This window comes from Nerophis ophidion, linkage group LG16 (assembly GCF_033978795.1).
Source record: "Nerophis ophidion isolate RoL-2023_Sa linkage group LG16, RoL_Noph_v1.0, whole genome shotgun sequence".
NCBI lineage: Eukaryota > Metazoa > Chordata > Actinopteri > Syngnathiformes > Syngnathidae > Nerophis > Nerophis ophidion.
The window spans coordinates 35,612,774-35,684,862 of NC_084626.1; the positions used below are offsets into that span (position 1 = coordinate 35,612,774).

General features: G+C 40.5%; 4 protein-coding genes across 5 annotated transcripts in view; 2 read left to right on the forward strand and 2 right to left on the reverse strand.

Annotated features, from left to right (window-relative positions):
- Positions 1–331: 331 nt before the first annotated feature.
- psmf1 (proteasome inhibitor subunit 1) lies at positions 332–10,140 on the reverse strand. The gene is made up of 7 exons (XM_061875026.1): positions 9,742–10,140; positions 6,364–6,516; positions 4,488–4,570; positions 3,000–3,176; positions 2,869–2,925; positions 651–812; positions 332–583 (listed from the first exon to the last, which is right to left on the reverse strand). The coding sequence occupies exons 1-7, from the start codon at positions 9,868–9,870 to the stop codon at positions 532–534; spliced, it is 813 nt and encodes a 270-aa protein (XP_061731010.1). The 5' UTR covers positions 9,871–10,140; the 3' UTR covers positions 332–531.
- Positions 10,141–11,588: 1,448 nt separating this feature from the next.
- pigu (phosphatidylinositol glycan anchor biosynthesis, class U) lies at positions 11,589–22,312 on the forward strand. Its single transcript, XM_061875024.1, has 12 exons — positions 11,589–11,876; positions 12,247–12,311; positions 14,198–14,257; positions 14,577–14,639; positions 14,737–14,846; positions 14,938–15,038; positions 15,105–15,202; positions 15,276–15,430; positions 16,953–17,096; positions 17,183–17,307; positions 19,818–19,960; positions 21,568–22,312. The coding sequence occupies exons 1-12, from the start codon at positions 11,747–11,749 to the stop codon at positions 21,679–21,681; spliced, it is 1,308 nt and encodes a 435-aa protein (XP_061731008.1). The 5' UTR covers positions 11,589–11,746; the 3' UTR covers positions 21,682–22,312.
- A 97-nt stretch (positions 22,313–22,409) lies between these two features.
- LOC133535319 (cytochrome c1, heme protein, mitochondrial) lies at positions 22,410–27,759 on the reverse strand. The gene is made up of 7 exons (XM_061875025.1): positions 27,601–27,759; positions 23,795–23,985; positions 23,574–23,700; positions 23,341–23,498; positions 23,108–23,268; positions 22,832–22,932; positions 22,410–22,767 (listed from the first exon to the last, which is right to left on the reverse strand). The coding sequence occupies exons 1-7, from the start codon at positions 27,679–27,681 to the stop codon at positions 22,663–22,665; spliced, it is 924 nt and encodes a 307-aa protein (XP_061731009.1). The 5' UTR covers positions 27,682–27,759; the 3' UTR covers positions 22,410–22,662.
- A 22,309-nt stretch (positions 27,760–50,068) lies between these two features.
- Positions 50,069–72,089, forward strand: part of raly (RALY heterogeneous nuclear ribonucleoprotein) — a 54,116-nt gene continuing 32,095 nt past the window's right edge. For both annotated transcript variants that reach the window (XM_061875035.1, XM_061875036.1), the window contains exons 1-3: positions 50,069–50,508; positions 70,571–70,834; positions 70,918–70,990. In XM_061875035.1, coding sequence (XP_061731019.1) covers positions 50,385–50,508; positions 70,571–70,834; positions 70,918–70,990 — 461 coding nt within the window. In that variant the 5' untranslated portion in view covers positions 50,069–50,384. The remainder of the gene's footprint in view (positions 50,509–70,570; positions 70,835–70,917; positions 70,991–72,089) is intronic.

A 72,089-nucleotide genomic window follows, 5' to 3' on the forward strand; every position in this document is an offset into this window, starting at 1 on the left:
ATTCCTGGATTTTTTTTTCCACATTCTGTCTTTCACAGTTGAAGTGTACCTATGATGAAAATTACAGACTTCTGTCATCATGTTAAGTGGGAGAACTTGCATAATCGGTGGCTGACTAAATACTTTTTTGCCCCACTGTAGGTAGTAAAACATGAAATATTACTTTATTATAAGACAGGGCTTTTCGGCAAACATGTACCGGTTTTCAACACCTTGTTGCTAGGTTACCGACACAATAAATGTATTACTCCTAATGTTGGGTTTGTTTGCATGACGACCACAGAAATAAGAATTTGACAACTTTATTTATTCTAAATTTAAGACAAAATAATTTTCCACAAAAAAAAAGCTTTTATTTTATTTATTTACTTAATAAATGACAACTTTGAGTTGTAAGGAGCGGAACAAAGTGCTGCAGAGTTTCCAAGGTTTCATTACAAATCCTCCACTCTCAGAAGTAGACAATGAGAGTTATCAAACGAGGATGAAGAGCTTTCTGATTGGCTAGCGAACAGGAAGCAGTGAGTGGCGCTACATGAACATGTCGTCATAGCCTGGGGGGGGCATGTGGTCTGGATCCGGCCTGAGGAAAAGAATGAACCTCCATGAGCCGAAATGAGGCGAAAGAATGATCTGTCTGTGTGTCTCACCCGGGTCTGTGGCGTCCGATCGGTCCGAACGGGTCAAAGCGGGCCCCAGGGGGTACTGCTCCAGGGGGCAAGATGTCTGGGATCCCGCTGGATGGATCAAAACCGGAGCGAGGGTAACCGGACCTCAGTGGATCCAGGAGCATCCCACCCCCAACGCCAGACCTGCCATGAAGCCATCATGGTTACGTTAGCGGGTTCCAAGCTAACTTCTAAAGCTACATATATACACACACACACACACACACACACACATACATTATATTTTATATATATATATATATATATATATAGATATATATATATATATATTTATAGATATATATATATATATATACACGCACACACATACATACATATACTTTATATATATGGGGCGGTATAGCTCGGTTGGTAGAGCGGCTGTGCCAGCAACTTGAGGGTTGCAGGTTCGATTCCCGCTTCCGCCATTCTAGTCACTGCTGTTGTGTCCTTGGGCAAGACACTTTACCCATCTGCTCCCAGTGCCACCCATACTGGTTTATATGTAAAAAATTAAATATTGGGTTTCACTTTGTAAAGCGCTTTGAGTCACTAGAGAAAAAGCGCTATATAAATATAATTCACTTCACATATATATATATATATATATATACACACATATACATATATATATATATATATATATATATATATATATATATATATATATATATATATATATATATACACATACATAAATACATACATACATGCATATGTATATATGTATATATTTACATACATATATATACATACATACATACTAGGGGTGTGGGAAAAAATCGATTTGAATTTGAATCGCGATTCTCACCGTGTGCGATTCAGAATCGATTTAAATTTTTTTTATTTTTATCAATCCAACAAAACAATACACAGCAATTCCATAACAATGCAATCCAATTCCAAAACCAAACCTGACCCAGCAACACTCAGAACTGCAATAAACAGAGCAATTGAGAGAAGACACAAACACGACACAGAAAAAAACAAAAGTAGTGAAACAAAAATGAATATTATCAACAACAGTATCAATATTAGTTATAATTTCAGCATAGCAGTGATTAAAAATCCCTCATTGACATTATCATTAGACATTTATAAGAATAAAAAAAGAACAATAGTGTCACAGTGGCTTACTCTTGCATCGCATCTCATAAGCTTGACAACACACTGTGTCCAATATTTTCATATTTTTGGTTCGTTTAATAGTTAAAACAAATTTACATTATTGCAATCAGTTGATAAAACATTGTCCTTTACAATTATAAAAGCTTTTTAATAAAATGTACTACTCTGTCAGCAGACTGGGGTAGATCCTGCTGAAATCCTATATTGAATGAATACAGAATCGTTTTGAATCAGAAAAATATTGTTTGAGAATCGAGTTGAATCGAAAAAAATCGATATATAATCGAATCGCTACCCCAACAAGCGATATTGAATCGCATCGTGGGACATCCAAAGATTCGCAGCCCTAATACACACATATATATATACATATATATAAAGTATATGTATGTATGTGTGTGCGTGTATATATATATATATACATATACACATATATATATATACGTATACATACATATATAAAAATATATACAAATACACATACATATGTATATATACACAAAATATATATATATATATATATACACATACATAATATATATATATATATATATATATATATATACACACACACAGATACTGTATATACATTAATATATATAATAAATATATACATATGTATACATATATACAAATACACATACATATACAGATATATGTATAGTATATATATATATATATATATATATATATATATATATATATGTGTATACACACACACATATATACATATACACACATATATATATATACGTATACATACATATATAGAAATATATACAAATACACATACATATACATATGTATATATACACAAAATATATATATATATATACATACATAATATATATACACACAGATACTGTATATACATGAATATATATATAATAAATATATACATATGTATACATATATACAAATACACACACATATACAGATATATGTATAGTATATACATATATATATATATATATATATATATACATACATACACACACAACACATAAAAGCACAATTATAAATGTGCTGTTTAGTTTTTGACCAAAGCAATGTTGTTGGTGAGTGGACTCACCCCAATGGATCTAGATCTGCTCCTCCCACAGAGAAAGGTGGAACAACAGCATCAGGCCTGAAATTAAACACACATTGACAACAGTAACCATTAACAAAAGCTTGTAACAGTGTTTGTAACCAAGTGCTGACCATTGTCCCTGAGCTCCATGGCGGGGGTGTCTGCCGGGGACACGGAGAGGGTCGTCATCATCGTCCTCCCGCTGCGGCCGCCTGCTCCGCTCCGCCTGCGCTTGTGTCCGCTTGTCCCTGGATGGCAGCAGCTGACTTTTGATTGTTGCTGCCAGGCCGCCAACGTCCTTAAAGACTCTTGACAAAGCAAACATCAACTTTTTGTGTTACAGTGAAGACGTCTCTCACGGTGAGTTAGTGAGTGTGTACTCACACTAAATTTGTCCGATTTCTCAAACAGTTCGGCTGTAAATAAGCATCCTACAACCCATGGAAACCCCTTAATCCGATTGTGTTCGATTTTTGAGAAACCGGACTAAAACACCTGGATTATGGGATTGAAAACCAAATCTCTCAAGGGGGTGTGTGCAGCTGTCAACGCGCGAGATATAAACCGGAAGGAGATACGAAACAATCAAAACAGGCAACAACTTGAATTTAGAGGATATTTTAATTGCTTTACAAATGAAAAGAACAGAACATTTTGAATTGCATCGATGGGAGAATTTATAAAGAAGGTAACTAAGGCAATAGAGAATGCCCCCTTCATCCAGATAGCCCTCAGACAAATTCCATTAGAATTGTATCCAATATAGGAATATATACTTCTGAAAAGGGAATAAATACTTCTGATTTTCGTGTCCTCTTCAAACATTTTCTAGCTCAAGAATAACAAATACGATGACACTACTGAACAAAAACAAGTATATTAAAGGCAAAAAATAAAGCGTACACAAACCTTATTCGTGCTGCATTTGTGGACTCCAAACTGAAAAGCAACAACTCCATATCCCACACAACTGGAGAACTTGTCCAAAGCAATAGCAACCTACCTCCCCTCTGGAGCGATATTGGGGCACAAATAGTATTTTCCTTTGGATTTAAAACGCCTTCCATTAATCCACAGACCCTTTTAAATAAACTCAGAGACATTTGAAAATGTTGTTTAAATTATTCTACGTCTGAAAATTCCTTTACAAAAAATTCTCACCCGCAAGTCTTTCTTTGCTTCGGACCTGCAATAACTCGGAGACCTTCTTAATTGTAGCGTCATGTTCGTGGCGCAATCTAAGTACATTTCTTGACTGATTATTACTATTTAACATCAGCATAGCCATTGGAGATGTACTATTTGTAATCTGTGCCAATATTACAGCAGACGTCAGGTACAACAAAGCTAAACTGTTTAAATTTGACGTCAAAGTCAACCGGAAAAGCAATACATTAATCCGCGCTGAGAGAAAATAAGCACCCCCCAGTGTACGGGATGTACACAGGTATGACCAATAGTCGCATTTGAGATTGTGCATGGGTACATGGACTTCACAAGTAGGTGTGAAAATAGAAAAACCAAACTATTTGAGAAATCAGACTAATTTCGTGCATGAAAACGTAGTGAATGAAACAGATTACAAAAATATGCTGTTTTTGTGTCACACACCAACACACCTGTCGAAGGCGTGCAAGTGGTCTTTGTCCACGTGCTCGTTCAGGTTGACAATCAAGTCGGAGCCCTGCTGTGTACCGCGGTTCTACGCAAACAATAACACACAAAAATGAGATACCCTATGTGACTCAATAATAGAATATAAAAATGAGACACGATAAAACATGCAACAACACAAAAATGTAATACACAAGAATGAGACACAAAAATCGCAAAAAGCCGCTGCCTGACCAGGGCTCAGAAAATCTGTAGACTCCTCCCACCCCCACCAAGGACTGTTTTCCCTGCTGGACTCTAGAAAAAGTTTCCGCAGCCTCCTTAGCAGAACCTCCAGCTTCCGTAACAGCTTCTTCCCTCAGGCCATGAGACGCTTGATCGCATCATAATAGATCCCTCAATTCCCCCCAAAAATGGATTAACTCGCTGGAATACAAAGACAATATAACATACATCAATAAACGTAGATGCATATGCAATAAGTGCAATATATTCATCTGTACAGTAATCTATTTAAATCTACACCTTACTGCTCTTTTAGTCTGCACTACAACAAGCTAATGCAGGGTTCCCCACACATTCATTTATCTGTGGCGGCCCGCCACGAAAGAATTACGGCTGCCACAAATTAAAAAAATAAAATAAAAATAAATATAAAATATTTATTTTATTTTATTTTTTTCCGGCTTTTGACTCACTCGACCGCTCATAAAAGCAATGGGACTCTGTCTGTTAATGGAGCTTGTAGTTACATATTATAGAAATATTAGAAATATTATATAAATATGTATATAAATATGTACATAAAGTGTTGTAATTATATTCCAACTCCGCGTTCTTCTTGGTCATCGCTGCCTCCTCCCCCCCTAGCCCGAAGTCTGCGGGCTATATAGCGTTTTCCATTCGGGCTCCAGTACTCTGGAATGTCCTCCCGGTAACAGTTCAAGATGCTACCTCAGTAGAAGCATTTAAGTCTCATCTTAAAACTCATTTATATACTCTAGCTTTTAAATAGACCCCCCTTTTTAGACCAGTTGATCTGCCGTTTCTTTTCTTTTTCTCCTCTGTCCCCCTCTCCCTTGTGGAGGGGGTCCGGTCCGGTGGCCATGGATGAAGTACTGGCTGTCCAGAGTCGGGACCCAGGATGGACCGCTCGCCTGTGTATCGGTTGGGGTCATCTCTGCGCTGCTGATCCGCCTCCGCTTGGGATGGTTTCCTGCTGGCTCCACTTTGGACGGGACTCTGGCTACTATATTGGATCCACTTTGGACTGGACTCTCACGGTTATGTTAGACTTTCCCAATATCATGTTAGACCCGCTTGACATCCTTTGCTTTCGGTCCCCTGGGGGAGACGGGGGGGGGTGTTGCCCACATATGCGGTCCTCTCCAAGGTTTCTCGTAGTCATCATTGTCACTGTCACCGACATCCCACTGGGGTGAGTTTTCCTTGCCCTTATGTGTGCTCTACCAAGGATCTCGTTGTGGTTTGTGCAGCCCTTTGAGACACTTTTGATTTAGGGCTATATATATATATAAAGATTGATTGATTGAAAAATGAGATACAAAAGGAGACATACTGTAAAAATGGGACGGAACAAGACAATGACACATAAAGGTGAAACTCAAATTGAGATACACAATGAGACATACTGTAAGACAGAAAAATAGGTCACAACATTACAAAATAATGCAACACCGAGACCAAAAATTACACAAAAATGTAACCAACAATGTGACACAAAATTAGACACAAGTACATACAAAAATGAGCCACAAAAATGAAACACAATGTGACAAAAAGAGCACTCAAACACGACCACCACTGTGGGCGTGCTAACAACAGGCAGGACAGGGACATGCAGGATGTAAGGTAACTTACCATCAGGTTGAAGACGAGTGCAGAGTCCACCAGCAGCGCTTTGAGCAGCAACTGGACGTCTCCGAGGTCTGACGTGTACCTGAGCGTGTACTCCACCTTGTTGCTGCTCCAGTCTAATGGCAACAACTCTGACTTCTTGTCGCTGCTTCGAGGCTGCCAGGTAAAAGCATAACAAAAAGATGAACATAAACATCAAAGCCCCCAGGTGCTTATTTGTAGCTACGATTCAAATATGCCCTCTAATGGCTGTGAGCGCGATGAGCTGGCGACTTGTCCAGGGTGTACCCCGCCTTCCGCCCGATTGTAGCTGAGATAGGCGCCAGCGCCCCCCGCGACCCCAAAAGGGATTAAGCGGTAGGAAATGGATGGATGGATGGGCTGTGAGCGCAATCTGCTGGGTAGGTGCTATGATCTTCTCAATCAGGACTGAGATGAACAGCTCATGTGTCATTAATGTGCATCACATGTTGTTTCTTATTAGGCTATGTCTACACATAACCCCTTAAACAAATAATTATTTAGCCAAAGCCCCGTTTCAGCCTCACTAAACTATCGTTTAAGGTCCCCCTCCTCTGACAATTTTTTACACAGGTACGTGCGGAATTATTTCTTGAATCTCCGACTCTTAGCTTTGTATGGATTCATTGATTGTTTACAAAATGAGTTGGGAGAGGAAGTGATGACAGAAAGACCGTGCCCCACACAGGAATTGACGTCTGAAAAAAAACGCCACACCCAGGTTCATAATAAAGCGGTTTCGTAACTCGGAGGTAACCACTGGAAAAATGAAGGCGAGTCATCCAGACATGCCCGTGTTCCTCCTTCTGTCTGTGCAGACGCTTGTGGAAATCACACATGAATACCTTAAGACAGTGGTTCTCAAATGGGGGTACACGTACCCCTGGGGATACTTGAAGGTATGCTAAGGGGTATGTGAGATTTTTGAAACATATTCTAAAAATAGCATCAATTCAAAAATCCTTTATAAATATATTTATTGAATAATACTTCAACAAAATATGTATATAAGTTCATAAACTGTGAAAAGAAATGCAACTATACAAATGCAATAATTAAATATTCAGTGTTGACAGCTACATTCTTTGTGGACATGTTCCATAAATATTGATGTTAAAGATTTTTTATTTTGTTAAGAAATGTTTAGAATTAAGTTCATGAATCCAGATGGATCCCTATTACAATCCCCAAAGAGGGCACTTTAAGTTGATGATTACTTCTATGTGTCAAATGTTAAAGTTGTATTACTAAATATAGGTCGGTGTCTAGCAGGACCGATAATCAGCATTTCCGTTTTTTTGGCGTTGAGTTGCAAAAAGTTAAATTGTATGATGAATCATCTTCAGAAGAAGAAGAAAACCCTGAAGCTGAAAGAAAGACTATCCTTTCAAAATATGGCAAAATAACATGGTACTGAGCAGCATATGACCAACACGGCAGGCATGCAGAACAAAACATCATAAAGATGACCCCAGGACCCACAAGGTATGCAAATGACATTGTCTCTACATTCTACCTGTTTATCACACCAGCAATAGAAAAAATAATCTTGGAGATGACAAATCTGGAGGGTTTTCAAAAATATGGAGACAGCTGGATGAGAATGACCTGCAGGCTTATTTAGGGCTGCTAATCTTAGCTTAATCTCGTCTATGGCAGTGGTTCTCAAATGGGGGTACGCGTACCCTTGGGGGTACTTGACGGTATGCCAAGGGGTACATGAGATTTTTTTAAAATGTTCTAAAAACAGCAACAATTCAAAAATCCTTTATAAATATATTTATTGACTAATACTTCAACAAAATATGAATTTAAGTTCATAAATTGTGAAAAGAAATGCAACAATGCAATATTCAGTGTTGACGGTTAGATTTTTTGTGGACATGTTCCATAAATATTGATGTTAAATATTTATTTTTTTGTGAAGAAATGTTTAGAATTAAGTTCAAGAATCCAGATGGATCTCTATTACAATCCCCAAAGAGGGCACTTTAAGTTGATGATTACTTCTATGAGTAGAAAACTTTATTTAGAATTGAATCACTTGTTTATTTTTCAACAAGTTTTTAGTTATTTTGATATCTTTTTTTTCCAAATAGATCAAGAAAGACCACTACAAATGAGCAATATTTTGCACAGTTATACAATTTAATAAATCATAAACTGATGACATAGTGCTGTATTTTACTTCTCTATCTCTTTCATCCATCCATCCATTTTTTACCGCTTATTCCCTTTCGGGGTCACGGGGTTTTTCAACCAAATATGCTTTGCTCTGATTAGGGGGTACTTGAATTAAAAAAATGTTCACAGGGGGTACATCACTGAAAAAAGGTTGCGAACCACTGGTCTATGGAATGCAGAGAGTGGAAGGCCAATTTTCCGAGCCACAATGCCACTTAAAACTCTCACACCTACTCAAGAGTGCTACGGTTTGATGACCATTTTTTAGGCTATAGAAATGAAATGAAGAGGGAAAACTCAATTATTCACACATTTTGTGGTGCATGACAACTGGTTGCCCACATATGCGGTCCTCTCCAAGGTTTCTCATAGTCATCATTGTCACCGACGTCCCACTGGGTGTGAGTCCCACTGGGTGTGAGTTTTCCTTGCCCTTATGTGGGGTCTACCAAGGATGTCGTTGTGGTTTGTGTTGTGGTTTGTGCAGCCCTTTGAGACACTAGTAATTTAGGGCTATATAAATAATAATTGACTGATTGATTGATTGATAGTGCGTCTGCCTCACAATACGAAGGTCCTGAATAGTCCTGGGTTCAATCCCGGGCTCGGGATCTTTCTGTGTGGAGTTTGCATGTCCTCCCCCGTGAAAGCGTGGGTTTCCTCCGGGCACTCCGGCTTCCTCCTACTTCCAAAAACATGCACCTGGGGATAGGTTGATTGGCAACACTAAAATTGGCCCTAATGTGTGAATGTGAGTGTGAATGTTGTCTGTCTATCTGTGTTGGCCCTGCAATGAGGTGGCGACTTGTCCTGGGTGTACTTTGCCTTCCGCCTCATTGTAGCTGAGATAGGCACCAGCGCCCCCCGCAACCCCAAAGGGAATAAGCGGTAGGAAATGGATGGATGGACAATCCGGGGGATGAGATGTGGAGGGGGAGGGGGGTTTGGTTGATAACAGCACTTCAGTCATCAACAATAGCATCATCTAAGAAATGAACACTGAAACAGTTTAGGTCTGATTGATTGTGTAAACGGGGGCTTCGACGTCTACAAATGTATACAAACATGTACGAATGTTGACTATCCATAGCATGACAAATATCCATTTTAAAAACACTTAAGGTATTAAAAACGATAACAAGTTAATGGGAGATTGGGGATGATGACGTTGCTCACCTCGTCCCCGGAGCCGACGCACTTATATCCGCTTTTGATGACTTCCCAGTGAACGAGACATACGATGGCGTCTTGAGGAGAAGATATGTTTTCACCACAGCACGAATACAACAGCTCTAAGCCCGCCATGGCTCCGACCGAAATGAAAGCAAAAATGTCTTCAATACACAATACAGCGACGGCTTCACGACGCTCGCACTGCCCCTTTTAGAGGTTGTCAATGTAATAGCTCAAGGAAGGACTACAAATAACACGATTTTTTTTAGCTGAACAGGAAAATTATATTATAATACAATGACTAATCAACTATCAGTGTCGTAAAACCTCTAACTGTACTTCCAATGGCGTCGTCAATTGTGTTTTGATCCCGACGACTAACATGTCCCCCTTAAAACATAATCTAACAATGTAGTTCCGCACTCTTTACTCATGTGTGTAACTACTGGGGCAGGAGTCACCAACCTTTTTGAAACCAAGAACTACATCTTGGGTACTGTTTAATACGATCGGGCTACCAGTTTGATACACACTTAAATAAATTGCCAGAAATCGCCAATTTGCTCAATTTACCTTTAATTTATATATATATATATATATATCCATCCATCCATTTTCTACCGCTTATTCCCTTTCGGGGTCGCGGGGGGCACTGGCGCCTATCTCAGCTACAATCGGGCGGAAGGCGGTGTACATATATATATATATATATATATATATATATATATATATATATATATATACATATATACTTCATCTCTACAGATATATATATATATATGTATACTTCATCTCTACAGATATATATATATATATATATATATTATATATATATATATATATATATATATATATATATATATATATATATATATATATATATACATATATATATATAGAGAGAGAGAGAGAGAGAGAGAGAGAGAGAGAGAGAGAAAACGGCGTGGCGCAGTGAAGGAGTGGCCGTGCGCAACCCGAGCGTCCCTGGTTCAATTCCCACCTAGTACCAACCTCGTCACGTCCGTTGTGTCCTGAGCAAGACACTTCACCCTTGCTCCTGATGGGTGCTGGTTGGCGCCTTGCATGGCAGCTCCCTCCATCAGTGTGTGAATGTGTGTGTGAATGGGTAAATGTGGAAGTAGTGTCAAAGCGCTTTGAGTACCTTGAAGGTAGAAAAGCGCTATACAAGTACAACCCATTTATTTACCCATTTATTTCTGTTTGTCACTCTGTCGTACATTTTTTTTTCCTTTTACGGAAGGTTTTTTGTAGAGAATAAATGATGAAAAAACACTTAATTGAACGGTTTAAAAGAGGAGAAAACAGGAAATAAAGAAAATTACATTTTTAAACATGGTTTATCTTCAATTTCGACTCAAAATTCAACCGAAAAAAAGAAGAGAACATTTTTTAGAAAATGATTTATGGAACATCATTAGTAATTTTTCCTGATTAAAATTAATTTTAGAATTTTGATGACATGTTTTGAATAGGTTAAAATCCAATCTGCACTTTGTTAGAATATATAACAAATTGGACCAAGCTATATTTCTAACAAAGACAAATCATTATTTCTTCTAGATTTTCCAGAACAACATTTTTAAAAGAAATTCAAAAGACTTCGAAATAAGATTTAAATTTGATTTTACAGATTTTCTAGATTTGCCAGAATGTTTTGTTTTTTAAATTTTAATCATAATAAGTTCAAAGAAATATTTCACAAATATTCTTCGTTCGAAAAAACAGAAGCTAAAACGAAGAATTAAATCAAAATGTATTTATTATTATTTTTAGAACAGTCCAGCGGGCTACTCATCTGGTCCTTACGCGTTGATGACCCCTGTACTGGGGTGTTTCTGAAAATACATTGTCAAAATTACTTAATGAATATACAACTTGAATAATTTTAATGCACGTTTTTTTTTAAATATATGCGCCTTTGTGGTGTTAGCATGAGCTAAAGTCCATTGAAAGACTCATTGGTCCCGCGCGGGGTGTAGATGCCAAGATGGCGGCGCCGCTGACTCTGCTGCTGGTCGTGGCTGTCACTGTTCGAGCAGCTCTTTTTAGGTCCTCTTTAGCGGATATAATTGCCGAGAGAGTGGAAGTGGTGTCTCCGTTAACTGCCTGGAAAAGAGGTAAGTCGGTAGTTTTTTTTTCCATTACTATTTCTTCTTTTCTGATGCTTCCGGGCCGGTGGAGCACAAACCGGTTAGCCCACCTACCTGCTGCCGTGTTAGCATCCTGTCAATGTTTTGTGTATTTTTTGCAATGCGTCTTCACTGTTGGCCTTGAGGTTTTACAATATTTATTTATTTTTTTGTATTGAGCCGAAGGAGTTGTAAACACCTTTAAAAACAAAGCAAAACAAGTGTCAGTTAAAAACACAAGATAGGAGGTGACAGTTTCCCGCTTTCACAATGCATTGATTCTTATGAGGTGGCTCTATAATGTTGGTCTATAAAAAGCCAAATTTATGTGTCCTTAAGAGACTTTGTTTCCTTTCAGTGGTTGAAGGTTTGGCTCTACTCGACTTGGGAGTTTCGCCCTATTCTGGAGATGTTTTCCATGAGGTGAGAATATAATTTGCATTTTAAGTGATGGTGACTGACAGCGACGTCAAAACGCTCCAAAAACACAGATGTCCACACACACACACACACACACACACACACACACACACACACACACACACACACACACACACACACACGCACACACCAACCATAGAACAAATGCTCTCTCATTGGTCTTATTGTTAAAGTTAAAGTACCCATGATTGTCTCGCACACACACACACCATAGCAAAAATGTTCTCTCATTGGTCTTATTGTCATACTTGCCATCCCTCCCAATTTTTCCGGGAGACTCCTGATTTTCAGTGCCCCTCCCGAAAACCTCCCGGGGCAACCAGTCTCCTGAATTTCTCCCGATTTCCACCCGGACCACAATATTGGAGGCGTGCCTTAAAGGCTCTGCATTTAGCGTCCTCTACAACCTGTCGTCACGTCTGCTTTTCCTCCAAACAAACAGCTTGCCGGCCAAGTCATATATAATATACGGTACATAAGTGAATACAATGCATACTTGATCAACAGCTATACAGGTCACACTGTGGGTGGCCGTATAAACAACTTTAACACTGTTACAAATATGTGCCACACTGTGAACCCACACCAGACAAGAATGACAAACACATTTTGGGAGAACATCCGCACCGTAACACAACATAAACACAACAGAACAAATACCCAGGACCCCTTGCAGCACTAACTCTTCCGGGACGCTACAATATACACCCCGGCTACCACCAAATCCCGCCCACCTTAACTCCTCCCTCCACCTCAAACCCCACCCCTTCCCTCCATCTCCCGAATTCGGAGGTCTCAAGGTTGGCAAGTATGCTTATTCTTAAAGTTAAAGTTAAGCTACCCATGATTACTCTGCATTTGACCCATCACCCTTGATCACCCCCTGGGAGGTGAGAATCATTTTTGGTGATTCAACCCCCAATTACAACCCTTGATGCTGAGTGTCAAGCATTGAGGTAATTGGTCCCATTTTTATAGTCTTTGGTATGACTCGGGGTTTGAAATCACGGCTTACCTATCTCAGGGCGGACACTCTAACCCAGGGGTAGGGAACCTATGGCTCTAGAGCCAGATGTGGCTCTTTTGATGACTGCACCTGGCTTTCAGATAAAACTTAGCTGACATTGTTTAACACGATAAGTAATGAATAATTCTGCTGGTAGTCACAGTGTCAAAAATAACGTTCAAAATATAAAACATTCTCATGCATTTTAATCCATCTATCTGGTTTCTACCGCACCTGTTCAAGAAGTCGCATTAATGGTAAGAATAATTTATTTATTGTTGGTTCGCTTCAGAATAAAGGTGTTATTAAAAAGAATAAGAGACTTATTTTATTATACTCTAAAAATGTTGGTTTTACTTAAAAATGCACGCATATAGTTGTGTTCAGTCTTAAAAAAATATTATATGGCTCTCACGGAAGTACTTTTTAAAATATTTGGCTTGTATGGCTCTCTCAGCCAAAAAGGTTCCCGACCCCTGCTCTAACCGCAAGGCCACTTAGTAACGCTAATATTAGCTACCACAAGCGATTGTAATATTGTAAAATATTACAGCCAGGTTCGTCAGCCATTTTTCCTCTGGACATCTCTCAGGTTTGGCAAAGTACCATTTGTTTTTGAACTTGCAGCATTTCTTTCATGCGATTGTTTTTTGAGTTTGTGTGCGTTTGGCATTTTGCATCATTTTTCTATATGTCCATTTTTTCCCTGTAGCATCTGTGTGCACTATTTTTTAATTTGCAGCATTTATCTACTGCATTTGTTTAAAGGCATTCCTCTATTTGAAGTGTTCTGACTTTTGCAGCGTGTTTGCAACGGTTGGCCATTATAAATTATTTGTATTATTATTTATTGCTTCCATAGACGCCACTCATCATCTACCTCTTCCACTTCCTGGTGGATTATGCAGAGATAACATTCATGGTGAGTAATGTATGCTTACTTAAAGCCGGTAAATAGTTGTGGAATTATAGGGAGAAAAAAGATCATCCTAAAATGAGAAAATTTTCTTGCTTTGGTGCCTCCTGGGCTGAAATCTTACAAGGTTGTCTCGTATGATGATACGTGGAACCTGAAGATAAAATGCTTATTTTTCTACCAATTGTTGCTTAATCTCCTAGTAAACTCGTAACAAACTTAAAGCATTTTTACATTGCAGGGTCTACTGTATACTATTCTTGACTTACTGTATATGCAACAGTGACAAATAACCTTTTCTTCCCCTGCTCTTGTGTCTATCTAGCTGGCCGATGGCATCGTTGCTGTGGCGCTCTACTATGCTGTGCAGGACTACAACAAGCAAGTGGTGCGCATGCTAGTGAACATGATCTGAAACTAATATGTATCATCACATTTTGTAAGTACTATTTCCTAAACACGGACGTTGTTAAACTTTACTTCAGTTCAGGAAGCAGAAATACGCCCTTGAAGCTGACCGCTACCCCCCTGATTGTCATGAGCTTGTCAGGAGCCCCAATGAGATGTATTACATCCCCCTTAAGGTGGCCATGTTGTAAGTACACTGTCTGGATTACATTCCATTGTAATGAAGTGGCCGCTGAGTGTATATACTCATCCCCCCATTCTCTGCTCTTCGATGGCAGTTATTTACTGAACCCTTTCACCATCTTGTCTTGCGTCGCCAAGTCAACCTGCGGCCTGAACAACGCCGTGGTGTCCCTCTTCATCCTGTCCACCATTAAAGGTAAAGTCGCACATTTGACCTTATGCAGAAACATCAGTGTGACACTTTTCTTGGAATTCCTTGCAGGAAATGTGCTGCTGAGCGCCATCTTCTTGGCCTTGGCGACGTACCAAAGCATTTATCCTTTGTCTCTATGCACTGGCGCGCTGCTCTACTTGATGCAGGTTTGGTTTTCACAAACATTGTCCAACATGGCTGACATCAAGTGATTATGTGCGTGTGTGTGTGTGTGTCCAGCGCCAATTCATCCCTATCAACATACGACGGGTCAGCTTCTGGTGGTTTGTGGCTCAGTACGCTTTCATGTATCTGGGCAGTCTCTTCGTCACTATCTGCCTCTCCTTTTTCCTGCTGGGCTCCTGGGACTTCCTGCCCTCCGTCTACGGCTTCATGTGAGAAAAGTTCATTACATTACATGAATTGTTGTAGAAATTTTAGTCTCTTGTCTTTAATAAATTAACTTAACTTTGACTTTAAAGGTGGACTTGTAGTTTTAACTACGGTGTCCTTCAGGGCCACTGATATGCGGGTGCTATGCGATGATCATGTGGTGTTTAACACAGGACTGCATCTGTGGCGTAAGATTGCGGGAGGATTGATGATGTCATTATCTGTTTTGCATGATAGGCACATAATACCTATTGGGTCCCATTTAACCATACTTGCCAACCCTCCCGATATTCCCGGGAGACTCCCGAATTTCAGTGCCCCTCCCGAAAATCTCCCGGGGCAACCATTCTCCCGAATTTCTCCCAATTTCCACCCGGACAACAGTATTGGGGGCATGCCTAAAGGCACTGCCTTTAGCATCCTCTCTCACCTGAAGAGAAGACTATTATATATGTCTCCGTTATCCATAGGTATATCTTTAACCCATAAAGTAAGCATTATTCCAGCCGGCACGTTAATACACTGACACGCAACATCCAGATTCCCATCATGCATTGCTTCAAAACTACGGTAAGTAGTAATGTCCAAAAACATAACAAGAGACGAAGCAGAAGAATGAAGAAGAGACACGGTGCTGACGAGTAAGAAGTACACTTGCAAGTTCCAAAATGATTGGAAAAAATAATTTCAGTTCATCCAGGACAGCTCGAAGAGGAAGGGATATGCTACCTGCAAATTTTGTAGATCAGACTTGTCCATTGAACATGGTGACCAAACGGATATACTCTGTCATGAACGGATTCTATCTATCTATCTATCTATCTATCTATCTATCTATCTATCTATCTATCTATCTATCTATCTATCTGTCTGTCTATACACATCTATCTATCTATCTATCGTCACATATATATAAGAAACACTAGAAAATATATACACCTCCCCTCTCCCCCCGACCCTCCATCTCACAAATTCGGAGGTCTCAAGTTTGGCAAGTATGCATTTAAATGTGTTTGTTAGCGAGGGCAAACAGGTAGTCTTCAGTATTAAATGGAATTATTGAGCACTCGGGTTTCCAGTCAGAGAACACAAAGTTATCAGATGGACTAAGCAACTTTAAACTGTAGTTTTAAATCAGCGTGTGCAGGTTAGCCATAATAGTTTAGTTTAGTTATTTTGTTTTGCAGTCTGATGCTATGTATTAATAAAACACAGCTGTCATTCCCACTATCATGAGAACAGAACATCAACAGACTTCGTAGAAGCCATTATTGCTTCATTTATTCAAGCGGAAGAAAGCTGACCTAGGCGATGACTTCTGTACTAATAGAAAACAGCGATCCCAATATAAGCAAAACTGGAGGCGAGAGTCACACTTTAAATTATGTGCATAAACATCGAGGATTCTTACAAACGAGTGCAAAATGTATTCAAGGCAATTCAAAATATCTTTGTGGTGGACTGCCACAAATAAATGAATGTGTGGGAAACATTATGTCACAATCTTATTTTGTCTCCCCGCAGTCTCTCCGTCCCCGACTTGACCCCCAACATCGGCTTATTCTGGTATTTCTTCGCAGAGATGTTTGAACACTTCCGCCTGTTCTACCTTTGCGTTTTCCAGATAAATGTCTTCTTCTACACTATCCCTCTCTCCATCAAACTCAAGTAAGTCCTCCACCACGGTCGTTTTCTAATGGTCAATAATTTTTTTTGTCCCTCAGCGCGTCATTATGAGTGTGTGTACCTTTCAGGGAACATCCGGTATTTCTGATCTTCATGCAGTTAGCGATCATCTCCATCTTCAAGTCCTACCCCACAGTTGGAGACATCGCCCTGTACATGTCCTTCCTCCCCGTGTGGAGTCACTTGCACAAATGTAAGTACATCGCTGTGTTAGCACAAGGCCCTCGAAGGAAGACTGTAGGGGAGTTGATTTCTTTATAATCTTTGAATTTAAAGGGGAACTTCACTTTTTTAGGGGAATTTTGACAATCGTTCACAATCACTATAAAAGACATGGCAATGGATGTATTCTTTTTAAAAAAAAATGCATTTTAACTCGTAAATAAATGTAAAAAAATGTCCGCTTACAGCTGAGCCAATGGGAGGTCCTCTATTCCTTCCATAAAACCCAATAAAAAAAACATCCATAAAGCGCCATTTTTCATTTTGTGACTTGAATATTAACTAAGTATTATTGATATTGTAATTATAAGTGCTAACGCAGAAAAACTATTTATAGTAGCGCTGTCATTCCGAGCTTGTGTGCCAATGTTGACATAATCGACTGATCATCTGCTTCATTATTCAGCGTGGCCCGGGTGATAAGAGTGGGCACACTCGCAACTTGAGGGTTCCAGGTTCGATCCCTGCTTCCGCCATCCTAGTCACTGCTGTGTCCTTGGACAAGACACTTTACCCACATGCTCCTAGTTCCACCCAGACTGGTTTGAATGTAGCCTTAAAGGCCTACTGAAATTAGATTTTCTTATTTAAACGGGGATAGCAGGTCCATTCTGTGTGTCATACTTGATCATTTCGCGATATTGCCATATTTTTGCTGAAAGGATTTAGTAGAGACATCAACGATAAAGTTTGCAACTTTTGGTCGCTAATAGAAAAGCCTTGCCTCTACCGGAAGTCGCAGACGATGACGTCACCCGTGTGAGGGCTCTCCACGTTGTTTTTAATGGGAGCCTCCAACAAAAAGAGCTATTCGGACCGAGAAAACGACAATTTCCCCATTAATTTGAGCGAAGATGAAAGATTCATGTTTAAGGATATTGATAGCGAAGGGCTAGAAATAAAAAAATAAAAAATCAAGTTTAAAAAAAAAAGACGATTGCATTGGGACGGATTCAGATGTTTTTAGACACATTTACTAGGATAATTCTGGGAAATCCCTTATCTATCTATTGTGTTGCTAGTGTTTTAGCGAGATTAAATAGTACCTGATATTCGGAGGGGTGTGTCCACGGGTGTCTTGAGGCCAGTGTCTGAGAGAAGTCGATGGCAGCTGTATGGACGGCACAAGCTCAGTCGATCTCCGGTAAGTGGCGACTTTTGACCACAATTTCCTCACCGAAAACTTCTGGTTGACATTTGGTTGGGATCCATGTTCGCTTGACCGCTCTGATCCATAGGAAAGCTTCACCTCCGGGAATTTTAAACAAGGAATCACCGTGTGTTTGTGTGGCTAAAGGCTAAAATCTTCCCAACTCCATCTTTCTACTTTGACTTCTTCATTATTAATTGAACAAATTGCAAAAGATTCAGCAACCCAGATGTCCAAAATACTGTGTAATTATGCGGTTAAAGCAGACGACTTTTAGCTGTGTGTGTGCGCAGTCCGTGATGCACGCGTACACGTCATCATTCCGCGACGTTTTCAAGACGAAACTTCCGGGAAATTTAAAATTGCAATTTAGTAAACTAAAAAGGCCGTATTGGCATGTGTTGCAATGTTAATATTTCATCATTGATGTATAAACTATCAGACTGCGTGGTCGGTAGTAGTGGGTTTCAGTAGGCCTTTAAGATCTACAAAATGGGTTTCACTATGTAAAGCGTTTTAAATGTCTAGAGAAAAGCGCTGTGAAAATAGAATTTACTTCACTTTGCTTCCTTTCTCATGAAACTTAATGTAGATCATAAGTCATGCCTCTTACCTGGACAGTAGAAGGACGAAGACATATTCCGACAAGTTGGAGACAGCCAATTTAGACCCCGGCAATGGCGAGGAATGACATGAAAGGACACTTGGTTCCACCCCCCTTTTTTAGCGAGGATTATAAATCATTCTTTATCGAAACGGGAATATATGAACATCCTAGCAGTCAGAATTCTAATGACAGCAGACATTGTACAGAATGTGATTTTTTATTATGTTTTTTAGCTATCATAAAGTCTGCAGTGATAATTGATGCTTTAAAAAAAAAAAAAAAAAAAAGCAAATGTCATGATGCATTTCTGAATTTAATGCGCCGCGTATGCTTAAAACGAGAAATATATGTAAATGTTAAGTATAATAAATTTACCTGTTACATTACACCTACACTTACAGGATGTACTGTATATATCAATCTTAATGGAGGTTTTTTAAGGGCTTTATAGGCTCCATTGTAAGCAGACTTTTAATCACATTTATTTACTATGTAGAATGTTTAAAAAAAAACATCTGTCTTTTATGATTGTGAATGATAGGAACAATTCCCTAAGAAGTGCATTTCCCCTTTAACACGTTACTGTGGGATGGATTTATCCTGCTAACAAACACTGTCCTTACTTAGCTTAATGGACTCGCACAGCTCCACTAACACATTTCAAAGTCTCCAACACAATAAGTGATACAATCTGTTCTATTTTGTAATCTATTTGTCCACATAGTCCTGAGAAACATCTTCCTGGTGTCCTGTGTCATGCTGGCCTGTTCTGCACTCTTCCCGGTTCTCTGGCACCTCTGGATCTATGCCGGCAGCGCCAACGCCAACTTTTACTACGCAACCACGCTGCTGTTCAACATTGCTCAGGTAATACCTGTTTTGATGAGCTGACATTGGACGCTTTGTAGCAAAAATGGTGACCTACACCTAAGAGACATCAATTAAATAGTTATTTTTTTCATCCAGTAATATTCTTCTCACACTCATTAAACACATTTAGATTTTTGTGATGTATGAGTACACAGTTAATGAATGATAGTAAGGCGGCTAAAAGTGGTACACCGCTAGGTCTTCCCGGTTAGCTGTCTGTTCATCCAATCCCTTATTTTAATAAATATATATATTTCATAAATATATATATATATATATATATATTTATGAAATACTTGACTTTCAGTGAATTCTAGCTATATATATTTATTTTATTATACATATATAAATAAAATATAGTTGAATTTCTGATGGCACCTATCAAATACACAGTAATAAAAACACAGTTCTACTAACTGTATTGTGCTTGCTGGTTTGTAAAAAAAAACAACAACACTTACCTTTCACTAATTGAGTAACCTTTGTTCTGCCATTTGTATTGGCGAGTGATCTCCGAATCCGGGAACATCCTTCACGGATTTGTTGTAGACATCCGCAAATGAGAACGGGATGTTGCTTCCAGCTATCAGCATAGCCATCTTTGTCTCAGCATAAGTTACACCATCAGGTCTTCATTTTGGGAGGTGGCCCATAATACTGGGTTGTGAATGATGCTGTGCTGCGGATGCTTTGTGCTTCGCTGACCGTTTATGGCTGAATATCCATTCGGCCGCCGTGTTAAATGGAGAAGTCTGTTGTACAAAATTTATTCGAACGCTCCTGGATAAACTGAAATTCTTGTTTCTAATCGTTCTGGAACTTGCAAGCGTATTTCTTCATTTTGCCTGTCGACGGTGTAATGTATTGGGTTGGAGTCAACCAGGCGACGTGATGAAGTTACGTCTCTTTACTGTGGGCTTCAAAACAAATGTAGAATATATTTACATTCTATTCTATGTTCAGTAAATGGCAGTATTGTCCTGTTTAAGAGGGTCACAACATTGAGTCAGGTTAGACTCAATGTTGGGGGCACGGCCTCCAGCTCCGCTTGAATTTCGGGAGATTTTCGGGAGAGGTGCTGAATTTCGGGAGTCTCCCGGAAAATCCGGGAGGGTTGGCAAGTATGGTTGCCAGTAATGATTTACCATTCATTATGATGAATTAAAAAAAATATATATGGCGGCGGGTTGAGACAGGCCAGGGCATGTCAGCCCGTCTAAACTAGCTGCTCTGAACGGACTGTTTAATAAGGTGTGTTAAGTGTGCTGTAATTCTTTTTGCTGGGGGTGTTTGGACTGAAAAATTGTGGCTGAATAGTAAAATATGTCCTTAAGTGTTGTTGTAAATTATTTGTCAAAACCTGGTTGTTTTGTTGAACTGTTATACTCTGTCTACATATACAGTATCATAATAATTAGCAGGATACAAATAGTGGTCGACTACAACTGGTGTGAATGTAGCCTGATTTGGTTGTGTTATGCTTTTTGTCCAAAGTGTACCTCCAATTATGCAGGTGGCCTCAAAGCATCGGTTCATTCTGAACCTCAACATCCTTTATATGGTTTTTTAGCTGCGCCCACTCACTGACCGTTTTCTTTTTGCAGATATTATTAGTGTCAGATTACTTCTACGCCTTCTTGAGGAGGGAGCACCATCTCACTAACGGATACTACCCAAAGAAAAAAGACGGCTCTGAGGCCACCTTGGTTCTAAAGTAAATCTCCCCAAGATTCTTGCCAAGCCCTCAAACAAACTGACAAGGGTCAAATACATGAAAAGCTGCGCCGCTCTTCAGGCAAAGGAGGACCTGTGATATAAGGGACATAAGTGCAGGGATGTTGGGATTTGACGACACAAACTGTGATTCTCATTTCTGCAGGGCTCTTATTTTGAAAGGACGAGCCTGAAGCGGGATTTTTTTATTTGGAGTTTTGAGCATCTCAGAGCTTTTCCTGTTCATATTTAATTTATTTTTGTCAAATGATCACAAATCCCCACAGATGACGAGTACATCTCCATTCCCATGACTTTAGAATTTCGATTTTTCAGAACAACTTAAGCAAACTAGTGATGAATGATAACGACCTCATCAATTTACACAATGTAGATTAGAATAAGAAGTTTAATTGATTCTGCCATTTGGGACCATGTGACTGAATGTTGACATTCCTTCAAACAAGAAATAAACTTTTATGAATAAAATCAAAATGGAAAGGCTATGTCCATGAAACTAACAGAAAAAAACAAGATTTTTTTTCTTTTTTTACTGAGTTTCACATTTATTATATTGTACTGAAGACTTTGATGTGTTCAAGAGTTTGTTATTGCAGATTAAACATGTTACTTCAACACTGTGTGCTTGTACTCTTTGGGTAGCTTGATGGTGATTCCATGTAATAAATGATTAACTACTGGATATTTAAAGAGTAGCGATTCAACTGAAAAGTTTCATTTCATATAATTTATTTTGTACAGTAAAACAGAGGTGATCCTCACATGGTCGTTGAGAATTTAACAAACAGACAATCAAACCAGATGTTGACACATGTTGATTGTTGCCAGCAGATAAACAACTTTGAATGACACGCGAGCAAGGTTATCGTTTCTGGAGGAATACACTGAGAAAGGCATGTCTCTGTAGTTTCTCAGTTTGTGTGTGAATGCGTGTGTGTAGTTCCCCTCACATGCTCCATGCATGTCTATTTAGGTGGTCTGTAGACGATCTTCCTACTTTTGAGCACCGACCACCTGTGTCGTTTCATGTAGTAGATGAGAGGCACCAAGATGGCCGACCCCATCAGCAGCTGCACCGCAAAGAAACAAACATCATAGAACTTGTCGTGTGGCTTGACTAACATGTTAGCGTACCTTGAGTCCCATGCGTTTACGCTGGTCATGCTCTGGTTCCGCCGCCCACCTCAAGAAGGTGCACACGTCTTTAGCCACCTGGCTCATGGTGGCGGGGGTTCCTATGGCAACAACAGCTCTTAGCAGGATTACAAGTACCGTATTTTTCGGACTATAAGTCGCAGTTTTTTTCATAGTTTGGCCGGGGGTGCGACTTATACTCTGAAAAATACGGTACCATACTTGTGTGATATGATTAGTTGAAGTGTCAGCATGTGTGAGACATTGACGTCTTACCGTCTTCGTATTCCAGAATTTCGTTGTAGATGGGTGGAGCCATTCCGATAGCCTGCCCAGGGAAGTAAGGGTTGTAGTAGAGCCCCTCCCTTACTGCCACTCCTGCAGGAGGCTCGCAGTATCCCGTCAGGAGGCTGAACACATAGTCCTCCCCGCCGTGCCTGAGGGAGGAGTAAGTCAGCCATCACATGTGTACGGTTTCATGACCTTCCTGTTAAAGCTCGACTTGTTACCTAGCGTTGACGATGTAACTAAGGTCTGGCGGGAGGGCGCCGTTGTTGGCCGCCCTGGCGGCCTCGGGGTTGGAGTAGGGTTTGGGGAAGTAGTCGGAAGGCTTCCCGGGTCGGGTGAACATCTCCCCGGTATCATCAGGTCCATCAACTACCTCCACCTGGGGCAGGGAGTCTTCTTTAACACTACGCATGTTTTTGTGGACTCATAATAAGCAAAATAAACCAGAGCTCACCTCTTCAGCGATGATCTTAACCTCTTCCTCGGTGTGTGACACCCCCACCAGATTCCTAAACGCCAGGTACTCCATGCTGTGACAGGCCGAGCACACCTGCTTGTACACCTGGTAACCACGGCGAATGCTGCACGTGCACATGAGGGCGGGGGAGAAAAACCCATTACACGTCGTGATGGAGGCTGACCTGTAACTTGAGTCATGTGACCATGCAGCCAAACCTGGCGTGGTCTAGAGACGAGAGGAGTCCGGCGTGGGTCCACGGGTAGTTAGGTGGGTGGAGCTCCAGATCTGAGGCTTTGACAGACTGGTGCAGCATCATGGCGAGCCCCGCCCCGCCAGCTGTGACCACGCCTAGTGTCGTCAGGACCATCTTTTTGCTGCGAGGCAGGCTGGCAAAAGACATGTTGGCCTGTGTGGGGGTAAACCATAAAAAATAAAGTGAACACAATGTGCTGACATAGTACGATGTACGAAGTAGGGCTGGGCGGTATATTGATATACTCGATATATCGCGGGTTTGTCTCTGTGCAATATAGAAAATGACTATCGTGATATTCGAGTATACGTTCTCACGCAGTTGCTTTTAGCTGCGGGCATTTCACTACAGGCTCTCACTCTTTCTTGTCTCTGCTTCTCACAGAGACTTAAAACAAGCCCACCTTCTTACAGGCGTCATTTGTGCAAAGTCACACGCTACCGCGGAGCAGACAGGTAGCAACATGGTAAAATTAGCTGTGATGGTAACATTAGCTGTGATGCTAACGGAGTGGTGCAGGTGGTAATATGAGAGAGAGAAGGTGCGAATCTGGTAACAAATGAAAGAAGAATGAATTCCCAAGAAAAACAGCACGGGGTCCATTGTCTGGCTTGTGGTTTGGCTTCAAGCGGGAAGATGTTGAACAATTAAGCAGCAAAAGCGTTTCTACAAAAAGTAGCACCACTGCTAATGTGTAGCATCATTTGAGAAGTCACCCGCTAGAAAATAAGGAGTGCTTGAAACTCTGCATGTCAACATCTCCGTTCGGTGCCACACCAACAAAATGCAGAAGCAACCATTTCCACATCAACACAGTATGAAACAAATAGTCAACAACAGAAGGAGATACCATCCGCAGGAACCTACCACATAGCGAAGAACATATACTACTTGATTTCTCATTATGCAGCTCATTTTTATTTGACAGTTGTTGAAATATCTTGTGTGACTTCATGCACAAAAATGTACTTTATTTGTTTTAAACTATTGTAGTGGCATTCTGTACAAAAAGTTCATTTTAATTTAGTGTTGTTTTGAAATGTCATCTTAGTGACATCATGCACAAAAGTGCACTATTAGCTTGTTTTAAAATGTCTCTGACAATCTTGCACTTTCTGTTTTGGAAATTACATAAATGTTTTTGCCACTGCTTAATAAATGTTTAATAAATACAGTTTTGGTAAAATGACTTACCGTAGTTCTTTGAATTGCCGCAGGGCATATAGTATGCGCCTGCCTTGAATTACTGCCGGGTCAAACTCGTTTGGCAAAATAATTATCGCATACTTAGTATTACCGCCTGGTCAAACTCGTGACGTCACGAGTGACACTTCCCATGTCATCATTTTCAAAATGGGGGAGGCTGATTTCAATACCGGTAATTTGAAATTGCATAAAGGGAAGAATATTAAGAGCTATTCAGTAGGATTTAAGGTCCAAGCTTACATCACACTCAAATTTTTACTGCATGCCTTTGGTAAATGCCGGAGTGAGAAAAGGTTTTAAAATAATTAGCGCATTCTTACTTTTACCGCATGCCTTTGGTAAGCACATGAGTGAGAATAGGTTTCAAATTATTAGCGCCCCGGCGAAAATTCAAGGGAATACGGTAGTTAGGATTTCCCTCTCTGCATGAAGGTTTAAAATAAGCATATATTAATGAAGTATGAACAAGAATGTTTTGATGTAGACACAGAATCATATTGCTGTGATTATATGCATCAAGTGTTCATTCAAGAGTAAGGCAAAATTTTGAGATATATATCGTGTATTGTGACATGGCCTAAAAATATCGAGATATTAATAAAAGGCCATATCGCCCAGCCTTAGTATGAAGTAATGAGTGTTCAATTTAATTTGGACTATAATGCTGGGAAAGGCTCCAGCAACCCCCACGACCACATGAGGGACAATTAGTCGAAGATGGACGGATGGATCGATAATGCTTTTTGTCAGCTTTTTGATCTGGCACTCATCGAGGGTGGACGCTCCCCTTTTCTCTCCCTTATCTCTCCTGCTTGATTCTTTGTTTTGTCTTGTCTTAACTTTCTTGTTGCCTCTTTTTGCACTGCTCTCCAAATCTAAACATTGGAACTATTTAACTGGCCTCAACAAAATTGACAAGATCTTGGGTTTGGGGGAACCTGCTGTCATGACGAAGCGGTTGTTGCTGGACACACGACGGACTCTTGGGAGAAGAAGGAGTGCCGCGTGCCTGGCGACCCTTTTCTGTCGACGATGGGAAGATATCCACCTATTCGGAATTATGACAATAGGACATCTGCTGATTGGAGTAAGCGTTGCTCTGGTTTGTCGACAAATTGGAAGTTGCTGGCAGTCTTCAAAGTACCCCAAAGCTGCCACAAATGATTGGAGGATGCGGGAAGAACCGTGGATTACATCGGACTGTCTACCTCGCAGGTTTTGAGGACCAGTCATAGACAATTTAGAGTGAAAAGCAAATTTTATTTTCACTCGCATACAAATCATTCTAACTTGGATTGTTTCCCTGGCTACGAGACTCTCCCGAAGGACGGTGTGGTGAAGACACAACAAACTCCCTTCTTGTCTCTCATGGAAACACACACCTGTTGTTGTTGACTTTAGACTAGCGACTGCATAATACATCACGGCTGCAGAACAGTGACATACTGCGGGCTTACACACACACACACACACAACCACCCCCCCCCCCCCCCCCCCAACCCAACCCAACGCCCTTGACGCAAATCCCATAGGGGTGATTAATGGATGGTCAGCGCCAGAAGAGCTGCGGCCTACCACCATGACCATGAAATACCTTCCTTCTGTTGCTAGATATCTCAAGATGTATGTTGTAATATGTATATGTGCTTTGCTATGGAGGTTTTTTCCCACTCCAGACTGGGCCCACTTAGCAACCCAGTCTAGATATTATTTTTTTACTCATCCTTCCCCAGCGTTTACATTTTTCCCATCTTTTACGGGGCGCCTTACGGCGACCCATCAGCGTTCTTGTTCTGTAACCCTGTACACTGTTTGTTTGTCTAATCTTGAACAGGTTTGTGCTGAAAACAAAGTTTTGCTGTACTTGTGCAATGACAATAAAGACCCATCCTATCCTACCCTATTATAAACAAACACGCAACAACCATATATTTCATGCAATGTTTTAGTGACAAAAAAGGGTGCAAAAACAAAATTTCCCACAAAAATATGACTTAACACACCTATCATTACGAAAAACACATTGGTGCACAATTCAAAACAGTATTAACGCGCATGTACACGCGGTTGGCTGCTAACCGGAAGTCATCTTCAGTTCTTGACATGCTAACACGTTAGCATCAAACGGGGTCGCACAGCAAACAGGGCAGCCGGTAAAATGTAAAATCCATAAATACAGGAGATAAATACACGCAGATAATCAGTTTAATGTGTACCCAGCCTTGCCCGATTTAGAAGAATATCGCTAAGTTAGTTGCTATCACAGCATTATTAGTTCGATAACCAGTGCAAAGGCTAGGTTTGGTTAGCCAGTAATGTTACACATTTATTTCCATTAGTTTAGAAGTTACTGTTGGACTATTGAGGTAAAAAAAATAATAATGATGTATTAAAGACAATAATTTAGTATGGAGTGTCCTAAAGATGTGTCATAACGCGGGTGACCTTGTCTCAACCGCTCGGTTGCTAGCATTTGGTCGCAGTAAAAACACAATTGATATTAATCGCAAATTCGAATACACGCCCCGAGTTATTGTTTTTCAAACATAATGTCCTGTGTACCTTGGGTGTCTTTATGGTTTTGGGAGTGCCGAGGAGGGCTCTCCCGCTGCCGGAGAGGACCACAGCTCGTAGCGCAGCCATCTTGTTTCCAACGCTCTGACAAGCCACTACTCTACTCCACACACTGCGTTTCCGTTTTGGACTGTCATAATACAGTGATGTAGAAGACGCCTCTGGTCAGGACTTTCACAATAAAATAAAACTTAGGTAAGTTCTATTTTTTTAATGCGTACCGTAACGTAAAGTCGTCTTATTTTGAAGACAACATTAGCTGCCAGACCAGAAGCAAACGTCTAATTCTACACCTTTACTTGACAAGTTCGATCTTTACGCAACAATGTTTCCTAACATTTTTTTTTGTAAAATAGAGGTCGATTAAGCAGATTTTACCATAGTAGACGACGTTTGTCCGTTTTCTTTGGAGAAACAAAATCACACACACGACCTAAATAGTTGTAGTTTAGTAAGAATAACAACATTAAAGCTAGAGTACTGTACTAATATTTCTGGGAGGGATGAGCAAGTAAGTGCGCAGTTACCTGAGCTCCCAACAGGGGGTGCTGTTGTTAGTCTAAACTTCAACGAAAAATGGCTTGTGTCTCAATTCAGTATTTACCCCAGGGGTGTCAAAATCATTTTAGATGGGTGGCCAAGTGGAGAAAAATCTACTCCCAAGTGAACTGCCCTGGTAAAATCACAGCACGATAACTTAAAAATAAAGACAACTTCAGATTGTTTTCTTTGTTTGAAAATACAACAAGCACATTCTGAAAATGTACAAATCATAATTTTGTCGGAGTTATTTACACTTACATGTTGCGGTTAATTCTACGCTATCTTTTTTTGGTCGTTATTTATACTTTCTGAATAATTTATGATAATATTGTATTCATGTTGCAATTGCCGTTTTAGGGTCATATGCTCTGTTATCTGTTTAGATCAGGGGTGTCAAACTCATTTTAGATGGGGGGCCACATGGAGAAAAATCTACTCTCAAGTGGACCGCACTAGTAAAATTACGGCACGATAACTTAAAAATAAAGACAACTTCAGATTGTTTTCTTTGTTTAAAAATAGAACGAGCACATTCTGAAAATGTACGAATCATAATGTTATTAGTTTTTTTTTACACTTACATGTTTGTGTTGTATTTTTATTTGTTGTTATTGATAATTTCTGAATGAATTATGTGATAATGTTCATCAGTCAACTCATTGGTGTTACTTTTCAATCCATCAAAATAAAAAAATAATAATATCCAAATCTAATTACAGCAGGCCCTGCGATAAGGTAGCGACTTGTCCAGGGTGTACGTCGCCTTCCGCCTGATTGTAGCTGAGATTGGCACCAGCGCCCCCCGCGACCCCAAAGGGAATAAGCGGTAGAAAATGGATGGATGGATAATTACAGCAAGTTATTTATGTACTTTGCTCATTTTCCAAAACTAGTGCACTAACATAATGTGGTTTATTTTTTATTTTTTGTACATATGTAGCATCATCTACAAAGAAACAAAAAATTGCTATTGCGACATCCAGTGGACACATTTAGAACAGCAGTTTCTTTCATTAAAGAATGTCGACCAATTGTTATACTCATCCCGAGGGCCGGATAAAACTGTTCGCGGGCCTGATCTGGCCCGCGGGCCGTGTGTTTGACACCCCTGATTTACACAATTATCATACTTGCCAACCTTGGGGTTGGGGGTCTTGGTCGCGGGTTGGGCGAGGTGCGTGGTTGGGGGAAGGGCGTTGTTGGGGGCCTGGTTAAGAGGGGAGGAAGATTAAGCTATCCATCCATCAATTTCCTACCGCTTATTCCCTTTGAGGTCGTGGGGGGTGCTGGTGCCTATCTCAGCTACAATCGAGCGGAAGAGGTGTACACCCTGGACAAGTCGCCATCTCATCACAGTATGTGTAGAAATCTTTATTTATAATTGAATCACTTGTTTATTTTTCAACAAGTTTTTAGTTATTTTTATATATATATTTCCAAATAGTACAAGAAAGACCACTACAAATGAGCAATATTTTGCACTCTTATACAATTTAATAAATCAGAAACTGATAACATAGTGCTGTATTTTACTTCTTTATCTTTTTTTTTTCAACAAAAAATGCTTTGCTCTGATTAGGGGGTACTTGAGTTAAAAAAAATTTCACAGGGGGTACATCACTGAAAAAAGGTTGAGAACCACTGCTCTAAAAGCCGTAGATGTTATTGTCACATATGCATGCACAGTAGATGGCAGTATCGTCCTGTTTAAGAGTGTCACAGCATTGCTGTTTACGGCAGACAAACTGCTTTACGGTAGATGAAAATGTGACTGCTGTTGCTGTGTGTTGTTGCCGCGCTGGGAGGACGTCAATGAGACTGCTTAACAATAAACCCACATAAGAAACCAAAAACTCGCCCTCGATCATTCTACAGTTATAACGTCATTGGGCAGGCACTCTGTTTGTATAGTGGGAAAGCGGACGTGAAAACAGGCTGTCCACACGTCACTCGGGTCCGCATGGAGCGTGGCCTCCAGCTCCGCCTGAATTTCGGGAGATTTTTGGGAGAAAATTTGTCCCGGGAGGTTTTCAGGAGAGGTGCTTAATTTCGGGAGTCTCCCGGAAAATCCGGGAGTGTTGGCAAGTATGCAATTACACACAAACACACACACACACACACACACACACACACACACACACACACACACAGACACACACACACACACACACACACACACACACACACACACACACACACACACACACACACACACACACACACACACACACACACACACACACACGTACACACACTCACACATTCTTGTATTTGTTACCTTCTTGGGAAAATGCTTACCTCTTTAGGACCACCTTTTCTAGATATATAAATATTTGTATTTCCAACAGTAATAACATATACATACTATATAAATATAAAAAAGCTTGTTGTGAAAAATGAGTTGGAATTTCACAAGAAAAAAGTCACAATTTCACAAGAAAAACCTAGACTTTTGGCAGTACTTTACATGTAATAAAAGTCGTCATTTTACTCAACACAAGTCAACATATAAAAGTAATAAACAAGTAATAAAAGTGATAAAAATAAAAATCTTTCAAGAAAAGCTTAAAATTTTGGCTATTTTATGACAATAGTTTCCTCGACAAAAGTCACAATTTTACAAGAAAACTTTAAAATTTTTGCTATATTATAATATTAATCAGAATTTCACTTGGCAAAATTATGACAAAAGTAATCATTTTACTCCAAAAATGTCACTATTTTACAAGAACAACAAAAAAATTGGCAATGTGATAAAAGTCAGAATTTTGTAGGACGAATGTCACCATTTTGCATTAAAAACTAATGATTTCATATGAAAAAGTAATAATTTTACACGAAAAAGTAATCATTTTACATGAAACAGTAATAATTTAATGAAAAAAGTATACAAAATCAGAAAGAATATGAGAATTTGTTCCCAATTAAATAAGATTAAAGTGAACACATTGTGAGAAAAAGACTTGCTTTTATTACTTTTTTTGTGGTTAATTAGTTTTTAATCTTCATTATTTACTTCAAGTTATTACATTATGTCTCTATATACATATTTATTTATTTTTTTAATTAATTTTGTCCAAAGGGGGCGCATTTCAATTTTGTACACACACTTGTTATTTCATATGTTGACCGTAGGGGGAAAACTTTGAAAACCAACACAGAGTCAATTTGAAAAATCCCTTTTTGGTAACACCCTAATTTTGATAGATTTCACCACCAGGGGTGCAAATGAGAAATTATCTATTAGCTGCAATGGTTTTCCGTATTGGGACCATAATTTCAATCCTAACTTGTTCACCAGTCCTCGTATACAAGCACGCGCACGCACGCACACACACACACACACACACACACACACACACACACACACACACACACACACACACACACACACACACACACACACACACACACACACACACACACACACACACACACACACACACGAACTATGAATATAGAGAGATGAGTAAAGTAGCCAAACTGTTGTGAACTTGCATGGCTGCAGTTGTGTGTCCCCGATGATGCAAGATATCAGGAGAGAGGAGTGAGGGTAAGAGGAATTCAATTCAGAACTCATAAGAAAACAAATAAACATAAAGCAGTTGTGCAAAATAACGTTCTCAACATGATATTGTCTTCGAGCACTGAGGAGTGCTCGAGTGATATAAATAGGCACTAGTGAGATTGACAGCAGGTGTGAACCGCTGCCAATCAATGAAAAGAGAAAAACAACAGTGCTCCATGAATTAAACAGGAAATAGAACAAAATAAAAGCACTGAACAGTAAGTAAATACAAAAACAAGAAAAACTAACAGAAATGAAGTGATAGATTGTCACACAAACCTTGTACTCAAGTAAGAGTACCTTTACTTTAGAGTAATATGACCCAAGTAAAAGTGAAAAACAGTCATGCAAATAATTACTTGATGAATAGTATTTAGTGAAAAAATCTACATAAGTACTGAGTAACTCGTGAGTAACTTCTGGTTAATTTAGTAACTATTTTTTAACAATACTTGCATTAAAACCATATTTTGTATGTGGGCGCATGAGAGAGACCGAGAGACACTAATAGAGCATGTCGGACAAAAAAAATACATATTTTACATAAAATATAATTTAATAAAAGGGCTATTGTTAACATGTGTGCAGCTAAAAAAAATATATATATATAGACAGCTTACCGCAATATGTTGGATGTGGTATTCTTGTAGGTGGAAATGTGAACATTTCTGACACAGATGAAAGCATATGATATAATTGTTCTTTTTCCTACGTTGTAAGTAAACATTGAAGAGTTTATGTCACTTTTTACAGTGTGTAGTTTGAGGGAGGTCATGTGACTACCAGGCTCTGTTGGATTTGTCAAATGGTGTTCATGTAGGATTGGTGAAAATGAGTCATGTGACCGTGCCCACTGGAAGAAGTCTCTCTAACGAGCCAAATTAATGTGTCATTACAAGCAGTAATCAATAGATTATGAATAAATTAATGTAGCAATCGGAATCAACCTCAATGTAACATAATACAAGTAGTGTACAAAAATACTCAGGTAAAAGTAAAAAACTGTGATGCATTAAAACTACAATTTGTCCAAAAAGTAAATTAAATTAAAAGGTAAAGTACATGTACATATATGTATATGATATATACTAGATACAGTAGGACCCATGCTAGTGATGCTTAAGTGGTGGCCATCTGGGTGGAGGCCAAGTTTTCATTTAAAGCAATGCATGTAAATTGAAAACAAATCATACAATTTACAGTTTTCAATCGTATGCTATTAATACACGACAAGTAATACAAAAATACCCACAAATGGTTATTCCCGTCACGGTGGGGTTGCAGCTTACTGCGAGGTTTGTTTTCCCGGGATACAAACGGACTACTCCGGACAAGACATGCAGGTAAAAACATGATTTAATGATCCATAATCCTCCAACTTACAAAACAGAGGCAAGCATGCCTATCGCACGCGGAAGCTAAGGCAAAAAACATAGGGAAGGAAACATGGAACTATAGACATGAAACCTCACGAAACTGTGGCATGAAAATAAACAAGACTTACGTGTAGACAAGGCTGCGTGAAGCAATTCCTTAGCATAAACTATAGACATGGAATACTCGGGGAACTGTGGCATGAAACTAACACAACTTACGTGGCAAGGCATGAGGCAAACACATGACGCCAGACCGTCTGACTGGCAAAGGCAGGCTTAAATAATGCCTCTGATTAGAGACAGGTGGGCGTCCCGAACACCAGAGGCAGGTGAAAACAATTAGTAACCATGGTAAGAAACACAGGAGGTGCACAAACCGGAATTAAAGGAGTCCAAAATTAACAGAACCTAACATGACAAAAACATGATCCGGACCACGGATCATGACAATTCCCTCCCATTTTAGCCGTACATCATAGTGTGCAACAGTATGGAGCACTTGTTCTTGTATTTCAAATTTTGTGTACCTTCTACATCAACCAAATGCTGCAGACACTTTAGGAAACCAAAGTAGAACAAGTGGGTAAATATTTCGGTCGTCAAAGTGAATGCATTCATATTTGGAGCGAAATGAAGACAAACAAATGAAGCAGAAAATGTGTCAGCTTTGAAGAATAAATAATAATGTCATTAAAAGTTCCACACGATAAAAGAATGACAGCTTTTTTTCTATTGACTCTTTTTCCTTTCAACCCTTTTATTTTCTTTATCTGCAGAGTCAACGGAGTGCAGCCAGAAAGTTCTCAAACGGAGAAGAAGAAAAAGACCTTTTCGGATTTAAAGCTTCAATAGAAAACGCGGACGAGAAAAGGAGGTCAGTGTGGGTTTGTGTTGTGTATGTTTATCACTGGTGTGTGTAGTCCTTGAAATGACTCTCTTGTTGCTTAAAAGCTAAAGCTGCTGAACTGCTTTTAATTGTTTTGCAGCGACGCTACATTTTTCCATTTCATATTTGAAATACTTTTTATCAAAATACGTTAAGGGACAAACTACAGTTAGTAATGAATACAAAAAAATCAAGTCATTCACAAACTCATGTGTGTTAGATGCTCGGTCCACAGGGAACACTCAATTATACACGCTGTAAGCAATTAGCAGCAAGGCTATAGACAACAAAGTGAATGATGGTGCACACACACACGCACGCACGCACGCACACACACACACACACACACACACACACACACACACACACACACACACACACACACACGCACACACACACACACGCACACACAGCTGCAGTATTCTCATTGCAAGCAATTAGCAACACACTCATACTCTAAAACTTGCTCACGACAAAGCTGAACACATACACAAGCAGATCAATAGTCTGATGGAGAAGATAACTGCTGAGGTTAACAAACCTGCTCATCGGTTTACGGTGTGTGAGTGTGTGTGTGTGGGTGTGTGTGCATGATATTAGCGACACGGCCAGGGGTACTGCCAGGTACAAGGTGCGTTTGGAGAGGAAACTGCAGAACAGCACAGGTGAAGTGTGGAAGGGCCCCTAGGTCCTTTACTGGCTACAAGTGAAGTGACCAGTAATGTTGATGATTTTAACTGCTTTTCCAAAAGTTTGACTCTTGCCCTGCCCACTCAGCTACTGCCGTGACTTGTCTTGTACCACCCAGCGGCTCCTCTTCCTCTGCTGCTGCTGCTGTGACCTGTGCCGCTCCACCCGGCGACCACTCCTCCTCTGCTGCTGCTGTGACCACCTTCACTGTGGAGGAGGTCTGTGAAGAGCAAAGGAACCTCCAGGGGATGAAGTCTGCTGGTCTTGATGGTATAACACCAAGGCTACTTAAAGGGGAACATTGTCACAATTTCAGAAGGGGTAAAACCAATAAAAATCAGTTCCATCCATCCATCCATCCATCTTCTTCCGCTTATCCGAGGTCGGGTCGCGGGGGCAACAGCCTAAGCAGGGAAACCCAGACTTCCCTCTCCCCAGCCACTTCGTCTAGCTCTTCCCGTGGGATCCCGAGGCGTTCCCAGGCCAGCCGGGAGACATAGTCTTCCCAACGTGTCCTGGGTCTTCCCCGTGGCCTCCTACCGGTTGGACGTGCCCTAAACACCTCCCTAGGGAGGCGTTCGGGTGGCATCCTGACCAGATGCCCGAACCACCTCATCTGGCTCCTCTCGATGTGAAGGAGCAGCGGCTTTACTTTGAGCTCCTCCCGGATGGCAGAGCTTCTCACCCTATCTCTAAGGGAGAGCCCCGCCACACGGCGGAGGAAACTCATTTCGGCCGCTTGTACCCGTGATCTTATCCTTTCGGTCATGACCCAAAGCTCATGACCATAGGTGAGGATGGGAACGTAGATCGACCGGTAAATTGAGAGCTTTGCCTTCCGGCTCAGCTCCTTCTTCACCACAACGGATCGGTACAACATCCGCATTACTGAAGATGCCGCACCGATCCGCCTGTCGATCTTACGATCCACTCTTCCCCCACTCGTGAACAAAAAATCAGTTCCCAGTGGCTTATTTTATTTTTCTAAGTTTTTTTTCAAAATTTTACCCATCGCGGAATATCCCGAAAAAAGGCTTTAAAGTGCCTGATTTTCGCTATCTGCGAAGCCACTGTTCATTTTCCTGTGACGTCATCCACTGATGCCAATACAAACAACATGGCGTATACCACAGCAAGATATAGCGACATTAGCTCGGATTCAGACTTGGATTTCAGCGGCTTAAGCGATTCAACAGATTACGCATGTATTGAAACGGATGGTTGGAGTATGGAGGCAGATAGCGAAAACGAAATTGAAGAAGAAACTGAAGCCATTGAGTGAATAGCTATAGACGCTATTCGGCCATGTCTGCCTTGGCATTGCCGGTAAAATGTGCAGACCAAACGATCGGGACTTTCGCATTGACACTGGAGCAACTTAAATCCGTCGATTGGTAAGTGTTTGTTTGGCATTAAATGTGGGTGGAGGGAAACGCTGGATGCAAATACAGCTACAAATGTACATACAGCTAGCCTAAATAGCATGTTACCATCGATTATATGGCAGTCATGCCGCGACCAAATATGTCTGATTAGCACATAAGTCAATAACATCAACAAAACTCACCTTTGTGATTTCGTTGACTTTATTGTTGGAAATACATCTGCTTTGAATGTCGCAGGGTATCCATTCATCTCTGTGCCATGTCTGTCATAGCATCGCCGGTAAAATGTGCGGACCAAACGAGGGACTTTCGCATCTCTTGACATTGGAGCAACTTAAATCCGTCGATTGGTAAGTGTTTGTTTGGCATTTAATGTGGATGGAGGGAAAGGCTGGATGCAAATATAGCTACAAATGAGGCATAACAATGCAATATGTACATACAGCTAGCCTAAATAGCATGTTAGCATCGATTAGCATGCCGGGCTAATCGATGCACATTCTACGTATATCAACTTGAATCCGTTCCTGATCGTGTTGTTACACCCTCCGACAACACACCGACGAGGCATGATGTTTCCAAGGTACCGGAAAACAGTAAAAAAGAAACGGAAAATAAATAAGAACGATCTTCCATTTGTTCACGTTGCTTTAATAAATTATAGCAGTGAAATACAATAACAAAACATGTTATCAACGTATTCCTAAGTGCCGTCTGGCATAACTTCAACACGTCATCCACTTCCTGTTTGCGTGTGTGTCACAATGATAGTACCGTGGTGCAACATTCTCTAGAAAATAACAGAGCTGATTTTACTTGCTGCGTGTAATGTGGTGGAGAAAATGGCGTTGACTACCTAGGTGACGTCACGTTTTGACGTCATTGCTCCGAGAGCAAATAATAATAGAAAGGCGTTTAATTCGCCAAAATTCACCCATTTAGAGTTCGGAAATCGGTTAAAAAATATATATGGTCTTTTTTCTGCAACATCAAGGTATATATTGACGCTTACATAGGTCTGGTGATAATGTTCCCCTTTAAGGAATGTGCATCGGAGTTACCTGTGCCTGTAATTATCATCTTTAATAAAAGTTTTCACATTGGAAGTGTCCCTGCTGACTGGAAAACCTCCTGCCCTGTGCCTATCCCCAAGGTAGTAATCAATCAATCATAGATTATTTATATAGCCCTAAATCACGAGTTTCTCGAAGAGTTGCACAAGCCACAATGACATCCTCGGCTCAGATCCTACATCAGGGCAAGAAAAAGCTCAACCCAATGGGATTACAATGAGAAACCTTGGAGGGGACCGCAGATGTACATCGTTCTGGAGGCTGCCTTCATGGACAGGGGCGAGAGAAATGGTCAAATCTTTCATGCGTCCAAGGAGATTACCATTGGCTGTCAATCAATCAATGAATCAATGTATACTTATATAGCCCTAAATCACAAGTGTCTCTAAGGGCTGCACAAGCCACAACGACATCCTCGGCTTGGATCCAACATCAGGGCAAGAAAATAACTAAACTCAATGGGATGACAATAAGAAACCTTGGAAGGGACCGCAGATGTGGTGACCCCCTCCTGGGTGACCGGTGCAATGGACGTCGAGTGGATCTAGTATAATATTGTGAGAGTCCAGTCCATAGTGGATCTAACATAATAGTGAGAATCCTTAGTTCATAGTGGGGCCAGCAGGAGATCATCTAGAGCGGAGACAGGTCAGCAGCGCAGAGACGTCACCAACTGATGCTCAGATGAGTGGTCCACCCTTGATCCCGAATTTAGACAGCTAGCGAGGGTGGCAGAACAGAAAAGAAACGTCAGATCAACTGGTCTAAAAGGGGCGATCTATTTTAAGGCGAGAGTAGACAAATCAGTTTTAAGATGGGACTTAAATGCTTTTACTAAGGTAGCATCTCTAACTGTTACCACCATGGTCAGAACCACGTTTTTGCCATTAGAGGGCGGAAGTCCAATGCAACGTTTGACCTGGGACGAGAGGGAATAGGCAAAGACCTAAGTAGTCCAGCCGCCACCTTGTTGGACGTAGCATGCTGTCACAAACTCCTCGGCATTAGTCCACTTGAAAGGCCACCAAAAATGCTGTGCCTGCAGGAAAACAGTCTGATTGACCCCAAGATGACCAGCCAGTTTCAAGCTGTGCTAGCACCTAGCACCTTGGGACAGAGCTTGAGAATAGCCGACCAGCAGGACAGGTGGCTGGAGCCAGGGAGCTGCTGAGCGGCTTCTCCAGCTCCTTCTCAACGTTCCATTGCAGACCCCAAGGATCTGAGACTGTGGAACAATAGTCTCTGGGAGTCTGTGGTCTGCCACAGGGGAATGTATTCTCGACGGGGCATCGGGCTTCCCGTTCTTAGAGCCAGGGCAAAATGTCAGATTATAGTTGAATCTGGAGAGGTATAGAGCCCACCTTGCCTGTTTGGGGTTGAGTTTCTGAGCGAAGCGCAGGTAAGCTAGGTTTTTATGGCCCGTGAGTATGGTAAATGGTTGTTACAACAACAGACTGAAAAAAGATCTCTACAGCTTGCTGCACACATTAAAGGACCTAAGCTTCCTCAGGAAAAAGAGTCTGCTCATGCCCTTCTGTCATGCAGCTTTGCTGTTATCCTTCCAGTTCAGTCTGCTGTTCAAGTGGACTCCCAGGTACTTGTACTGCCCCACGACTGCTACCTCCCAGCCCTGGAATTTGATGGGCTCCACAGGGGTAATTTTTTTCTTGAAGTCGATGACCAGCTCCTTGGTCTTGTCCACATTAAAGAGCAGATGGTTCGCCTGAGACCTCTCCACAAACTCAGCGATCAGTGTCCTATACTCCAATTCCTGTCCCTCTCCGATTTTATCGATTATCTGATGATCCGGTTTTTGTCAAACATTTTCGAACAGATTACTAACGAAAATTGTAATTAATATGTATCGCCCTCTGTTGACTGGATTGGGCGGGGCACCGCCGTGCTTGCCTAGCTGCAGATTGTCCACTGTTCTTTATGGTCATATTTGACACATTTTGAAACACGCTCTCATGCCATGATGGCCTCGTGATGTGACGGCGAGCGCTTCTGACACCGGCGATGAATAATCGATGGACTTTGTGCGCGCCGATGCCATTAGTGTCATCTTCTTGGTGAGGGCGACTGCTCTGTCAGGTGAACTCTTTCATTTAACTGTGACCGACATGATGGCCGTGTACTTACGACACGGCTCGCTGCAGGAGAACTTGGTTGTCGTCTCGCCGTCGTCTTCAGTTTCACACTGGACTGATGATGGAAGGACGCTCAGTGGACTTAAGATGCTGGAAATAAATGTCAGGGACATATTGAAGTGAAAGCAAATGAATGTTTTACCAGATTTTTTAAAAGGACATTTTTAAAAGGCATGGTCTATATAGAATTGGTGAACAGACTGGTAATGTTGAACAGACTGCTGTGTGTGAGTGTGTGCCTGTGTATGTGTGTGTGCGTGCGTGCGTGTGTGTGTGCATGTGTGTGTGTGTGTGTGTAAGCTTTATCCACACTGCACACTGACATTTAAATCATTGACTTTAAGGCAATGGTTCACATTTAAAGGTGCTGTGTTTGCATGCTAAATATCAGCTTCTTCTCTCTCTCAAAGCTGAAGACCCCAGAGACACCAAATGTCGGCCAAGGGGGCTGAATTAGCAAACTTAATCCCCTTCAATTCCCCCCGTGCATTTCAAAGGTATTCACAGCACTTCATTTTTTCTATATTTTGTTATGTTACACTTATAACAAAATGGAATACAGGGACGGCTTGGCGCAGTGGAGAGTGGCCGTGCGCAACCCGAGGGTCCCTGGTTCAATCCCCACCTAGTACCAACCTCGTCACGTCCGTTGTGTCCTGAGCAAGACGCTTCACCCTTGCTCCTGATGGGTGCTGGTTAGCGCCTTGCATGGCAGCTCCCTCCATCAGTGTGTGAATGGGTAAATGTGGAAGTAGTGTCAAAACGCTTTGAGTACCTTGAAGGTAGAAAAACGCTATACAAGTACAACCCATTTATCATTTATTTATCATTTTTGTCCTCAAAATTCTACAGACAATACCCCATAATTAGGGACCGAATGTCAATTTGGGATAGAGGACCCTATTGAATTTCTCGCGTTTTATTCTTTTATTATTATTATTCCGCAGCTTTGAGCTGTAATTTGACCCACCTAACATGCTTCAAAACTCACCAAATTTCAAACACACATCAGGACTGGCAAACATTGCGATTTAATCAAAAAACCTAACCCCAAAATTAAAAATTGCGCTTTAGCGCCCCCTAGGAAGAAAACACAGACAAAACTGCCTGTAACTTCCAGTAGGAATGTCGTAGCGACATGAAACAAAAACCTCTATGTAGGTCTCATTTAGACCTAGATTTCCTACACTAACATCCTTCAGCAAAAATCAACAGGAAGTTTGCAATTCCCCCTTCAAAACAAAAGTTTTGTAAAAACGATCACCTTTGCCTCTTTGAGCTGTGATTTGACCCCCTTAACATGCTTCAAAACTCACCAAAGTGCACACACACATCAGAACTGGCAAAAATCTCAATCTACTCAAAAAACCAAACCCCAAAACTCTAAATTTCGCTTTAGCGCAGCCTAGGAATAAAACACAGACAAAACTGCTCCTAGGAAGAAAACACAGACAAAACTGCCTGTAACTTCCAGTAGGAATGTTGTACCAACATGAAACAAAAACCTCTATGTAGGTCTAACTTAGACCTAGATTTCATACACTGACATCCTTCAGCAAAAATCAACAGGAAGTTTGCAATTCCCCCTTCAAAACAAAGGTTTTGTAAAAACCGGTCACCTTTTTTCAAACATTATCTCCTCTGAGCGCGTTTGTCGTGTCTGCTTCAAACTACCACAGGAGAGAGATTGAACCCTTCTGATTAAAAGTTGATGAAATACTGCCACGGTTTTGACTTTATCAGCTTTCAAAGGACCGCTGCGCTGAAAACCATTTCAAAGATGGCCCCCATGCGCAGACACAGTGAGGGAGACGTTTTTTCCCCCGTTTTTTTTCCGTACCGTCTGCCGCTGTTGCGCACGCACCAACATTCGTGAGGGAGGGGCTGTGATCGTCTATACCAGGGGTCGGGAACCTTTTTGGCTGAGAGAGCCATGAAAGCCAAATATTTTAAAATGTGTTTCCGTTAGAGCCATATAAAATTTTTTAACACCTAATACAACTAAATGAGTGCATTTTTAAGTAATACCAACATTTTTAGAGTAAAATAAGTCTCTTATTCTTTTTAATAACATTGTTATTCTGAAGCTAACCAATAATAAATTAAATACTTCTTACCATTAATGCGACTTCTTGAACAGGTGCGGTAGAAAACGGATGGATGGATTAAAATGCATGAGAATGTTTTATGTTTTGAACTTTATTTTTAACACTGTGATTACCAGCCGAATTATTCATTACTTATCGTGTTAAGCAATGTCAGCTAAGATTTATCTGAGAGCCAGATGCAGTCATCAAAAGAGCCACAGCTGGCTCTAGAGCCATGGGTTCCCTACCCCTGGTCTATACCAAGATAGCTGGCAGGTGCCGTAGCTAAGCCGGTATGTTTTAAAGTTGTCGTTTGCCTGCATATCATTAAAACAACCGTCCAACATTCTTTATTTTTGGTACTTACATATGGTGGCTGACTATTGTGGTGTTTTAAGGCCATCTGCGCTTTTTATGCTACGGTAAAGACACTGAATGGACCAGTTTTGATTTTATTAGCCTTCAAAGAACCGCTGCGCTGAAAAACATTTCTAAGATGGCCGCCGTGCGCTCACACAGAGAACTAGACGGTTTTTTTTCGTCTTCCGCTCCCAGTATGTAATCTTATAAATGGCAGAAAACGCACCAGTGACACAATATTTGAATAATATTAACCTTCATATTACATTAATATTCATATTAGTAATAATAGTATTCATATTTACATTCGGGCTTCACGGTGGAAGAGGGGTTAGTGCGTCAGCCTCACAATACGAAGGTCCTGAGTAGTCTGGGGTTCAATCCCGGGCTCGGGATCTTTCTGTGTGGAGTTTGCATGTTCTCCCCGTGAATGCGTGGGTTCCCTCCGTTACTCCGGCTTCCTCCCACTTCCAAAGATATGCACCTGGGGATAGGTTGATTGGCAACACTAAATTGGACCTAGTGTGTGAATGTGAGTGTGAATGTTGTCTGTCTATCTGTGTTGGCCCTGTAATGAGGTGGCGACTTGTCCAGGGTGTCCCCGCCTTCCGCCCGATTGTAGCTGAGATACATTGCAAAAACTGAAATCTAAGTAAGATTAAATATCTCAAATAAGGGTGATATTTGCTTATTTTTCGTCTGATAAGATAATTTTTCGCAATAAGCAGATTTTATGTTAGAGTATTTTACTTGTTTTAAGTGTTTTGGAAAACATTTGGGGCTAATATAACTCACTTGTTGCTGCAGCGGTCCTTGACTTTCCTCGTGTGGCCGTTCGCCTGCTGGTCTGGTGCTTTCAAAAAGCTGTTGGGAGTGTCTTCTCTTTAAGTGATGAAAGAATGAGTAATACACTCGATATTCCTCTGTACATTCGTCAATAACACAAAGCAACCTGAAGTCATGGCTGCGGCTGTGCATTCGATTTATGTGGCGTAAAAGCCTACTGAAACCCACTACTACCCACCACGCAGTCTGATAGTTTATATATCAGTGATGAAATATTAACATTGCAACACATGCCAATACGCCCTTTTTACTTTACTAAATTACAATTTTAAATTTTCCGGGAGTTTCGTGTTGACAACGTCGTGTAATGATGACGTGTACGCAAGACGTCACGGGCTGGTAGGAATATGAGCGCTGCACACACACACACACAGCTATACAAGTACAGAAGAAGAAGAAAAAGAAGAAGGAGAAGAAGAAGACGCTAAAAGTCGTCTGCTTTAACGGCATAATTACACAGTATTTTGGAGATCTGTGTTGCTGAATCTTTTACAATTTGTTCAATTGATATTGGAGAAGTCACAGTAGAAATATGGAGTTGGGAAGCTTTAGCCTTTAGCCACACAAACACACGGTGATTCCTTGTTTAAAATTCCTGGAGGTGAAACTTTCCTATGGATCAGAGTGCGGTCAAGCCAACATGGATCCCTACCAAATGTCAACCAGCAGGTTTCGGTGAGAAAATTGTGGTTAAAAAGTCAGTTCTTACCGGAGAAAAGCTGAGCTTGTGCCGTCCATAGCTGCTGTCGACTCCTCTGAGACACTGCGCATAAAGACACCCATAGAGACACTCTTCCGACTATCAAGTGCTATTTAACTCACTAAAACACTAGCAACACAATAAAAAGATAAGGGATTTCCCAGAATTATCCTATTAAATGTCTCTAAAAACTTATTTTTTTAATATATTTTTTTTTTTTAGTCCGCCGCTATCAATATCCTCAAACACGAATCGTTCATCCTCGCTCAAATTAATGGGGAAATTGTCGTTTTCTCGGTCCAAATAGCACTTTCTGGGATCAGTTATTATGGGAAGGAGAACATCTGACCTGAGATCAGTTATTTTGGGCATGCCCACATCTGACCTGAGATCTGTTATTATGGGCAGGTACACATCTGCCCACATCTAACCTAAGATCAGTTCTTGTGGGCAGGTGCATATCTGACCTGGAATCAGTTATTATGGGCAGGAGAACAGCTGACTTAAGATCAGTTCTTGTGAGCAGGTGCACATCTGACCTGGGATCAGTTATTTTGGGCATGCCCACATCTGACCTGAGATCAGTTATTATGCGCAGGTGCACATACCTGCCCACATCCGACCCGAGATCAGTTATTATGGGCAGGTGCACTTCTGCCCACATCTGACCTGAAATCAGTTATTGTGGGCGGTTGCACATCTGACCTGAGATCAGTTATTATGGGCAGGCGCACATACCTGCCCACATCTGACCTGAGATCAGTTATTGAGGCCATGTCCACATCTGACCTGAGATCAGTTATTGAGGCCATGTCCTCATCTGACCAGAGATCAGTTATTGTGGGCGGTTGCACATCAGACCTCAGATCAGTTGTTATGGGCAGGAGCACATACCTGCCCCCATCTGACTTGAGATCAGTTATTGAGGGCATGTCCACATCTGACCTGAGATCAGTTATTGTGGGCGGTGGCACATCTGACCTGAGATCAGTTATTGTGGGCGGTTGCACATCTGACCTGATATCAGTTATTGAGGCCATGTCCGCATCTGACCTGAGATCAGTTATTGTGGGCGGCTGCACATCTGACCTGAGATCAGTTATTATGGGCGGATGCACATACCTGCCCACATCTGACCTGAGATCAGTTATTGAGGCCATGTCCACATCTGACCTGAGATCAATTATTATGGGCAGGTGCACATACCTGCCCACATCTGACCTGAGATCAGTTATTATGGGCATGCCCACATCTGACCTGAGATCAGTTATTATGGGCATGCCCACATCTGACCTGAGATCAGTTATTATGGGCAGGTGCACATACCTGCCCACATCTGACCTGAGATCAGTTATTATGGGCAGGTGCACTTCTGCCCACATCTGACCTGAGATCAGTTATTGAGGCCATGTCCACATCTGACCTGAGATCAGTTATTGAGGCCATGTCCACATCTGACTTGAGATCAGTTATTGAGGGCATGTCCACATCTGACCTGAAATCAGTTATTATGGGCAGGTGCACATACCTGCCCACATCATTGTATTCCGTTTATATTTACATCTAACACAATTTCCCAACTCATATGGAAACGGGGTTTGTATATCAGTAGGTATTGTTGTAAATGGTTAGTTTTAAAGTAACACATAGACACACAATAGAGCCCTTACATGAGGGTGAGAGTTATTTGCGAGCGGCAATAATCAAGATAAACCAGCGGAAGGAGCAGTTACCATGGAAACCAGAGTCTGCTGGAGGCATCTTCTTTCATAATCTTCTCCACGGTTCAGAAAATGTTGACTTTGATTGGACAGAATCCTTGAACAACAAATCCGGCAGTACTGAGACGACTAGAATTGAAGCATGTTTACTTCCGAGTTTACTTCTGTAAATAGTGCATGACGTGCGACGTCATGACACCATATTTGTGTTCAGATCAATTTGAAGTCTGGACAAATTTTTTTTTATAATGTCAACGACTACATAAAAAGATCGGATTTGACAAAAAAAATCTGAATTGGACATCATACCCTGCGGTGTTGTGAACGCACTGAACGTAGCATTTTCAGCAGTGGCGGGCCGTGCGTTTACCACCTGTCCTTCAGTGCTATTGCTACTTAGTCCAACTCAATAAATACCTCTCAAAATACCATCATTTATGTCCCCACATGACCACGGCTGGAGAAATAATACATAGACACACACTTGTTTACCACTGACCATTGAATCACCTCAACAGTGTACAAAATCGTAACTGTCTAATGACAGAATGTCCTCGTTTGTTTACATTGCACAGCCGCCATTAATGTCAATTAGCTAGCTGAATTCTGATTGGATAAAAACTATAACGTAAAACAAGCAACACTGGAGCCTCATATGACATTAAGAGAATATGATGAATACTTTTATATACTGGGTTTCACGGTGGCAGATGGGTTAGTGCGTCTGCCTCACAATACGAAGGTCCTGCAGTCCTGGGTTCAAATCCAGGCTCGGGATCTTTCTGTGTGGAGTTTGCATGTTCTCCCCGTGAATGCGTGGGTTCCCTCCGGGTACTCCGGCTTCCTCCCACTTCCAAAGACATGCACCTGGGGATAGGTTGATTGGCAACACTAAATTGGCCCTAGTGTGTGAATGTGAGTGTGAATGTTGTCTGTCTATCTGTGTTGGCCCTGCGATGAGATGGTGACTTGTCCAGGGTGTACCCCGCCTTCCGCCGGATTGTAGCTGAGATAGGCGCCAGCGCCCCCCGCGACCCCGGAAGGGAATAAGCGGTAGAAAATGGATGGATGGACTTTTATATATTTATGGAAAGTATCTAAAAAATAAAATAAACTTTTATCAAATTATGATCATGATTTATGTTAGGCCAGCAGACAGCACACCACTGATTTTCAGTATAGTAATGCTGGCATTACTGATGGAAGAGATTGGATTGGATAATAAGCGCTGACAAAGGGTCTTCAAATTATTAAAATAATAGTGAATAATGACAAGTTTTATTCCTGCATATGTAAATTGTTTTTTTCTGCATTTTCTTGTAAAAACAAAAAAACAAACGAAAGACCAAATTATTTTGAGGGGCTGTCAAAAGACTTAAGTAAACGTGAGAGGAAAAAACAAGTGTTTTCATTAATTAAGAGGATGTAAGAGGAAGTGCAGCCCAGCAGAAATTAAATCTTCTCTGACTAAATGACTGCTGAAGTTCACTCATGTCCCTCAGCAACACCCTTAGTGACACTCTACACTCCATCATGGCTTACTCCGTGTGTGTCCTGGGGCATCAATAAGCCACCAAGAGATAAGTGCAGATGTCTGCAGCCTGCAGCTTCCTGCGCTCAACACCTTTTGGCATTGCCGCACAAATCAAACGACGCTTTGCTGGCACGCTGATCGCCTATAGCAGGCGTGTCAAACATGTTTTAATTGAGGGGCACACCGTCGTTATGGCTGCCCTCAGAGGGCCGCTTGAAAACAGTGAAGGATATATTAATATTAATACATGTTTCGCCTGGTACGCAATTCTCGCTGCATTTGATTATTACATATTTTTTTTTGCATTTGTCTTAAAAAATATCTGTAGGTTTAATGTTAAAAAATACTGGCAGCTCAATTTTATTGTAAGTGGAAACACACTATCACTGTTTTTTTTACATTAAAAGCTGCACGTAAAGGAAAAAAATATTTTTTTAACGTATAATCTATTGCTTTTTTTTTGCTCAAGATCATGAATCAAGCAGATACGTATGTGATATTTAATGTTTTGGAATGCACGTTAATACAAACCCCGTTGTTGAAGCTTTGAAAGTGGAATTCTTTCCCATTCTTGTTTTATGTAGAGCTTCAGTTGTTCAACAGTCCGTGATGTCGGTAGTCATATTTTACGCTTCATAATGCGCCACACATTTTCGATGGGAGACAGGTCTGGACTGCAGGCGGACCAGGAAAGTACCCGCACTCTTTTACTACGAAGCCACGCTGTTGTAACGCGTGGCTTGGCATTGTCTTGCTGAAATAAGCAGGGGCGTCTATGATAACGTTGCTTGGATGACAACATATGTTGCTCCAAAACCTGTATGGACCTTTCAGCATTAATGGTGCCTTCACCCCCATACCATCACAGATGCTGGGTTTTGAACTTTGCGCCTATAACAATCCGAATGGTTATTTTCCTCTTTGTTCTGGAGGACACCATGTCCTCTGTTTCCAAATATAATTTCAAATGTGGACTCGTCAGACCACAGAACACTTTTCCACTTTGCATCAGTCCATCTTAGATGATCTCGGGCCCAGCGAAGCCGGCGGCGTTTCAGGGTGTTGTTGATAAATGGGTTTGGCTTTGCATAGTAGAGTTTGAACTTGCACTTACAGATGTAGCAACCAACTGTAGTTACTGACAGTGGTTTTCTGAAGTGTTCTTGAGCCCATGTGGTGATATCCTTTATACACTGATGTCGGTTTTTGATGCAGTACCGCCTGAGGGATCAAAGGTCCGTCATATCATCGCTTACGTGCAGTGATTTCTCCAGATTCTCTCAACCTTTTTATGATTTTACGGACCGTAGATGGTAAAATCCCTAAATTCCTTGCAATAGCTCATTGAGAAATGTTGTTCTAAAACTGTTCGACAATTTGCTTACAAAGTGGTGACCCTCACCCCATCCTTGTTTGTGAATTACTTAGCTTTTCATGGAAGCTGCTTTTATACCCAATCATGGTACCCACCTGTTCCTAATTAGCCTGCACACCTGTGGGATGTTCCAAATAAGTGTTTGATGAGCATTCCTCAACTTTATCAGTATTTATTGCCACCTCTCCCAACTTCTTTGACATGTGTTGCCGGCATCAAATTCTAAAGTTAATGTTTATTTGAAAAAAAATGTTTATCAGTTTGAACATCAAATATGTTGTCTTTGTAGCGCACTCAATTGTATATGGGTCGAAAAGGATTTGCAAATTATTGTATTCCGTTTTTATTTACATCCAACACAATTTCCCAACTCATATTGAAACGGAGTTTGTATAATTGTTGCATTATTCGATCATATTGATTCTTTTTTTTATACTATTTGTTGCGTTATTTGATAAAATTGATGATGTTTTTGTCAAAATGAAAAGAACAAATACATTCAATAAGAAAAAGTAGAGTTCTTAAGTATAGTCTAACAACCATGAGCACTAGTGCATCTGATCGGATGTAGGCCTTGAAAAACATGTACAATGTCAACTGTCGTCAATAAATATTAACAACCAGCAGAAATACAATACCTAAACAATTTCAGTACCACAATGATAACGTATTCCCTTTGTACACAAACACGCAGAGAATTTCACTGCATTGGCTGAGTTCAAAGACAGGGAAGTAATCAATGCACTAAATGGTAAATGGGTTTTACTTGTATAGCGCTTTTCTACTTTTTTTTTCTATTTAAGGAACTCAAAGCGCTTTGACACTGATTCCACATTCACCCATTCACACGCACATTCACACACTGATGGTGGGAGCTGCCATGCACGGCGCTAACCAGGACCCATCAGGTGCAAGGGTGAAGTGTCTTGCTCAAGGACACAACGGACGTAACTAGGATGGTAGAAAGTGGTGATTGAACCAGTAACCCTCAGATTGCTGGCACGGCCACTCTCCCAACTTTGCCACGCCGCTCCCCCCAACTAATGCACTTATGTTATGTGTACGCCATAAAAAGCATGTTTACAGAAAGGAAACTTGTGTTTTCATCCTAAACTTCTGCCCCCTTTGTTCAAAATCTTGACTGATCACAACAGGTCTCATTTGACAGCCCATCATTCATTTCAAAGCAGAGAAAGGGTGATTATTTCCCCCTTAGCTGTAATGATGGATGGCGACTGTCCACTCAAAGGATGAAAAGCCCACATGTACTGCGTCAGACTCTGTTTTGTTTAATTTAATCTTCTAACCCTCTCACAGCCACTTGACAGCATATTTGTATGGCATATGGAACTTGCTAAGATATACTGTGATGTATTACAATAATCCCAGCTCATTACAAACATGTCCTGAAACATTTTGTGGTCATCCTCAAATTTTACAAATACAATTTTCCACTGAGGGCAGCATACTGTAAAGTTAAAGGATGTGTCTGTACATTAAAGATGCTGATACCAAACCAATATAGGTCAATATGGATGCTAAATTAGCAGCCACATCTTAACTCTGTGTGATAGGTGACAGTGTAACATCCATTAATAATTTGAAAATACAAAATTTGCTTCTGAGTGCTGAAAAGTTGATGCTAAACTGAAACATTAACATTTAGCACACTATCTAGATCAGGGGTGTCAAACTCATTTTAGATGGTGGGCCACATGGGGAAAAAAAATCTACTCCCAAGTGGGCCGGACTGGTAAAATTACGGCACGATAACTTACAATAAAGACAAACTCAGAATGTTTTTTTTTTTTTAAATAAAACAAGCACATTCTGAAAATTTTCAAATCATAATGTTGTTTTTTTTTACACTTGCATGTTAAAGTTGATGGCATTATATCTTTATTTGTCGTAATAGTGAGAGTCCACTATTATGTTAGCGGACTCTCACTAACATAATTGGTGGGGCCAATGCATTTTTTTGATGGGACTACAATGCATGAGCTTTTGAATTTTTTAGGTTGAGCATATAAGAAATGTGTGAAATACGGATTGAAAAAAAATGGTCCATTCATTACGAAGGGAAAAAATGATCTGGAAAATGTGGAACGGAAAATGGCAAGCGCCTCAGTAATGTTTTCACATGCATCTTCAGGTTGCTGCAGATCATCGTTTTGATTTCCAATCTGCTCGTCAAAAGGTACCAGAAACTTCCAGAAGCTTCCACCTGCCCAACTTGTATCAGCCTGAGCCCCTCGAGGTGCCTCCACCTCCAAAGCAGCACCTGTTTGAGGACAGCGCGAGTCCGGGATGCTTTGGGACGCTTAACACTGCTTCACGTCTTTGTTGTCATGGTGACGGTGAGGCGGGATGCAGGTGGAGCTCCACTAAGGACCAGTCAACACAAGTCAGCGCTACACAAGAGGGTTTCCCACTTCTGGCTCTTGTTGCGGTCCAAAAGAGCTGAGTGTCCACGCTCCAATGACGCATCGAGCCACTGGCCCCTCCTACCTGCATCCTTCACTCCATGCTCACATTCGGTGGTCCATCAGAGGTTCACCAGCAGAGGAGCAGCTCTCCTCTTCTTCCTCTTCTGCGTGCAAAGGTAAGTCTCTCTTTCACAACCTTATTCCCACGCATAAACTTTATGTAATGTATATAGCACAATGCCATTTTCGATGTAATATATATATATATATATATATATATATATATATATATATATATACATATACTTTAAATCCATTCAGACATTTTCTTTACAACTTATCCTATTCAGGGTCACCCCTGCGCTTACCAAAGGCCTGCGGTAAAAGTAAGCATGCGCTAATTATTTTAAAACCTCTTCTCACTCCGGCACTTATCAAAGGCATGCAGTAAAATTTTGAGTGTGATGTAAGGATACCATCATGAAAAGCACATTTAATAAAAAAAAAACATTATTATGGTCTTACCTTTACTTATAAATGAAGTCCATGCCAGCTCCTTCTGATCAAAAGCATCGATAACTTGTTTATAGAAGTCTTCCTTATCTTTCTTTAGTTTTAAAAGTCCCTCTGTCTCGATGGAGATCTTCCTTTATCACCTCCTGCTTCAATTGAAAGTCCAGTTTAGAAAACTGCTATCAGACCGCTACTATCAGTTAGCTCGGTTCCTCAAGTGCGGGCGACGACAGAATTACCCTCGGTCAACTCCCCCTCCCGTTCTGCTCCGTGGGTGATCTCTTTATCCCACCGCTGCCACCAGGAAGTGTTATTGTATAAATAATACACTGGGTATTTAGGACTGGAACATGCTTTATTTCAGCCCGGTTGTTTACATAGCCAGCGTAGGAGTGTTACATCCTAAAAGGTCCGTCGTGCAACCCCCGCGTCATATCCGTCCCAGCACATATCACGTCACTCATTGTCACTTCTTCTGCAGCCAAGTAGTCGCAAGAAGGATCACTAGCGCCCTCTACCACCAGGAGGCGGGAGTCATTTAATGACTCATATCCGAAACACGCAGCTACGGTATTGTGACGGTCTCAAGCCGTCGTCTTGCGGGTTCCCAGGACCACCAAGGAAGGACATGGCTTGACCAGTTTGACTTTGTTTATTTTTCAATAAAACCTCAGTCTAGGTCGCTTTTCCGCTCCTCCTCTCCGCTTGCTCGCTGTCTCCTCGCCGCCATCTTGGGCCGGGCTCCAGTGTGCCCTGCCTGTCTGTCCGCCTCTCCACAGGTATATTAATAAAACATAGCTGCTTACTGTTCTTTTTAGCATACCGGTATTCAATAGCTTGGACCTAAATCCTACTGAATAGCTCTTAATCTTCTTCCCTTTATGCGATTTCAAATTATCGGTATTGAAATCAGCCTCCTCCATTTTGAAAATGATGACAGGGGAAGTGTCACTCGTGACGTCACGAGTTTGACCAGGCGGTAATACTAAGCATGCGCTAATTATTTTGCGAAGCGAGTTTGACCCGGCAGTAATTCAAGACAGGCGCATATTATATGCCCGGCGGCAATTCAAGGAAATACAGTAGTATATTATTGGTACACATGTTTAACCCACAAGTGTACAGGGATATTTCATGTCTTTACTGTATATATATTATGTACAAGGTGTATTTATAATATGTTGTGTAAAGGAAATGTCATATTTCTATAAAACTCATCTTGTATTTGAGATTGTTTATAAGGTTAAGCAAAATAAATGCTCCACTTCAGCCTAAACCCTTTTGTTCTGTAAAATTGTCAATTTATGAATGTAAAACTGTTTGTTTATGTAAACTTTTTTTAAATTTTGTTGACCACTGATTGAAGAAATAATAAACACATTTTCCGGAGAGGTAGCTAGCTTAAATGTGACATAAACACATTAATGTCTTTGAAAAACTCAAAGAGTGTTGGTGCTCATCTCCTGCATAGCTAGCGAGCTCAAATGCGACATGAACACATTAATGTCTTTGAAAAACTCAAATTGTGATGTGCTCTTTGCCTGGATAGCTAGCTAACTTAAATGCTAACATGAATGCATTATTGTCTTTGAAAAACTCAAGGTGTGATGGGGCTAATTTCCTGGATAGCTAGCTATTTTAAATGCTAACATGAATACATTAATCCCTTTAAAAACTCAAGTGTGTTGGTGCTTCTTTCCTGGATAGCTAGCTATCTTAAATGCTAACATGAATACATTAATATCTTTGAAAAACTCAAAACGTTTTGGTGCTCATTTCCTGAATAGCTAGATAGCTTAACTGCTAACATCAAGACATTAATCTCTTTGAAAATCTCAAAGCGTGTTGGTGCTCATTCCCTGGATAGCTAGCTTTCTTAAATGCTAACATGAATACATTAATGTCTTTCAAAAACTCAAGTGTGTTTGTGCTCCTTTCCTGGATAGCTATCTATCCTAAATGCTGACATGAGTCCATTAATTTCTTTGAAAAACTCAAAGCGAGTTGGTGCTAAAATCCCAAATAGCTAGCTAGCTTAAATGCTAAAATGAATACATTATTGTCTTTCCCTGTTACAAACGACACATGTTGTCTTTAATATTAAACACTCAAATACAGTGGTTCTCAAGGGCCACCTCAGAAAAAACTTGGCTCTCCAAGTACCACCATTTAGACTAACATGAGAATGCAGTAGCGTAGTAGTCCTAAGTACTCATTAAAAACAACGCAGAGGTTTTATTTACCATGTTTGGTATATTTATTATTTTGGCCACTGTATCATTCCACACAGTTTGAACCGTAACACTGTATGTGAATATAAAAAAAAAGTACTTTAATCAATTGATTCTTTGGCGTACCACTAGATCAGGAGTGTCAAACTCATTTTAGATGTGGAGCCACATGCAGAAAAATCTACTCTCAAGTGGGCCGGACTGGTAAAATCACGGCACGATAACTTAAAAATAAAGACAACCTCAGATGTTTTTTTTTGTTTAGAAATAGAACAAGCACATTTTGAAAATGTAAAAATCCTAAAGTTGTTGGTTTATTTTTTACACTTACATGTTGCGGTTAATAGTATTATATATTTCCATCCATTTTATACCGCTTATTCCCTTTGGGGTCGCGTGGGGGGTAGGGGAGCTGGTGCCTATCTCAGCTACAATCGGGCGGAAGGGGGTGTATACCCTGGACAAGTCGCCACCTTAGTATTATATATTTATTTGTTGTTATTTATTCTTTCTCAAATTATGAGATAATGTTCAACAGTCAGCTCATTGGTGTTAATTTTCAATCTATCAAGATAAAAAAATGATTCCCAAATCAAATTACAGGGTGTTAGTTATGTAGTTTGCTCATTTTTCTCGACTGGTGCACTAACCTCCTGTCAAACATGGACTTGGACTTGGGATGTTTCTGCTACGCAAAGGATGATTGGCACAAGCCAGACGTGAATGTAAGTACATGTCGATTTATTACTAAACAAACAGACTACAACAAAAGGCAAACAAAGGGCGCGCACGATGGCGGAAAACAAACTTGGCTAATGAAAAAACAAAAGACTAGCATAAATGCTACAAACTACAAACATGAAACAAAAACACTTGCACTGTGGCATGAAAAAACAAAACTTGCACTGAGGCATGAATACAAAACTTACATGGCGTGGACTAAAACAAACAGCAAGGCATGAAGCAGATGAATACGGGATGTGTAGGTACATCGGTAGGTAAGGTAAAGTTGCCAGACTGACTATCAGGCAACTGTGGCTTAAATACTAGCAGTGATAATTAACCAGCAGGTGTGCGAACTGAGGACCGGGGTGGGACTTGGAGACAAGGTGGAAACTAATGAGTAGCAATGGTAACAAAGAAAACAAGGAAGTGCAAACACAAGAACTGGATGTCCAAAAAACAAAACATAACATGACAAAAACAAAACATGATCCAAAAGCGTGACACATCCTGTGGTTTATTATTTTTTACATATGTAGCATTATCTACAAAGATGCAAAGAATTGCTATTGCGACATCTAGTGGAAACATTTCGAACAGTAGTTTCTTTCTTTCAAAAATTTCGGCTCATTATTATATTGAGCAAACTCCTACCGTGGACGGGATACAACCCGTTCGCTGGCCTGATTCCGCCGTTTGGCACCCCTGCACTAGATAGAGCCTGCGTACCGCTAATGGTACACATACCACAGTTTGAGAATCACGGCTCTAATAGCGTTACAAATTAAAACAGAAAACGATAAATATATGAAAAAACTCTATATTTAAGGTTTCTTCTGCCTAGGAAAGTAAATTTGTGTGTTTGTGCTGCTTATATATTTTAAATAAAATGTGGTTAAAATATTTCAGTGTGTGTATAAGCACTTTCACCACATATTCAAGAACACCATGAAAATAATAACCATTGATCATTACATTTCCAGTACAGTATATCAGTATGAGTGTGTGTGTGTGTATGTGATCGTATAACATAAAGCACTTTGGGTATCGTGCAGGTATAGTAAAAGTGCTACATAAAATACAGCACAGATTATTTACCATTTACAGTCTATAGTAATTCACAGCTGTCAGGAATGGGATCGCTCCCAGACAGCTACATTTGGAGTGCACACGTTTGCAGTGTGTGTACATGTGTACTTACTACTATCACCAAGTAGTGGTAACAAGTACACAGGATCTACCCAGTAGAGGTAGTAAATACATAGTCAGGAACATATGTGTACAAAGCTAACATAGGCAAAGAGATGGAGAAGTTTGTGACACATATAAAGAATGTAACTGACACAATGTGTTGTAAAGATAAATAAATATTATTAAGTTGTCAATAGCTAGTTTAGTTCAATTTAATTTATTTAAACATACAAAAAAGGGCTTCATTGACGTATAGCTACTGATAACAGTTCACAATGCAATGTCCGAAAGGGAGTTGGAAGAAGCAGGGCTTGTTCAATTCTACTCCTTCTCCATATCACATCAGTCTCTAAAGAGCCTCTCTTTTGCACTGTTCCCCGAAATCTAAAACATGGAATTGATAAGCTTGTCTCTTACCTCAATTGACAAGATCTTCTCGATGAGAAGCACAGACTCGGTGGTACTTGCCTGTCCTGTTTGCTGCTGGATACATGAGAGACTCTTGGGAGAAGTGGCGAGTCCTGTGCCTGGCAGTTCTTTCTGTCAAAGACATTGAAAATACATATCAATCTATTTGGAACAGTGATAACAGGTCATCTGCTGACTGGATTGAGCCTTGCCCTGGTCTATCAACATCTCTGGAAGACAATGGCAGCCCTTCAAGGAGCCCAAATGTTGCCTTTCCCAATGAATGGTTTGGCTGAGTCACAGCTCACAGAATAAAATCGCAAATTGGATAACATTTTGGAAAAAATTTGAAAAATATTCTTTAATGCCCTTTAGATTTTTCCCTGGAAAAGGTTTATGGAAAAAAATTGGCAGCTCTTCCCAGTGTGTTCTTTGTTATCTTCCCCCCAGTGATGTTTTTTCATGTAATTTAACATTTAACCAAATCAGCGTGCACTCATGGAGGTAGACGTTTCTTTCTTTGAATGCCACTAAAAGGCCTCTCAGTTTGATGGGAAGACATTCCACGGATGCTCTTTTAATGAGGGGGATACCTGCGGGAGTGATTCCATACAATGCGGAACGATAAAAGCATCAAATGTCTATAATATGTTTTCATCTGGACAGATCTATCCCACCCCTGACGCATAAATTTTGCTCCTCAGCAGAACTCAGGAAGCTCTTCCACAAGATTTCACCTTTTTGTGTTTCATAACTGAACTAGAAAAACACTCAGAGAGTGCAGATCTCAGCCAGGTCTTACCTCCCATTAGTAAAAAAGTCCTGAATCCTGTTGGTGATTCGGATCAACCCCACAGTGTAATCCCTTGTTCCATATCCCAATTTCTAAAGGTTTATTCAAAATCCAGCCATAACTTTTTGAGCTATCTATAGCAAAATGAAAGAAACAGACTTAAGTCAGTCAATTACTGCCATTGTGTCTTGTTCGTGACGTAAACGTAAGTTAACATAGTAGAAAAGATTCAGATCAGCCACAAAATGCACCGGCTGTTTCTTTATTCCATTTTAGATATTTCCAAAAAGTTGGATGAAAATCTGCCCATAACTTTCTGAGTTATCTATAGCGTAATGATGAAAATATTTAGCGGGGCCGCTGTAGCGTAGACTCACACAAAGAAATGCAAATGTAAAGCAGACTCGTAGAAATGATCTGGATAAGGGCCAAAATATAATCATTTGTTTCTTATCCAATTTTGCACATTTTCTGAAAGTTTCATAAAAATCTGCCCGCGACATTTTGAGTTATGTTGTTAACAAACAGACACATCGACCACAACTATCAAGTTGTAGTCGTCACAACAACAACATAATAATACTAATCGTAATAATCCACACCAAGAGTGTATTTTTAACCCAACATAACTACAAAGTGCAGAAAATACTACTTGGAAAATGTAGTGAGCTAAGCTACTAGTTACTCTCAATTAATTGTAGCTACATAGAATTGTAGAAAGCTACACAACAAAAGTAGCTTGCTACATCCACATAACATATATATATATATATATATATATATATATATATATATATATAAATATATATCTCAACTTAAGGGACAACTTTCCACCAAACAAATAGGCAGATAATAAATGCTCATATTGATTTTTTTTTTTTTGGCAATAAACACAAACTGAAAACATGCCCTCTGTCTGGATTGTCAACATTTTACCATTTCTTTTAACTTGCAACGTTGCAATACAATGTAAAAAATGAGGGGGGAAGACTCTGGAAACAAAGGTAGTTAAACAATAATAATAATAATAGTATGAAAAAACACCAACAATATATGGAATGGGGACAGGATAAAGGAATGTTTCAACAAAAACCACAGTCGCAGAATGACAATAACATGGCCTAAGGAAAATTACATAACAATGTCTCACTAAACAGACTTTAACAAACTCCATCTTAACGTGAGCATAAATCAAAAAAAGTAAACATATTTTTGGATCAGGACTGGAATCCTATATTTCTTTTTTTTTTTTTTACCAGTAAGCGGCATTAGTGGTTTGCTCACACAGCTGTTAGTCAGAACAAATTGGAACATTCCTACAATGTTAAAAATAATGTTGATTACATAGAAGTATTGGTAAATGGCCTTTTGATGCACCCTGAAAGAAACATTGTTATTTAAGCTGGACCCTCGCCTCATATTATTTCTGCCACCGCTGGGAGCAAGGTGTTTGAATTTGTTTCCTGGTATTAAAGCGTAATGACCTACCCTATCTTGCCTTTGATTGATTTTGACCTCAGCCATTTGTGACTCACCTTACGTAAACCAGCCAATTACTATGAAGTTTCTCCGTATTTATTTTGTCCCTGGAGACGGACCAACAGTAATGGATGAATAGAGCTGCACTCCATTTTCTCTCTTTTTATCTTGTAGCTTTTATGGATAAAAAATAGAAATAAAAATAGCTGAGCTACTGCAATCGCTACTGCTTCAAAAAGTAGCGAAGCTAACGCTAAACTACTCGAAAATGTAGTTAAGCTACATGGCATTGCCACATGTAGCTTGTTACCACCCCTCACTGGATGCAAATTACAATAAAAAAGCTGTTGTGTAAAAAGTACAATACTTACAGTATAAACACTTTGTAGGACTGGTTTACACACCGTTGCCTATACACTATTGCTATCTATTGTATGAGAATTGCAAGTGCATCCAAAGTCCACCATATATTACTTGCAAATGAGACTCAGGAGTATAAGAAATCAAGATATAACAACATGATCGCACATTTATCATTACCAGTTCCTTGTTTAATGTTAAACAAAGAATTTTTTTTTATTATGAAACTAATTAACATTTATTAACACATGAACACAAACAGAAGTACCGAAAATCAAGTATTTGTATCGTTTCGCAGGTACCGGGATCGTATCGTATCATACATAAAAAATGTAACACCTTTTTGTTAACCAGACACATAAAAATCAACCCAAAGTAGTTAATATCATAATTAAAAAATCCGACATCTCTGCTTTTTAATGTTAGCATAATGGCTTCTTGTCTGATAACATTTAAACTTTTTTCCCCCCCACATCTTGTAACCCTTTCAAATTTGCATTTTCTAGTGTAATCTTTTCCATCCATCCATCAATTTTCTACGGCTTATTCCCTTTGGGGTCTTGTTAAATTCTGTCTTCGTCACTGATCTCTCCTGCTACGTATTCTTATTTTTTAGCAGAAGATGCTAAACAGTGAGCGCTAAATCTGTATAGGTTAAGTAAAAATAAAAATCATAGATATTTAAAAAATACATGTAGTTTGAATGGAATTAAAATGCTTAAAAAAAAAAATTTGCGCAGCTCAAATATAAATTGTCAGTCTGGTATTCAACATAACCAGTTTTATAATGAGGCTTTATTCCTAATTGTCTTCCCTGTACTTCACAAATGAAGGGGTAGAGGTTAAATCAATGATGCTGAGGTTGCGGACACTGCTGACATCTTTATCCCACTTCCCTGTTTGTGTGTGTCAGTGTGTGACAGCGTGTGTGTGTGTGTGTGTGTGTGTGTGTGTGTGTTGCCTGGAAGAAAACAATGACTTTTATGACCTGATAAAATACGTGATTCACTGCCATGACCGCAACATATCATTCCATATACCCTTAGGAAGATTCATATATTTGGCCAGCGAGTGTCCATCAAGGTGTCACACATTCTCCCAGAAGTCATCAGTGTGAGTTGAAAAGGTCAGTGAGGTGAAGAAGAGGTGAGGCGCTCCACACATTAAGGACATTAGCGGAAGTTAATGCTCCTCATCTTCCCTCATCCTGCTTGCTGCTACTTAGTTCCCAGGAAATAGGATGTCTGGGAGCAAAGGCTGTTCCCAGGGAGGACAGGAGGAGGAGAAGATGGTAGTGATGAAGGGAGGTGTGGCGGGTGGGATGAGATTTACAGATGATGAAAATTCCAATTGATCCATTTTTGCTGACAGTGGGTGATTTATTTGTAACAGTAATGACGTTTGTCCGTCAAAGATACATAAAAAAGCCATCTTCATAATGAATGCAGTGTTACGACCCGTGCACCAGGCCATTCTTTGTTTTGCAAACCCCGTTTCCATATGGGTTGGGAAATTGTGTTAGATGTAAATAATTTGCAAATCATTTTCAACCCATATTCAGTTGAATATGCAACAAAGACAACATATTTGATGTTCAAACTGATAAACTTTTTTTTGTGTGCAAATAATCATTAACTTTAGAATTTGATGCCAGCAACACATGACAAAGAAGTTGGGAGAGGTGGCAATAAATACTGATAAAGTTGAGAAATACTCATCAAACACTTATTTGGAACATCCCACAGGTGTGCAGGCTAATTGGGAACAGGTGGGTGCCGTGATTGGGTATAAAAGCAGCTTCCATGAAATGCTAAGTCATTCACAAACAAGGATGGGGCGAGGGTCACCACTTTGTAAGCAAATCGTTGAACAGTTTTAGAACAACATTTCTCAAAGAGCTATTGCAAGGAATTTAGGGATTTTACCATCTACGGTCCGTAAAATCATCAAAAGGTTCAGAGAATCTGGAAAAATCACTGCACGTAAGCGATGATATCACAGACCTTTGATCCCTTAGGCGGTACAGCATCAAAAACCGACATCAGTGTGTAAAGGATATCACCACATGGGCTCAGGAACACTTTATTAAACCGCTGTCAGTAACAACAGTTGGTCGCCATATCTGTAAATGCAAGTTAAAACTCTACTATGCAAAGCGAAAGACCTTTATCAATAACACACAGGAATGCCGCTGGTTTCTCTGGGCCCGAGCTCATCTAAGATGGACTGATGCAAAGTGGAAAAGTGTTCTGTGGTCTGATGAGTACACATTTCAAATTATATTTGGAAACTGTGGACGTGGTGTCCTCCAGAACAAAGACGAAAATAACCATCCGGATTGTTATAGGCGCAAAGTTCAAAAGCCAGCATCTGTGATGGTATGGGGGTGTATTAGTGCCCAAGGCATGGGTAACTTACACATCTGTGAAGGCACCATTAATGCTGAAAGGTCCATACAGGTTTTGGAGCAATATGTTGTCATCCAAGCAACGTTATCATGGACACCCCTGCTTATTACAGCAAGACAATGTCAAGCCACGTGTTACAATAGCGTGGTTTTGTAGTAAAAGAGTGCGAGTACTTTCCTGGCCCGCCTGCAGTTCAGACCTGTCTCCCATCGAAAATGTGTGGTTCATTATGAAGCGTAAAATACGACAGCGGAGACCCTGGACTGTTGAACGACCGAAGCTCTACATTACACAAGAATGGAAAAGAATTCCACTTTCAAAGCTTCAACAATTAGTTTCCTCAGTTCCCAAACATTTATTGAGTGTTATTAAAAGAAGAGGTGATGTAACACAGTGACGAACATGCCCTTCCCCAACTACTTTGGCACATGTTGCAGCCAAGAAATTCTAAGTTAATTATTATTTGCAAAAAAAATAAATAAAGTTTATGGGTTTGAACATCAAATACCTTGTCTTTTTAGTGCATTCAACTGAATATGGGTTGAAAAGGATTTGCAAATCATCGTATGCCGTTTATATTTACTTCTGACACAATTTCCCAACTCATATGGAAACGGGGTTTGTAGTTTTTGGGTGTGTTTCCTGTGTTTTTGGCTTTACCTACTGTTTTACGGTCTTATTTTATTTCCATCTCCTGTTTTGTTTGTATTCTGTTTGCCCCAGCTTTACTTTCTTTCTGAGCGCTTCCCTCCTCACCTGCGGCTTGTTTGCGTCGATTGTCTCACCTGGTGTTGAAGGCCTTTTTACGTCGGTCTCTTTTCTTTGTTGGTTGTGGGATCATTCCCTAATGTTAGGAGAAACTTTCATGGTTTGTAGCCTTTTTTTGACCTCTTGTTTTGCATTTCTTTCTAGTTAGCTCCCTTCAGTTTTTTTTCTTGCACAGTTTCCCTGTGTTTGTTTTATCAGAATCAGAAATACTTTAACAATCCCTAAGTGGATATTAATATTTTCGGCGCCCCTTACAAAAAAGGTGAGCCTTTTGAGGTCACAATTTCTGCTACAAAGAGCATTCCTAACATGCAGTCTTTCTTCCATCATAAAGCCTGCAGGCCCCCCTTTAATGGCACATCCCACCCTCAAAGAAGGCAAGTTAATTAAATGAAATTTTAATTAAAAAAAATCTATGTTAGAGTGCTAGTTTCCAACAAAAACAATCTGGATCATTTTAGTAAAGAACAAGTCTATACATTGTTCTGTAATTTATTATCTAGTTTTAGATATCGATTACAGTACTGTGGTACCTCAACTTAAGTGTTTTGAGATAAGAGCTGTTTTTTGCCTCGTTGTTGTGTTTTATGTTGAAAGCAAACATTTGAATACAAGGATTAGTTTGCATAGCAAATGTCATGGCAAACCCCGTAAAATCCATCCATAACATTAAGCCTTACTCACTAGCATTAGCTTATAGCAGGATTTCGACAAAATGTTGTTTTCTAACAATGGGATGGTGGAAATGAGTGTGGACTGAGAATAAGAGGTGGATGATATTCATTGAATTAGAAAAATAAATGATTAAAAACTTGCGATAGAAAATGGATGGAGGGAAGACAAACTTAGCGAAGCAATTTCAACTGCTAGTCTGCACCAAACTGAAGCCGAATGAGTGTAACGCCAGCCAAGGATGTTTGAATAATATCCAAACGAGGCATTTTTCAATAAAAATATTGAAAAGTTGCTGATGGTGTGTTTGATGAAGAAACAGCTGGAAGGAGATATTGTAAAAATCCACTCTCCAAAGTAAATGCTATATATTATTACATTATCTCATAAATCTTCTATAGTTGTCAATGGTACATTCTATTATATTGTTTTATACAATATTTCTAAAAGTTATTTTGTCTTTTTTATAAGAATGTTACATGTTCAAATTGTGTTTTTGTAGGGGGACCGAGCACCAATTCAAATGATTTCAATTTATTTCAATGGGAGACATTGATTTGAGATGCAAGGGTTAAGAGCTCAGTCACAGAACTAATTAAGCTTGTAAATTGAGGTATTGCTGTATTATTATTTTGCACCTGAAGAAAAACACCTTAATGGAATTTGAAGAGATGGAATGTTGTAATACAAGTTTACTGTTGTAACCCAGATTGAATGCAAAACGGTCTTCTGGACACAGGGGTCTCAAGTAGCCACACACAGTCAATTTACATGAAGGACCTGTTTCATTGTTGCTTGCAGTCCCTGGAGGACTTGGTGGATGTAAAGCTGGAAGTAAAATGCGCAAACGGTCAGTTGGTGCCATACCTTGGATATATAAAACTGAATTTAGCATTCCCTGAAGAATTTAATCTGGACAGAAATTGAAGTTCCCACATTAGCGGTAGTAGTCCCTGATCTTAATAGAATGCCACAAGTCCTTATTGGTAGCAATACGCTAGATGTCATTTACTCCAGGTACGTTGAAAAAAATGAATGGAAACCCCCAAAACCTTCCCAGACTATGGAGTGTTTTTTAAGGTACTAGAAGTGCGACACGAGGACAAAGCATGGTGGCCAAAGGTAATGTGAAGGTACCAGATATCGTCCCTCGAGTAGTGCCTATAGTACAGCTTACATTGGTGGACAGCACCCTTGACAAGAAGTGGGTCTCGGGGTAAGCCTTGTTTGAGTTTTCCCCTCCCCGAAGATTGTAAGTTGTAAGTTCCCTGATGTAATTTCTCTAGTCCCTTACCATGTGTAGTAAAGAATAATAAAACAAACGACTTCCGGACAGTGCTGGCCGATATTCATGCTGTTCAGCAAATGATTGGTGATGAGCATATTGTAGACCAAATCCCCAGAGCTGACCAAATTGATCTTGATTTTGGCGACTCCCCTTTACCACCTGTGTGGAAAAAAAACAGATCCCAAAATGACTTAGGGCCATGCCGAAAGTCTTTGCCGATCGTGATTTGGATTTTGGGTGTACCGACAAAGTGACGCATCACATCAGAATTAGTGACGATATGCTTTTTAAACAACGAGCTAGACCAATCCACCCTCTTGACATAGATGTGGTCAGAAAGCATCTTCAAAAATTGCTGGATTCCGGTATCATCCGCATGTCTAAGTCTCCATCTGCATCGGCCATAGTTGTTGTCAGGAAAAAGAACGTTACACTGCGTTAGTGCATCGATTTCAGAAATTAGGACGCTATCTGTGTTGGCCCTGCGATGAGGTGGCAACTTGTCTAGGGTGTAACCCGCCTTCTGCCTGAATGCAGCTGAGATAGGCTCCAGCACCCCGCGACCCCGAACGGGAGAAGCAGTTGAAAATGGATGGACGGTTGGATGAAACTCTCAAACCATCAAAGGTTCCTATGCACTGACAAACTTGGAAGAAGTGCTGTCCCCACTAACTGGTTTAAAATGCTTGTCTGTCCTTGACCTAAGGTCCTGTTATTACCAAATTTAAATGGAAGACGCATACAATCAGAAGGGTTGAATCAATCAATCAAAGTTTATTTACAAAGCCCTGTGACAGGTCTCCAGCCGTCATCGTGTGGGTTGCAGTGACCATCGATGCAAGACGCATTGTTGCAGGTTTGACTCTTGTTTTTTGTTTCAATCCGTCAAAGACCAAGGAGCTGGTCATTGACTTTGGGAGGTCGAGTCCACGGTCACAACCTATTGTGATCAAGGGAGTTTAGGTACAGACCGTGGACTCATTCAAGTACCTCGGGGTTTGGGTGGACAATAAGCTGGACTGGACTGTTAACACGGACCACCAGTACAAGAAAGGACAGAGCAGGCTGTACTTCCTCAGGAGACTGCACTCCTTCAACATTTGTAGAAAACTCCTGTGGATGTACTACCAGTCTGTGGTTGCCAGTGTTCTGTTCTACATGGTAGTGTGCTGGGGGGGGCAGTACATCTAAGAAGGACAGCTTCAGACTTGAGAAACTGATCAGGCGGGCCGGTTCTACAATTGGAATGAAACTGGCCTCACTGGTGATGGTGGCAGAGAAGAGGACTGTGGACAAACTAGTGAGCATCCTGGATGATGCCAGTCACCCTCTGCATAGCGTTATCAGTAGCCAGAGGAGCCTGTTCAGTGCTAGACTGCTTCATCCCAAGTGCAGAACTAATAGACTCAAGAACTCCTTTGTCCCACACGCCATTAGACTGTACAACTCCTCTCTGGGACGGGGGACGGGGGTTATTAGGATGACAGGGGATGCAAAACATTAACAGTGCAATACGTTTTCATAACATGGTCACTACTGCCTACTTTGTCTTGTTATATTCTTATTTTACTGTTATATTGTTATTCCCATTGTTTTTATTCTTTTTGTAATATTTCTCTATTTTGTTTCCTTTTAAACCCCCATTATTTACTTTTTACTTTTTTTTAAATTGATCTCAACTCTGTACACTGCTGCTGGAATTTCAATTTTCCTGAAGGAACTCTCCTGAAGGAATCAATAAAGTACTATCTATCTATCTATCTATGTTTTGGTTCCAGCTGGTCGCGCCAATTTCTAGCCCGACCTCCTTTCCTGATCGTCTCGGCGTGCCTTTCGGTGGCTGCGTCTTCCGCGGTGGCTCATCTTCCTCTGGGTCGTTCTCATCGTCTTCGTTGTCTTTGTTGTCCGTCGTTTCCTCTCCTTCTTCTGCCACGATTGCTCCTCCTTCTCCCCTTTTATGCTGCAGCAGAAGATGCAGGGATTGAGAGCAGTTGTGTCGTTTACGCACCTGACTCTGATGGCTGCAGTGTCGCTCCAGGCGTGCCCCGCCTCTCCGCTCCGCTGCATGCTCCGCCTCCTGACCGCCATCTCGGGCAGGACCGCTGTTTGTCCTATCCTGCTGTCGGCTCGTCGGCTCCGTCTCTCCACAAGCCCTTAATCCCAAGTGTCTGAAAGGGCTGCACAAACCACAACGACATCCTCGGCTCAACCCAATGGGAACAAGGACACACGGGTTGATTTGGTTCTATGGATCTATCCCATATTCAATGCACTGTTGTATTTACTTTACAGTGCCCAAGTGCTACTCCATAATTAAATGTGGTTCTTCTCCAGTGAGCTGAACCAAGCTTCTGACGTACTGGTTCAAAAATTGTGGATATAAAACAAAAAGCCATTTTGTTTGTCACTGGGTTTCTGTCGTTCTCATCTGTTCTCTGTTTTGTGTGCGAAGGAGGGATCGCATTAATTCATCCATCCATCCATCCATCCATTTTTCTACCGCTTATTCCCTTTGGAGTCGCGGGGGGCGCTAACACGGCTAACACTAACCCAGGGGTCGGGAACCTTTTTGGCTGAGAGAGCCATGAAAGCCAAAAAATTTAAAATGTATTTCCATGAGAGCCACATAATATTTTGGTAACACTTTAGTATGGAGAACATAGTCACCATTAATTAGTTGCTTATTAACATGTAAATTAGTAACATATTGGCTCTTAATTAGTCATTATTAAGTACTTATTAAGGCCTTATTCTGCATGGCCTTGTTATACAAGCAGTAAGTCATTAATTAAGAGTCTTCCCTCAATAACCTCAGAATTATTGCCTATTAGTAACCCTAACCCTTATATGTTCCCCTAGTGTCCAATTAAGTCTTAAGTTTTTGTTACTTAGAATGTGTTCCCCATACTAAATTGTTACCAATATTTTTTAACAATGAATACAACTAAATGTGTGCATTTTTAAGTAAGATTAACATTTTTAGAGTATAATAATTTTCTTATTCTTTTTAATAACATTGTTATTCTGGAGCTAACTAATAATAAATAAAAAAACTTCTTACCATTAATGCGACTTCTTGGATTGATGGATTAAAACGCATGAGAACGTTTTTAATTTTGAACGTTATTTTTAACACTGATTACCAGTGGAATTATTCATTACTTATCGTGTTAAGCAATGTCAGCTAAGATTTATCTGAGAGCCAGATGCAGTCATCAAAAGAGCCACATCTGGCTTGAGAGCCGTAGGTTCCCTACCCCTGCACTAACCCCTCCAGCACCGTGCTGCCCCGCATTAATTCAATGACACATATTTACTTGCTAACTAGGTATAAATATACATACATACAAGAGTCTCTCAAACAGGGCTTCACAGTGACAGAGGGGTTAGTGCGTCTGCCTCACAATACGAAGGTCCTGAGTAGTCAGGGTTCAATCCCGGGCTCGGGATCTTTCTGTGTGGAGTTTGAATGTCCTCCCCGTGAATGCGTGGGTTCCCTCCGGGTACTCCGGCTTCCTCCCGCTTCCAAAGACATGCACCTGGGGATAGGTTGATTGGCAACACTAAATTGGCCCTAATGTGTGAATGTGAGTGTGAATGTTGTCTGTCTATCTGTGTTGGCCCTGCGACAAGTTGGTGACTTGTCCAGTGTATATCCCACCTTCCGCCTGATTGTAGCTGAGATAGGCACCAGCGCCTCCCGCGACCCCAAAGGGAATAAGCGGTAGAAAATGGATGGATTGATGGAGTCTCAAACAATAAATATTTGTGGAAATACACCAAGTCCAGGCTGTCATGCGGAACATACTGTCCCCAAAGCTGACTGACATGAAGATGGTGCCATCTTCAATGTGTCGACTCTTTGTTTATATGACCTCTGACATGCCGAGAGATGATCAAATAGAAGAGACATTTGCGTCTTCACTCTGATGTTGAAAGCACAGCAGCAGTTATTGCGATGAAAGCCTCTAATGGACCAACAAACATGAATCAAAGGGAACATTTTCTTATGCGTTGGAGTGACCCCGATGAAAAATGTCCTATAATTCTGCTGCTCAGAGCCAGAGGAGAGACAGTAACATATTTATGGATTGTTTCTTCATGTTTCAGGAAGCCTCCAACGGCATGTTTCGGTCGCGCTTGAAGATGGCCGCTTGTGTTCACTTCTTGCTCTTGATGTGATGTGAAGTCACGTGACATGACGTTTCACAATGATGCAGAATTGACTGTATATTGATGCAGAAGGACGCAAGGAAAAAGTGCTTTAATTTCTTCCCTCGAGACAACGAGCAAACAACTTTTAATATGTAATTTTCCGAAATGGAGTTTAGACTAGGAATGGGTATCAATACTTGGTACCTAATAGCACTGGTGTCAATGTAATTAGAAGTAAAAAGACCGAAGAACTGAGTAGATATCATTGCCTTATTTCAGTGCTAAATAAAAGGAACAATAAATGAATAGTTACTGTTAATACTTACTATAAAATGAATAGTTCCCATTAATTTGTGCGGGGGTCAGCAACCCGCTGCTCAAGAGCCGCACGTGGCTTTTTAGCGCCGCCCTAGGGGTTCCCTGGAGCTTTTTCAAAGATGTGTGAAAATGACAAAAGATGAAAAACATTTAATTTTTTTGTTTTACTATGACTTCTGTCGGAGGACAAACATGACACAAACCTTCTTAGTAGTTAGAAATCCCACTGTTCATATTAAACATGCTTCACTGATGAGAATATTTGGCAAGCGCTGTTTTGTCCTACTAATTTCAGCGGTCCATTAACTCACCGTAGTTTGTTTGCATGTATAACTTTCTCTTACGATGCCACAGAAAGATGTCTTTTATGCCACTCCTTCTTTGTCTCATTTTGTCTACCAAACTTTTTATGCTGTGCATGAATGCACAGACTTTTTATTCTGTGCGTGAATGCACAATGGTGAGTTTTGTTGATGTTATTGACTTGTTGGAGGTGTTAATCAAGCATATTTAGTCAATGCATGACAGCAAGCTAATCGGTGCTAACATGCTAAATAGGCTAGCTGTATGTACATGTTGCATCATTATGCCTCGTTTTTTAGGTATATTTGAGCTCATTTAATTTCCTTTACGTATGTCCTCTGTGTATTTAATTTATATTTGCATGTCTCCCGACACATTGTCTGTATGTAATATTGGCTGCATTTCTGGTAGTTGTTTGTATGCCATGTTGTTCCAGACCACAGCAAACGTTACCCAGCTTGCAAAGATTGTTTACAAATACATTAGAACATGGGTGTCAAACTCTGGCCCGCCGGCCATGTAATTTCATTTGGCCCTTGAGGCAATAATAAATTAACATTAGAGCTGGCCCGCCGGTATTATACAGTGGCGGTGCCGTTGTATCACCACATTCAATGCTAATTCTCATACTTGCCAACCCTCCCGATTTTTCCAGGAGAATCCCGAATTTCAGGGCCCCCCCGAAAATCTCCCGGGACAACCATTCTCCCGAATTTCCACCCGGACAACATTATTGGGGGCGTGCCTTAAAGGTACTGCTTTTAGCATCCTCTACAACCTGTCGTCACGTCCGCTTTTCCTCCATACAAACAGCGTGCCGGCCCAGTCACGTAATATATGCGGCTTCTACACACACACAAGTAAATGCAAGGCATACTTGGTCAACAGCCATACAGGTCACACTGAGGGTGGACGTATAAACAACTTTAACACTGTTACACCACACTGTGAACCCACACCAAACAAGAATGACAAACACATTTCAGGGGAACATCCACACCGTAACACAACATAAACACAACAGAACGAATACCCAGAAACCCTTGCAGCTTTAACTCTTCCGGGACGCTACAATATACACCCCCGCTACCAACAAAACTCGATTTTGCATGTCACTATAAAGTTATATAAGCCTTGCTAGTTCAATATTCAATGCAAAACTTGTTTGGGTCCCTAATAAAAGGTTAAGTTGTTCAACTTTGGCCCTCGGCTTTGTTCAGTTTATAATTTTGGCCCACTCTGTATTTGAGTTTGACACCCCTGCATTAGAAGAAGATAGCCAGCCGTTTCCTTAAACTCGGACATATATCTATAACTTTGGCCATTCTGAGCCAGTAATTTCCAGAAGTTAGCTCATCCTGTGAGAAACCTCCGTTTTACTACTGATTTCCCATGTTGTGAAAATGTGTAGAATAAAAATTAAAATACCACATTTCGGTCAACGAAGATTTGCGTCAGCCATTGATAGTAGGCCAATATAGCCAATATAGACACTTACATCATGTGTTGCCTTCATTATAGCACTTATTTAAGGCTTTAAATGTTTTGCTCCAGACATATTTTATTTTTGTATTTTTGGTCCAATATATCTCTTTCAACATTTTGGGTTGCCAATCCCTGATTTAGTGGCACAAAAATGAAAAAAGTAAACTGTTCTCCCTGTTATCATTAATCTTATTTTGTATACTCCTTAGACTTAAAGAAAATATATTGATCCACAAGGGAAATTGTTCTAATATTCCGGAGAAACAACGTACTCTTCAGTAGACATTTGATTTCAGTCTATTTATTTTGTCAGAGTTACAGGAACACTATTAAGGACCTTTTGCAAAAAAAAAAAAGATACTTAAAGATAATCTCTATGACAGCATTTTAAGAATCTGCTGTTAAAATATGAGTGTGGAGAGAGGCGCGGTCCACACGTTCCCTGCGGGGTCGGCCATGAAGCAGCCAACAGGTGAGTGGATATCTCAGCTGGAACGAGTTATCTAATCACCTGTTCCTTTATTAGCAGCGCCGGAGACCATGAGCGGGGAAGATAGTGGGAGCAGGAGAGACACACAACGGAGCTGAAAAGCAAAGAGAGCGCGAGAGAAGGATCGAGACTGCTGAAAAGCAGAAGGAAACTTTGATGATGACAACAACAAAAAAATAAAAACTCTCCTGTTAAAAACCCACGTTCCAAGGTGTTGTCGTCACGTTGGTCCGACGAACCCTGAAGGGGGAAGAAACAAACTTCCACAATGAGTCTCTCATATATTTTTTTGAACTGAACTTGCGGGCCACCAGTTGATTAGCCCAAATGAGGACCTAACATGGAACTGTGAGGAACACCACTAGAATAACTAAAGAAGTTGCATCTGAAGTAAACACGCTATAGCAACACTTTATTTACATAAATTACACTATTAAAAACAATTGTAACTGCCAGAAAGGAGAGGACTTTAAGGATGCCTCAGTTATATAAATCACAAGATTGGACCCCAGTGGTTTTATGTTTGCTTGCGAGGTTAAAATTAACTTCAGTTATTTAGCTCTGTAACATGCAGAAAAACATGAGCGCATTATTTTGTGTACGAACAACAAACCTTATCAAGAGAAAGTGACTTGATATCTTCTCCTCTGCAGGTCTCAGGATGTCGCTGAAAGTGCCGACCAGCAACGTGACCAACAAAACCGACCCCAAGTCCATCAACTCGCGGGTGTTTATCGGCAACCTCAACACGGCGGTGGTAAGCAAGTCAGACGTGGAGAACATTTTCTCCAGGTACGGCTGCGTGCTCGGCTGCTCCGTACACAAGGGCTACGCCTTCGTCCAGTACGCCAGCGAGAAGCACGCCAGGGGTGCCGTCGCTGGCGAGAACGGTCGGGTGCTGGCAGGGCAGACGCTTGGTAAGTCACAACGACTTCAAATAAGTCCAAAAACTTCCATTTTCTCACGTGAATGAATGGAAGTGTGCTTGTGTTTCTCTTAGACATCAACATGGCGGGAGAGCCTAAACCCAGCAGGGATAAAACCACAAAGCGCCTGTCTTCTTCACACTACAGGTAATCCATGTTTTGGTGCTTTGCTTTACTACACACCACAGGACATTGACCTAAGACAATTTCTAGTGAACCTCCGACTAATTAATCACATTTGATGTGTCATGATCTCTCATGTTTGTTATTATTATTTTCCGGTATGTTTATGAAAATGATACTACATAATGAGAACTATATTCTTAACTGCTGCCTTTCCGTTAAAGGGGAACATTATCACCAAACCTATGCAAGCGTCAATGTATACCTTGATGTTGCAGAAACAAGACCATGTATTTTTTTAACCGATTTCCGAACTCTAAACGGGTGAATTTTGGCGAATTAAATGCCTTTCTGTTTATCGGTCTTGTAGCGATGATGTCAGAACCTGACGTCACCGAGGTAATGCACCTGCCATTTTCACATTACAAACTTGGGGTCTCAGCTCTGTTATTTTCCGTTTTTTTGACTATTTTTTGGAACCTTGGAGACATCATGCCTCGTCGGTGTGTTGTCGGAGGGTGTAACAACACTAAAAGGAAGGGATTCAAGTTGCACCACTGGCAAGAAATCTGCCGCCAGACCCCATTGAATGTGCCGGAGTGTCTGCACATTCTACCGGGGGTGCTACGACAGACATGGCACAGAGATGTATGGATAACCTGCAGATGCATTTGCAACGATTAAGTCAACGAAATCACAAAGGTGAGTTGTGTTGATGTTGTTGACTTATGTGCTAATCAGACATATTTGGTCACAGCATGACTGCCAGCTAATCGATGCTAACATACTACGCTAATCGATGCTAACATGCTATTGACGCTAGCTGTATGTACATTTGAAACTAGACACCCACATTTAATGCGAAACGAACACTTACCAATCGACGGATTTAAGTTGCTCCAGTGTCACAAGATGCGAAAGTCCTGATCGTTTGGTCTGCACATTTTACCGGCGATGCTAATAAGGCAGCCATGCTATGGGCTACTTCATTAGGTACACCCATGCTATGGCCGAATAGCCTCAATAGCTATTCGCTCAATAGCTTCAGTTTCTTCTTCAATTTCGTTTTCGCTATCTGCCTCCATACTCCAACCATATGTTTCAATACATGCGTAATCTGTTG

Bases quoted from the DNA above. Each gene is read 5' to 3' on its own strand.
- psmf1 (XM_061875026.1), bottom strand. From the start codon at position 9,870: ATGGCGGGCTTAGAGCTGTTGTATTCGTGCTGTGGTGAAAACATATCT. The intron at 4,571-6,363 runs GTAAGTTACCTT...TTGTTTGCGTAG, and splicing joins CACTCGTCTTCAACCTGATG to AACCGCGGTACACAGCAGGG. The intron at 2,926-2,999 runs GTCAGCACTTGG...GTTTAATTTCAG, and splicing joins CATGGAGCTCAGGGACAATG to GCCTGATGCTGTTGTTCCAC.
- pigu (XM_061875024.1), top strand. From the start codon at position 11,747: ATGGCGGCGCCGCTGACTCTGCTGCTGGTCGTGGCTGTCACTGTTCGA. The intron at 11,877-12,246 runs GTAAGTCGGTAG...GTTTCCTTTCAG, and splicing joins GTTAACTGCCTGGAAAAGAG to TGGTTGAAGGTTTGGCTCTA. The intron at 15,203-15,275 runs GTTTGGTTTTCA...GTGTGTGTCCAG, and splicing joins CGCTGCTCTACTTGATGCAG to CGCCAATTCATCCCTATCAA.
- LOC133535319 (XM_061875025.1), bottom strand. From the start codon at position 27,681: ATGGCTGCGCTACGAGCTGTGGTCCTCTCCGGCAGCGGGAGAGCCCTC. The intron at 23,499-23,573 runs GTGAGCTCTGGT...TCCCTGCCCCAG, and splicing joins TTAAGATCATCGCTGAAGAG to GTGGAGGTAGTTGATGGACC. The intron at 22,933-23,107 runs GTAAGACGTCAA...TTGTTGCCATAG, and splicing joins AATTCTGGAATACGAAGACG to GAACCCCCGCCACCATGAGC.